Below are 66,221 nucleotides of genomic sequence, written 5' to 3' on the forward strand. Positions count from 1 at the left end.
TGCTAAGCATCTCTGGGAACTCCTTCAAGACTGTTGGAAGACCATTTCAGGTGACTACCTCTTGAAGCTCATCAAGAGAATGCCAAGAGTGTGCAAAGCAGTAATCAAAGCAAAAGGTGGCTACTTTGAAGAACCTAGAATATGACATATTTTCAGTTGTTTCAGACTTCTTTGTTATGTATATAATTCCACATGTATTAATTCATAGTTTTGATGCCTTCAGTGTGAATCTACAATTTTCATAGTCATGAAAATCAAGAAAACTCTTTGAATGAGGTGTGTCAAAACCTTTGGTCTGTACTGTGTGTGTGTGTGTGTATATATATATATATATATATTTTACAGAACTGAAACTGTGCATGGGTGTTTTGCTAATTCTCAGGAACCAAAAAAAAAATTTTTACAGCTGGGGTGTGAGCTGGTATTTCATTAGAAAGGTTTCGCATCTGCATTTGGCAACTCACAAGTGATAGAATTTGCATTAATCCATCTGCAAGATAAAATGTAGAAGGTGGTCAAGTGTGACATTTTGCTATTGAGATTAGCACAACCCCTTCAGTTTTTCCTCAGAAATTCACATGCAATTATATAACACTACCCAAACATGATGAATATGATTATGCAAATAAAATAGTTTTTGGAAAGCTAAATTATTTTAAGAATATTTTTAATATATGTTATAATAAAAGAAAATACATTGTATATTTATTTTGTATGTTCTCATTCATTAGGCATCTTATTGCCCACTTTATGTTTTAGAGCTGGAGCCTGGCCTGGCTGAGAAACATATGACAGACCATTTCTGCCATGTGAGAAAAAGAAATCATGTTTTGGTAAATTACAGTTATGACTTTAAATGTCATAGTTATCAAGTTATGACATACTAAGTTCTGGTTATGGCTTTAAAATTCAAAATTATAACATAAAAGGTTGAAATTATGACATACTAAGTCATAGGCAAGGGTGAACCAACACCAGGGAAAGGCTATTTTGACTTAGTATGTCATTATTTTGACTTTAAATCTCATGGTTATGTCATAATTTCACTTTTCATTTTTCATTTATTTGATCTGTATTTTTAAATGTTACCTAATCCAGTATAACTACTTAAATATATTTGGTTAGGTTTGTGAAAGTGTAAAAGTATGCCTATATTAGACAAACATCAGGAGTGACAAATAATTTCAAAAAATAAAATAAAACAAAGTATTTTAGGGTAGTTTTTCTGCACATGACCTGAATTTTCAAATGTAATAATTTAAATTTATTCAGGGCAAATAAAAGAAAGTAAAATGTCAATCTCATTTTTGATGATGACAGGGCCTGGATGAATGTTCTCTTTGCTGTAGTGACAGGCCGTCATTTGCCACACATCCAGAATATAAACACCAACATCCTGAAAAGCCCAACGGAGGATTCTGTCCAACTGTAGAGAATACCAATCACTGCCGAAAATATCCTATTATAAAGACAGAGAAACCCAACATCAACCCTGAACGTGCCATCACAGTTTGGCTTCCTTGTATTTGAACACATGATACTGTACAGCAGGGGTCCTCAACTCTGGACCTCGAGATCCAATTTCCTGCAAAGTTTAGTTCCAACCCTAATCAAACACACTTGAACAAGCTAATCAAAGTCTTCAGGATTTCTACAAAGTTGCAGATTGGTGTGTTTAATCCAGGTTGGAGCTGATCTCTGCTGGAAATCAGATCTCAAGGTCCAGAGTTGAGGACCCCTGCTGTATAAACTTACCTTATAGCCAGTGTTGACAGTCTTGATTATAACAGTAGTGTCAGGTGACCGTTGTAACAATGCTAGAACAGCTTTGCGGATCGTCAACACTCTATGGGTGTAGAAATCCAGAGGGTACGTTGTGAAATGGGGCCCAAGATTGAACATAATGACTGTGTGGGGTCCTCCAGCCAGGTCATCGATCTCATTACTGATGTAGTGCAGATTAACAATTTCTGTTTTCTCAGTGCGAAGAGGAACCCCATGAGCCCTCCAGTGTAAGTCAATTTTGTCTTCCACATCCACTGCTAGGAGCGGCCCTGACTGATATTGGACATGCAGGTTCATCTGCTTCAGGTCTCAAAAAAACATGACACCAACAAATATGATCCCATGTATTGCACATATAACACACACGCACGCACGAACGCACGCACTCACACACACACACACACACACACACACACATACATATATATATATATATATATATATATATATATATATATATGAAGAGTTTGGTTCCAAAATGTGATAAACGGCATTTAAAAAAAGCGTTTCTGCCAAAAGCATTATTGTATCTAGTTGGTATTGAAAAGACAATTTACTGGATCATGTTTTCTCCTTTTTTTTTTAAACCACAACAGATGTCAGTCTCCCTATTTTTGCAGAATGCATTATATCTGCTTAACCAATCACATTGCATCATTCCACACATTCTAGAGAGTAATGGCGGCCCTTTGAATACAATAGGCATCCTAGTTTTTCTCATCTACTTTGTACTTTGTGATCAACAAACAAGAACTGCACAATGAATCACATTAGATTGTCATGGCCATCTCATCAGGTAAAGCCGGTTCTGTGATTAATAGTACCTGTCGTAGATCACTGACAAGCTCTGCTATATCGCATTCATTAAATTAATTGCATTCGATTATGAACGCGATATTGCGCAGCTTGTAAGTGTTAGTGTTTTTATTAATGTCATTTATGTTTTTTTTAATACAGCACATAGCACTAATCAACTAAATGAATGTAACATGGCAAAGATTAATGCACTTTTGGAAGTTGAATGTAAGGTAAATGTCATTTTGGAATTTCTGTGGTCTAATGTGTTGTTGTTCATGTTCTTGTTCATGAAGAAATTTTATTTTATTGCTGTAATTAATTTATAGCATTAACAAGATGACCCGTTGAATTCATTTTGGAAGCGATGACTGATGAATGTATTTTTAGTGACTGCAAATAAGATTAGAATTGACCAAGTTCAGAGGCTGTTATATGTGGATCAACTTACTATGTTGTGTATTTTCATCAGTTTCAATATGAAATGTAACTTTCTTATTGATTAAATGGATTTATTGCATTTTGAGGGGAAAAAAGAATCATGGATTTATTACATTTTAGGGAATAAGATGCTATGTGAAAGTTTAAAACAGAAAATATTGGTTTTCATCTTGCAACTTTCTTCATAAAGAAAACTCAAATTAATTTACTCGTTTAATTTATTGCATTTCGGAACCAAATTCTTCATATATATATATATATATATATATATATATATATATATACACAGAATATATAAGCAGCTATGTATCTTACTTGGTACTTCTTTCACAAAGAACTCAAACCACTGTCTCATAGTAGAGTCTCCCATCATGTAAATGTTTTTGTCTTTCAGGCACTCTGTTGTCGTTTGGGTTGTAAAATGGCGGGTGCTACAGACAAAAGATGTCCACACATCATTCAGGTAGAAGCCAGCTGGAACTGGAGTGTGTAAACCAGGATGACATTTCTCTGCTACATCTGGAAGATGAGTGAATAGAGGATGTAAGGAGTAATGAGTTTGCGAAAATTTGTCTAAGCTGGTCTTTTAATTTTCAAATTAATTCCTCTTTTTTGTGCAACCTATTTCTTAGCATCTCTGCGCTGGACTATTCCTCATGGTTAAACTATTGATCAACATACCAACAGTTTCATTTCCATGGGAATGAAAAATGTTGATGATGCTCTTATCTCCATTGACATCTTTGTTAGTTTGCTTCCTGTCAAAGAGAACATTTGTCTGTCATACTGCATTCCATCAATGCATTAAATAAATCAAGGATGAAGTCAATCAAGAATCATTTAATCTCACATAAGCTCCTTCTCTCTATCAGTCAGACGGTTTCTATAACCACCCATAGAGTGGTACACAAGATCACTGCATGGCAGGGATTTGGGTCTCTGGCAGTGCCATATTTCTTTGGTACGGGGATCTTTGTATTCACAGCAACAATTTTCAGTTCCCATATGCTTAAGTCCATTCTTGTCCCACTTAACATTACACATCACTGTTTCCCTCAGCCTGGTCTTATTTGGTCCTGGTCCCTCGTAATATCCTTTAAAGTACACCCTGTCAGAGTCAGTATCTCTGTGATGCTTCAGGACCTGCACAGCTTCACTGGAGTGAATTAGACGCACAGCCACCTGGGCCTTGCCGACCCATGGCAGGAGGAAACGCACAGAGTAGGAGCCATTGTGCAGGTCCACCACCTCCCCAAACACACTGGCCTGTGACAGAGGAACATTTCAGTACAACTCTCTCTGTCTGACCCAGGTACAGAGTTTACAGTAAAAACAACAGGCAAGTAATGTTTACAATCACTGACCTTAGTTTCAGACCAGAACAGCTTGGTTTGAAAAAAGTCGCCTCCATAACGCTTAGATTTATTATAAAAGTCCTTTGCATGCACCGTAACAAAAAGTTCCTCACCAGTTTGGTAGCTCTCTTTCAGGTTCTCTATGATGAATGTGACGTAAGCTGGACTAGTACTCATGGACACATTTGTGATTGATCTGTCAGGCCCGTCCCAGTAAACAGCCTGCTGTAACCTGGAGTAGTCATCTAAACTGATTCCAAATTCAGAATAAAAAGAGTTTATTGGTGACTGAGACATTTCTGAGACTTCTGAATTGATTCCTGCAGGAGAGCCAGAGTTTGAAGAGTTCTGAAGACCTGCACAGTGCTGAGACAAAAAGCTGGGTGAAGGCTGTTTTTTTCTTCCATTTCCCATATAAGACCATATAACCTACAAGTATACAATAGTGTTAATTTTTTACTAATTTTACTGTTATTAAACATCCAATCTACATTTGATTCTAAATCCAAATTTGGAGGGAATCTGTTGTAGGTTCTTTCTTCTTTTCCTTAAAACACACACTTTACACACTTCAAACATAGTTAATCATTCAAAGACCTGCATGCCCTGCTCAGTTATCATAGCCCACTTAACACCATAGAGCTATAGAACGAGGCCTGGTATTTTTTTAAGTCACTTTGATAAGAAACACAAATGTAAACCTAAATGTACAAAGTACAATGCATAATTAATACCAAGAAAATTGCAAAGGATCTCAGAAAAAATACATTAGACAAAAATGCCAGTAAATTTGATTTAGAGAACCGCTAACAGCAGCCATTAATAGATCTTTTCAGGAACTCACCAGAAAAAACATGAATACCAGTAGACAAAGCCCAGAAAGAAACTTCCATAACCACGATTTTCCCCTGTGAACTGTAAAAGCAGTCTTACAAAATAGCAAGTTAACACAGTTTTATAGAATTTTTTTTTTTTTTTTTTTTTGTGAGGCCATTATTTTTTAAAACAGCTTGGACCAATTTATATTTTTTTTCTTCCTAAAATTAGATTTTAACATAAAAATTATCATAAAAAGTAAAATGATTAAAAAATAGACCATATCTCTGTTCAAAAATTGTACTGGATTTACAGTACATTATTTCAGTCAGTAATGATAGTATGTGTTCTGCACATCATCACTCTGGTTTCAAGTGAAAATAGACTACTATTTTAACAAATTGGTATACACACACACACACACACACACACACACACACACACACACACACATATATATATATATATATATATATATATATATATATATATATATATATATATATAGAATTTGGATTGTTATTTGCTTTTATCCAAACTGAACAAAACAGGTTTAAATCGATTCATTTTCTAAAAGTTTAGCAAGATCCAACCCCAGTAGTGGGCTCTTTAACTCATTTTAAATTTAGTGCTATATCAACTAAATTAAGAAATGTTTCAATTAATTTCCGATTATAACATATTGGCTGATGCGACATCATCCTGCACATGCTAGACTTAATAAATAACTAAATATGTTACAGTTTAAAATGCACTATTCACAAGTCTTACACCATTTATATATAAGTAGGCTATACTATCATGTTCTGCGCATCAAAGTGTTTAGCAAACAAATGAAATGCGATTAAGTATTCTGATAAATAACTTACAGTGTTGTTTCAGTGTTTCAGTGTCCGATTTTTTTAAGGCATATTTTTGGAAGCATTTAATTTTTCCCATTTGGTGCTTTTTTGTATCTGAGTATGCGTCTCGGCAGGTTTTTGTACTACAAGATGGGTTGTCGCTCCGGTGTTTTTTTTTTTTATGCAGCTGGCAGTCCCACCCACCTGCAGGGGTACGGCTGTATTCGACAACAAGCACTGGCCCATGAAATAACAGTTACAACTTTCCCACGAAACTGATCTTATTGTCTTATTAGCTCTTCCAACGAATGAATGAAATTTATTGGATAAGATTTATCGAAGTGGTGAGAAAAGAAAACCTTCGTTTGTAGAGGTAATGTAGAGGTAATCTAAATAATTGCATCGTTTCATGGGTGTATAAAATGAAGCTTTGACATTTTAACAAGAGGATTTGCACAAATTAGCCAAAACGACAGTGATGCGGAGTGTGTTGATATATATCGTCTGCAATAATATCATAAATAGTTGTTTTAATGATGTGCGCGCCCATTCAGAGTACGTTCTTTCATTGGGGGATTCAGTCAGCTAAAATGCATTTAGAATCATCATAAAATTGAAGATATGAGCAGAAAATGAACATATTTGTATAATTTCATATAAAAAAAAATCAGTATCACTTAAAGAATGCAGTTTTTTTCCTCCAAAAATCAGCATGATTACTTCTAGATTTTTATTTTTTATATTTTTTTTTTTACAACAGTTAATTAAGAGACTTGCGTTTTAGACACCATATTGCCCGTCTGCTCTATTTCTACAGTAAAAAAATAATTCCAAACACAGCCACCAAAGCAGTTTTGCGTCTCTGAGCGACAGTGTTTAGTTCCTGAATGAATCAACTGCTAAATGATTGGTTCAATCGCAATGACTCACTTATTAAAAGTGACTTGCAGACACATACCAGCCATTTTAATTTCACATTTAAAGTATACTTTGATTTTTTCTTCATATTTAATTTCTTATTTTTTAAAATAAGTACCGGTATTCAACATTTTATGTCTTGTATATAGTCCTTTCCCATTTTTGCCTCACTCCCACTGTTAAAATGTAACTAACTAATTTTTACTATGATTTTAAATGAGCTACTTTTTACTTTTACTTGAGTAGATTTTTAGACTGGTACTTTTACTTGTACTTAAGTACAATTTCATTAATGTAATGGTACTTTTACTTGAGTAGAATATTTTTGTACTCTTTCCATATGTATGAAGAGTTTGGTTCCAAAATGCAAAAATAAATTTTTACTAATTTGAGTAAAAATTAGTTTTCTTAACCAAGAAAGTGGTGAGATGAAAACTACTATTTTCTGTTTCAAACTTTCACATAGCATCTTTAGGTAATAAAGATTTATTATAAAATGTTATTATTTCCCCCGCAAAATGCAATATATCCATGACACGTTTTTTTGTTTTTTTTTAATCAATATAAAAGTTATTTTTCATATTGAAACTGTTGAAAATACACAAAATAGTAAGTTGATCCACATATGACAGGTTCTGAACTTGGTCAATACTAATTTTATATACAGGCACTGGACTAAAAATACTTTTTAATCAGTCATCAATCACAAAATGAAGTTCCAACATGGCGGTGTCCACTCTCCCGTCAGAATGGTATTTTCGTGTTTTTGTCTTTTGAGTCGCAGTGTTTCTGTACGTCTTCATCGCGTCTACCTGTCTTTAAGTACAGTCGTGATGTCGGCATGTCGTGCTCGATGTCGGCAGAACCAAATTTTTTGAGTTAAATTTTGCACACGCCGAAGAGCTATGGGACCTACAGTATCCTGGCCTGCGATCAGCTGACATGCTATTGAGCGGACAGAGTTCTCATCAAGGAAGGTAAGACCTGCGGCGGCGGGCTTTGTGTTTACACCAATGATGCGTTGTTTCCGCGATGCTGGTGTGGTCTGCAAATACTGCTCACCCCTGGTGGAGTTTATTATTATTATGTGCCGGCCAGCAGATAGCCCACACTGATGCTTTTCTGAGGTTCCAAAAAATACACCAACACACAGATTTTCCAACACGGGGAAAGAACACTCTGGACTTTGTTTACACCACCCAGAGAGGAGCTTACAAGGCTCTCCCCCACCTTGGTACGTCAGACCACATCACTGTCATACTAATGTCTGCATACAGACCGCATGTTAAAGTTGCCGAACAAGTGTGGCCGGAAGGGTCGTCAGAGGCTCTTCAAGACTGTTTTGACACCACTGACTGTAATATGTTTAAGCAGGCTGCCACATGGCTCTCCTGTGTTTGTTCTGTTTTTGTTAGTTTTTCCTGTTTTTTGTTTATCAAACACGATCAGTGATGAACTGTTAAACATTCTGCAGAACACACCATAAAATCTTCTAACAGATTTAAATTATTCTGACGTTTTAGAATGACGTTTTACGCACAGACTTGGGAGGTCAAGCCGGCACTTGTCAAGCTCAGAAAGCATGGATTTTGAACACCGTTGCCTACCCTCGATCTGGTAAATCTCCATTCTCTACCCAACAAAACGAACAAACTTCTTCTGCTCTTCAAGACAAATAAAGATTTCTCACACTCTGCTGTTCTGCATTTCACGGAAACCTGGCTGAATAATGCCATTCCAGACAGCATGCTCCATCTGCCCAGCTTTCAGCTGTTTAGAGCAGATCGCGACGCATTATCAACAGGAAAATTGTGTGACGGTGGAACATGCTTTTACATCAATCAACAGTGGAGTACAGATGTAACAGATGTAGATGCGTTAAAGAAGATGTGCTGTCCTGATCTAGTTGCACTCTTCATTAACTGCAAGCCTTTGTATTCACCATGATTGTTTACATCGTTCATTCGTGTGAGTGTTTACAGTCCTCCGCAAGCACACGTGAGCTCAGCTTTACAGAAACTCGCAAATCAGATCACAGAGACAGAACAACAACACTGTTTTAATCATTCTTGGGGACTTTAATAAAGCAAATCTTTCCCATGAACTGTCAAAATACAGACAACATGTTCAGGGCCGTAGCTGGGGTTAGCGGGAATCACCAGCTTTCTGAAAGATAGGCAATAGCTAGTGAGACTGGGGAAATTCATGTCAAACAGCCGCTCCACCAACACTGGTGCCCCTCAGGGATGTATTCTCTCCCCACCGCTTTTCTCCCTGTACCCCAACGACTGCACTTCAAAAGACCCCTCTGTCAAGCTCCTGAAGTTTGCAGATGACACTACCGTCATCTGTCTCATCTAGGACTGTGACGAGTCTGCTTACAGACAAGAGGTTGAGCAGCTGGCTGTCTGGTGCAGTCTTAACAACCTGGAGCTGGGCCTGAGGACAGCTAGGACAAACATATCCTGAGGCACCAGAGAGGTGCCTCCACCGTGGACCTGTGACAGCACCATCTCCCTACTTTGTTCGCTTTAAGGAACAAAACAGCACCACTGTAAAGAAGACTCCACCTCCTCCCGGCGACCACAACAAATCCTGCACTGCATCACACTGAACACTGGGGCCCTGCAAGGATGTGTGCTGAGCCCCCTACTCTTCACTCTGCTGACCCATGACTGCACACCATCACACAACTCCAACCTCTCCATTATGTTTGCGGATGACACAAGTGTAGTGGGTTTCATTAGCAACAGAGATGAGACAAACTACAGGAGCTAGGTGAGCCACCTGGCCAGGTGGAGAAGTGACAATAATCTCTCTCTGAATGTGGAAAAGACGTAAGAGATTATTGTTGACTTCAGGAGAGTGCACCATGTTCCTCTGACCATCAATGGTGCGACTGGGGAGAGTGAGCAGCACCAAGTTCCTGGGTGTGTACATCACAGACAACAGAGAAATGAAACTGACAACACTGCAGCACTGGCCAAGAAAGCACAGCAGCGTCTCTACTTCCTCTGCAAACTGAGAAGAGCCAGAGCCCCGGCCCCCATCATGTGCACCTTCTACAGAGGCACCATCAAGGGCATTCTGAGAAGCTGCATCACTGTGTGGTATGGCGCCTACAACGTGTCATACCGGAAGACCCTTCAACGTATAGTGAGAGCAGATGAGAAGATCGTTGGTGTCTTTCTCCCCTACCTCCAGGACATTTACGGAACCCGTCTCACCTACAAAGCCCTCTGCATCACGGGTGATCCCACCCACCTGTCACACAGCTTCTTCAGTCTGCTGCAATCAGGCCAGGACTGCAGAGTCTCCAGGCCAGGACCAGCAGACTGAAGGACAGCTTCATCCATCAAGCTGTCAGGAAGCTGAACTCCCTCCTGGCCTTGCCCTCCCAGCCTTTTTTTGCCCCAGTTACCACTGAACACTGAAGCCCCACCCCACCCCCCGGTTCCCACATCCTCAAGTCATTCCACTCCCTTCCCACTAACACATGTGGCACTTTGTGCAGCATTGGTCTGCTAACTACCTCATTCAACTACCTTTTCAGTCAGTTTAAATAAAGAACTGCTCTCTGAGCTTTTTGTCATTTTAATCAGACTGAATGAGCTCTTTTGTACTACAGTCATTTTATCTGCACTGTTTGTTTACTTCACTGGTTTGCACTTTATCTGCCATATGCCTTGGGCTGCTTTATTTAACTTTAGTTTTATTTATTTATTTATTTTTACATGCCCTTATTTGTATAGTATTTTATATTTAATCTTTATCTATCTGTATTTTTATGCTCTACTTTTGGTGTTATCTGTATGCACCAGGGGTCTGAAAGTAACGCAATTTCAATTTTATGTATGTATGTGCTGTACATGTAGAAAAATTGACAATAAAGCAGACTTTGATCTTGTTAATGATATTAATTAGTCCTACAACAATAAAATAAAATTTCATCATGAACAACGTCACATTAAACCACAGATTCCCTTACCTTCAACTTCCAAAATTGCATTCATTTTTGCCATGTTACATTCATTTAGTTGACTATTGCTATACACTGTATAAACAAAAACATTAATGGCAATAATAAAAACACTTACACTTACGATAGAGATTCATCACAGAACCAGCTTTACTGACGAGATGTGCATGACAATCACATGCGATTTATCATGCTGCCCTAAGTTTGTTTGTTGATCACAAAGTAGATGAGGAAAACCAGGATGCACCGTAAACCCTGATAGGATAATCTGATGGGTTGGATAAAATGTCAAGAGACCCATTGTATTCAAAGCGACGCTATTACTGTGTGGAGTGCGTGGAATGGTGTGCTGTGTTTGGTTGTTATGGTTTACAGTGCGTGGAATGGTGCACTGTGATTGATTGAGCAGCTATATTGCGTTCTGCTGGTGTTTGTATGGGTAACAAACCATTTATCAAGGACTCCACCAACTATTGTGAGGTTTCTCTAATTTGTGTCATGTACCAAGTGAACATATTTAACTAAAAATAGTAGGCTAATAAATCAAATAAGCTCAAAACCATCAGCAGCAATTGTGTTAGAGAAGAGATTATAAGACAGATAATATTGATAATTGCGGCAGTTTATTGCAGCACACTGCTTGCGTTTCGCCCATTTGTTCTCTCGCATCTTCTTGCAACTTTCACCAGTTTTCTGTCCAAAATGTGGAAGCGCCTCTGCAGCGCCATATATAGACGGTTGCCCTTATCACTACAGAGTTTCACCTCTTGGACTTTTATACTCTTTGGCTATATGCTAGTGGAATGACATGTAAGGTTAGCGCCCTGCTGAAAAAACAGCCTATGCTGGTTAGGTATGTTTTGACGCTGGGATGCTGGTTTAAGCTGGTCCTTTGCTGGTTTATGCTGGTCCTTTGCCAGCACATGACCAAAAAAAAAGGACCAGCATAAACCAACAAATGACCAGCTCAAACCAGCAGAGGAACAGCATAAACTGGGGGACCTTCGCCTCCCTCAAACATCCCACATTTTACTTGTGCCCCCTCAGATTTATGAGCCAAGTGGATTTTGAATGCAGCTTCCAAAAGACAAAAAATAGCAGAATAATGATTTTTATATTTGATGTAATCACACCTGTATTATTCGATCATTCAGTGCGGCCCAGCATCAGCTGCTAAATTCAAATCTGCATCTGTTGGCTGGCTCTGAGCCAGAGGCAGACGCGTTTGTACAGCCCTGAGCATTATAACACTATAACATTATATCACACACAATGTTGTTGAGTTTATGAATGCAATGACCAATCAGAGACATTCAGATGAGTCTTCGCTGAAATGCGGTGTTTTGTTCACTTGCTTGCTGACTGAATTATCTGGTGAATTCTCTCATCAGAAACAAGTCACAAACAACAAGTACATATGTGCATACGAATGTTAGTTAGATATTAATTTTGCTGTGTAAACAGCTTCAGTGTTTTTAATGGGAGTTTTTGAGAGTGCCTGAATGAAAATGTTATTAGTTAATATAAATGTCCTTTAGCCTACTCTCTGTAAAATGAAAGTGTTATAGGCTAATAAGTAGCCTAACTCTCAATACTGTTATTACATTTTTCATTAAATGCAAAGTCAGTTGTAATATAAATAGCCTATTTTATGGCATGACACCCATATCTGGTAGCCTACTAAAGTAAAAAGTTGGGTTTATATGTGTAGTTAATAGATCACAATATAAGTCTGCGTTGCCCATCACCATTTATTTATCAATTAACAATCTATAAAGGTGCAAAACGCATTTACTTAGGCAACACATATTTGAGAATCTAGATATTTCCTAATATAGTTAGCACGTTTGGAAATATTTCAAATAAAAAGTAAAAAATAAAAAAATAAAACATAAGCCTATATCAGTGATACAGTGCTACACCCCTCCCCCCATGTGACCGCTCAAAAATCATGATTGCATTATACACCTGCTGGGTATCGTCAAAAGAATTCAGAGAAGAAGTGCAGGTCAGCTTGAACAAGCATATCCCTCAAACTAGAGCCCTTGATCATTGAAGACATTCGGTTGCTGAGAATCACTTTGGATGATGTGCCAATGACTCTTGATTATCCTCCTAATTTTATGACCATGCTGTTTTTGTTTTATTAATGTTAATTACAATACTAATTATAGTATAAAAAACATAAGTATAAACATAAAAGTGCTGTATTAATTAGATTGATGTTTTCTTTTCTTGTTGTCTTTGCTTCAGACAGCTGCTTTTCCTGCTGTGTTCTGTTATTAACAAGATTTCCTGTAAAACACATGACTTCATCACCATGCTGTTTTTGCCAAAATTTACTCCCCTTCAACGCCCCCCCCCCCACCTTCACCAGTTCTAAACCAAGTTTTATGAACATGGGAAATAGTCCTTGTATTCTAAGTTAGTACGTAGGTGATTTTAGTAGCTGTCCTAATGAAATAATCAGAAAAGTTTAAGAGCAAGATGATCTGCCCTCTTTGCTTTGTGGTTTTTGTTTTTCTTACAGTGGATGCACAGAGACCCACGTAAGTACTAGAATTATTGACTACATTTTACAAATTAGATTTTTTTATTTTTTTGCTCACAACCCACATCTTGCATCTTGTTCTACCCTATCAGTGTTTATGCAGTTATTCATGTGTATGCATTTATGCCGATTTATACCTTAGATGCCTAATTGTTGCTCCAAATATAATTCATATGGGAGTTCAAGAGACTGTGAGTGTGCAGCTTCATGGAGCAACTAAAGAAACCAGTATACAGCTTTACTTTGAAACCCAGATCACACCAAAAACTGTGTCTGAAAAGAAATCTATAATCCTCAATAAGGACAATAACTACCAGGCTGTGGTAAAACTTAAGGTATATCTGTACACTTCATATTTTTTTTAAGTTTTAAAGTGTATTTCTCAACTTCCAGTTGAGAGGTTATTCTTCCAGTGATTTCTAACTCATGTACCATAGGTTGATCGTAGCTTGTATGGAAGTACAAAAGGTCCAAACTATGTTCAGCTTGCAGCTAGAAGCAATGATGTATTTGGAAAAGATGGAAAAGAAAAAAAAGCCAACATTCTTTTGTCAACAAAAAGAGGGTACATTTTCATCCAAACAGACAAGCCAATTTATAATCCAGGAGAAAATGGTATGTTCATTTATTTTCTTATTTATGACTAATATTATTGTTTTCTTTTACTAACTTTTGTTAAATCTTTATTACTTCCTTACTAGTATTCAAAAAATGGCACTTTTGTTTAGTTTCTCTTTATTCTATGTTTCTCAGTCAAATACAGAATCTTCACTCTAGACAACTTTATGGTCCCAATAAAGGATGAAATCCACGTTCAAATAACTGTAAGTTGTTTCTCTGAGTGTTGAAATGCAAATAATGTTCATTACCTGGAATAAGTAGGCATTTTTCTCCCTCTCTCTTTTTACAGAACTGCAAAGGCTTTATTGTTTACAATCATATTTTTATTTCTGACCAAATTTTGGAAAAAACTATCACTATACCAGAAGTAGAGCAGTAAGTTAACTGCATGGACACTGAATAAACCCAAAACAAAGCTAACACTAAATAGAATGTCTATGTATATGTGATTGATTAAAGCTTTGGTTGTTAATAAAACATGTAAAAATACAATATATACATATCATTCTTTCTCATACAATAGGAAACACTACAATGGCCTTTTAATGGATGTCATTTATATATTCTGTGTAATTGTATGAATCTTTCAGAGCAGGCAAATGGAAAATCATTGTGTCATATTATAATTATCCTGAATCTTCCACATCATTGGAGATTGAGGTCAAAGAATATAGTAGGTGTTATGAAACTTCAGGTGCATCTATTCTAATAATTCTTATTTACATCACCTGTGACTTTAACCCTTACAAATGGCATTTCATTCTTTATAGTTTTGCCCACATTTGAGGTCACCATTGAGGCTCCACAGCCTTACCATATTTTGAAGAGTGAGTCCTTTCCATTCAACATCTCTGCTAGGTACGTACACGATTGTCACATGCTGACTGGGTTAGTGTTGACTTCAGATTTTGCAAAAACTCATCAGCATTTGGTGTTCTTAGATATACTTATGGAAAGGGAGTCAACGGCATAGCATATATTCGATTTGGACTTATTGATGAAAAGGGTGATAAGATATATCTTCCAGGCACTGAAAAGCAGATAGCAGTAAGTAAATAAATTTTCATTGGAGAAAAAATATATATATTGTATGTGTCAGTATCTGTTTTGATTTATTTGATATCTGTATTCTGTTGTTATGTAGGTAGAGGATGGTACTGTAAAAACAGAGGTACTCACTGAGGACCTGAAGACAGCATCAGAAAATAACACTCAAGGTCATATAGAGGGATATTATCTTTATATCGCAGTCTCGGTTTTGGAAAAAGCAAGTGAGTCATGAACAAAAAGTATTAATTATTAAAATAGGCTAAAGTATTAAAAATTATTATTAGATAGGTCAATTTATTCAATCCAATTAATAATAATAATAATAATAATAAATAAAAATTCTAGTTACCACAAGTCATGATTATACTGATATACTTTTTATTCCCAGATGGAAATGCAAATATATTTAATGATTGTTAAATATAATAACAAAGAATATTTTATTTAAAATTAAATAACAAAGAATATTCACCCTTAGGTGGAAACCTGGAGGAAGCTGAGAGCTCTTCTGTGAAGATTGTGACATCCCCATATGTTGTTGATCTGTCAAAAACCAAGACATATTTCACCCCAGGTGGTGTGTTTTCTGTTTTGGTATGTGGCCTTAAGCATTTCCAAACTTAAATTTATTTGTTTTATACCTCTGTCAATGTGTCAATGACTGGCATTAAAATATATGTATGTTGGTGCCATACCTGCACATACACACATGCACATTTTGTAATTTCTTTTCTTTTCCTTTGCTTTTTTTTGCAGGCTACTGCTAGATACCCAGATGGCAGCAGAGCCCCAAACTTAAATTTTACAGCCACTGTAACAATAGAAGGCTTGCCAGAGCTTATTTTGAAAGATGAGGGCTGGGGAAATGACATGGGAGATGTAGCCATGTCGTTTCAAATACCACCACAGGCTAAGAATTTAGCTGTAACGGTAAGATTTCACATGATTCACCATTCACCATCATTCTGTTATATTATGTCCATTCCAAATGATAATTTGCTCACAGTTTTATCACCCTCAGGCTATCCAAGATGTAGATGAGATTGTTTCTTCATTAGAGCAGGTTTGGAAAAATGTAGCATGACATCACTTGCTTAGGATGCTCTGCAGTGAATGGGTGCCATCAAAATGAGAGTACAAACAGCTGATAAAATATGTTTGTAAACAAACAAAACAATAATCCACAAGTATTCTACATAACTCCATTAAATTATTATAATTTTTATTTTGATAAACGTTTTGTGAACTGAAAAGCTGCGTGTTTGTAATAAACAAGTCTATCAAGACATTTTATTGTGATGATTTTATCATCTCATTCTGTCGAGCCATTTACTGCAGAGGATCTACTGGTGAGCAAGTGATGTAATGTTGAAAAAGAGATCTAATGCAGTTACATGCATTCTGACTTATTTACACTGTTAAAGAGTCAGATTCCCATGCTAAACATGAGAAGAAGAAAAAAATTAGTTGGAAAAGTTTTAAGTTTAATTTAGCTCGAGAAGGATTTGTCATTTTGTTTTTAAACCACGAAACCAACAGTCACCAAAGAAGTGTGTTTTTGGTTGTGAGGGCAAGATAACCTTGTTCAGCATCCCAAAGAACTAAAGATTCTTCATAGATATGAAGGATGCATTATTACTCTAAAAAGTACTCAAGATGAGATTGACAGAAACTGTGTGTTTTATTAACTGTTTCTTTAAGCGGGCAAAATATAAAATTTTGTTGCTTTGGATCAGCTGTCAACAACAATAATATTAACCTTTCGTGTATTATTGTGTCTCTGGTACTGACCAACCAGCATCCAGGACTGAAACTATCAATTTAAGAACTATTATTTTTGCAGGTTTTTGCTGAGGGGAGAGACCAGGAGGTCATTCGTAGTGATAAAAAGATGACAGCCAGTGCAACTAAAGCAGAAGAAAACAGCTATCTTAGTTTGGAAGTGGAGCATCAGGTCCTACAGCCCGGGGAGGCCTTGAAAGCCACATTACGGGACATTACACCTCAGAGTGCAGCAAAACCCACATTCATTTACTTTATGGTAAGAACAATCGGCTCTGATGTTGTTGTTGTTTTTATGCCTAGGTTTTAACCAGAGAGCAAAGATTTGCTTTATCTTCAATCTAATGTCTTTAAAATAATTATATCCACAACAGGTTTGGAGTAAGGGTCAAGTTGTGCAGGTGGGAAGGGTGCCGAGAACTGAAATCACAACAGTCAATGTGAATGTGAATGTGGAGATGGTGCCTTCTTTTCGCCTGGTAGCTTACTATTTTACAGACTCTTCAGCAGGAAAAAAAATAGTGGCTGACTCTGTGTGGGTCGATGTGAAAGATGTCTGCAAAGGCAAGGTACAGCTGAGGCGAATTGTCTTTCAGAATCTAAATTGTGATGTGATATTATATTAGACTGTTTTAAAAATGTTTCCACTGAAATGCAAAATACCATTTTGTGTGTAGATAGAAACTGATCCACTGCCTGATATAAAACCTGCAACTAAATTTGAAGTGACGGTCAGAACAGATCCGGAGACCAAGGTGGCTCTTGCTGCAGTGGACTCAGCAGTTTATATTCTGAACAAAAACAAGCTGAGCCTTCAAAAGGTAACACATTTGGGTTCATGTACAAAAAAGTTGAACCCCATTAAAGTTAAAATCCCATGAGTTTTACTCTGTGCTAGTGTATTCCTAAAAGTACTCCATGTATCATTTCAGGATTGTTGCTCATAATGAAGATCATTTGTTTTTACCGACAGATGTTCGAGTATATGAACTCTTATGACCTGGCCTGCTCGATCGGAGGAGGAGAGGATTCCAGTGCTGTTCTTCAGAGAGCTGGGCTAACTTTCATGTGTAACTGTGACATGGAAACCCCTAGACCTCTGGGTAATATAACTGCTGACATCCTATTATATGAATTATTTTTCAGGAACCATGTAAGAGCGTGAAAGAGTAATGCATACAATTTTTTTATTTTTCTCAGAGCATAAATGTTACAAATTTCAACCTGGACCTCGCGTCAGAAGAGCAGCAGATTATGTTAAAAAGTTCAATAATGTCGGTAAGATGCAAAACAACTCCCATTGGTGATTCCTTGCATGATTTGTTTTTAATCACATGTCAAATAATGATATCATCACCACAGTCAACAGCTTCAAGGGCAGTGACAGGAAATGCTGTCTTGATGGTGTGAGGCCTAACAAAATGCACACGTCCTGTGATGAGCGTCTCAAAAGAGTAGAAGCATCGGTGAGCTGTCGTAAGGCTTTCAAAATGTGCTGCGAAGCTGCAAATGAGAGGAGGAGGAGGGAGATGTTTGAGAAGAGAAAAACCAACCTTGGAAGAGGTACAATATGTCTTGCATAATTTCTCGGAAAGGGGTTTCTTGGATTAAAGCTGCATTGATTGCACAACTCTACGTTTCAACCAAGTTGTCTAAATCAAACAAACAAGACAAAAAATGCGAGGGAGCAGTGAAACCAGTATTGGTTTTGTAATAATAATATAAATTCAAATCTATTTATTTTATCCATATTAATACATAATTCACTGCTTACAATCACACAATCAATTTCAATGTATAAAAAAAAATGTGATCGAGCAGTGAAGTCATTATAGTGTATTATTATTATCATCATATTATCATTCATATTTTTGTTATAATTACTTACATTAATTGTAAGTAATAAAATATACAAATTTAAATAATAATAATTATTATTATTATTACTGTTAAAAATTATTTATTTAGGGCAAGTAGCTTATGCTTGTCAAAGCTGCTACTTTCAAAAGCTGAACTAACTACAATATTTGTCTGTTTCTCACTGTAGTCGATGACGACATACTGGATGAAATTGTGATTAATGAGGATGCTATCTACCTTCGTAAATATTTCCCACAGTCATGGATGTGGACAGTCCTTCAAACAGATAGCACCGGCATTATCAGGTTGCCCTGAATTCTTTGTTTCTTTTTTTTCACTCTTCTAATGAACACAATGAATCGGCTCTAATGTAATTTTCTGTACGTAAATATTCTTTCTTTTGTAAACTTTTAGGCATGATGCAGTTGCTCCCGATTCCATAACCACATGGGAAATCCAGGCTGTGGGCATTTCTCCCACAAAAGGTTGTCAGTAACTCAAAATCTTGTCAACTCTTTTCTTTCCTTTTATTTTTAAACAGAAGTGGGTTTTTTTTGGGGGGGGGGGGGGGGGGGGTTGGGGGGGCTTGGAGCTGGGTGTATATCATTTTATATCATGCTGTGTCCTGATTACATGCTGACTAGTTTTCATATTGAGTCTTTTTTTTTTTCAGGATTCTGCATTGCAGAACCAAAGCCCCTGAGGGTCTTCCAGGACTTTTTCTTGTCCGTCAACCTGCCTTACTCTGTGAAGAGAAATGAGCAGCTTCAGGTTAAAGCTGTTGTGTACAATTACAAGCGAGAGAGTTTAAAGGTATATTTAATGAAGCTTTATTCCAGGTGCCATTCTTACTAACTTGGACAGGTGCCTGAAAATTATTAGACAAATTAATTGAGTATGTCAAAGTGTGACAAACAGGATTGAAACGCCATAACATTTATCTTTATAGATGATAGTGAAGATGGATAAGAAGGAAGGTTTGTGCACTGCTGGCAGTGGTGATCTGAAGGAGGAGGTTGTGGTTCCTGGTAACTCAGCGTTGGCTGTGTATTTCACCGTGGTTCCCCTTGTTATCGGAAATATCCCCATCACCGTGACGGCTTATGCCTCAGTCACTGTTAATGACAAAGTAGAAAAGGAGCTCCGTGTGGAGGTAAAGTGTGATAAAGGGTTAATTCACCTAAAAATGAAAATTCTGTCTTTATCACTCATGCCGTTCCAAACCCAACAGACTTTTGTTCATCTTTGGAACACAAATGAAGTTATTTTTGAGGAAATCCGAGAGCTTTCTGACCCTGCATAAACAGCAATGCAACTGAAAAGTTTTATGGCCGAGAAAGTTATTAAGGATATCGATAAAATATTCCATGTGAAAGTGTATTTGAGTTCTGCATTTAACCCATCCAAGTGCACACACAGCAGAGAGCAGTGAACACACACACACACACCGTGAACAGACACCCAGAGCAGTGGGCAGCCATTTTTGCTTTGGTGCCCGGGGAGCAGTTGGGGGTTTGTTGCCTTATTCAGGGGTCTCACTTCAGTTGTGGTATGCAATACATTCACTCAGCGCTATACATTCACTCGTATCACCTGCAATCCCTGCCAGTTTTGAGGTATTTTTTTTATCCCTTTTAGTTGCCATACCCAGATTTACTGTGCTTCAGTGCCAATATCTTTGACACTGAAAAAACTGTTTCGAATCCTTCATGTTTAGGGGGAAGGGGAAATCGCCACTATTGACAGGGAGTACAACATCGATCCAAAATGTAAGAATCCAATAGGACTATATGTAAATCATGTATAATCAGTAAATCTGTTCTTGGTCTTTTCATAACTGTAATAAAAAAAATGTTTTGTCTTTTCTTATACACAGTGAGGAAAATAGATATTTATATTCCAGTCCCTGCTGATGAGATCCCTGGTGGGGCGGACTCCGAAATCTCTTTGAGTTTAAAAGGTGAGGTTGGATGGATGGATGGATGGATGGATAGATACTTTCTGTCATACTCTGTCATAGAGTTTATGATAGAGTTATAATGACCCTGTTATTTTGCAGGTGGAGTGATGGGCGAGTCGGTAGTTAACTGCTTAAACCTGGAGGGTATCAATAAGCTCATTCAGCTGCCCACTGGCTGTGCAGAGCAGACTATGGTGAAGATGTCTCCTGCTATTCATGCCATGAGGTACTTGGATGCCACCAATAATTGGCTATCACTGAAAGCTGAACGGAGAGATGAGGCCCAATCGATGATCCAAACCGGTGGGTATCCATACCTGTAGATGTTACAACTTTAAGTAAATGTTCTAATAGTTCATAAACTATAAGAGTCAATAGAATTTTTCTCTGAAAAAGTAATTTGGCAGCAATAGAGAACAATTGATTAAAAACGTCTTTTTTTTTTTTTTTTTTTTACCTAAGCTTTACTACTCATTTTTATGGTCAGAGGTGGACAGTAACGATATATATTTTCTTGATTACTCTACTTAAGTACACTTTTAAAGTATCTGGACTTAAGTTTACTTGACTTTAACTTCACTACATTTGAAAGACAAATCATACTTTTCACTCCACTATATTTCTATCAAGATCCTCAAAGTAGAAAGTCATTACTATGTTGCGGCTTTGAAAGTCAGTGGGTGTATTTTTTTTTTTCTAAAATATTTAGACAGCCTATCAGTAATCTCTCTTGTAAGGTTACATGAAGTGATTTGCCATCATTTTTTGACCACTGACCAGTTGCAAATGTGATATTTATTTACAACAATTCATTAATAAGAAGTTAATATTTTGGTAAATATTAGACATATAATTCGATAGATATTGTCTGATTTAGCAAAATGAGAAAGAAATACTTTAGTGAGTCTCTTAACAAAACACAATAGGAGTTCAACTTAAAGCAACACTGCACAGTTCTGTGTATGACATCAAAGTACATCAAGAGCAATTAGAGAGGGCACTGTTGAAATTTTAGTTTTGATGTCATATAAATCTTGCTGTTTTCTATTAAAGCACTGTTGCAATTTCACTGTCCACTCAGTTCAAATGTGGATGAATTGCTACACGTAGATGTGTGCACACACTGCCAGAGCTGTGTGAGATCACTACCATGCTGTGTTTGTGGGAGTGGGTAGGGGTGTTAAATTATTTTTATTCTGGTCTCACTTGTTTGGTTTCAACAGGTTTTTAACATTCTAAAAGCTCCTCATTCCAAAGATACCACAAGCTAGTCATTTAATTTAAAAGTTTGGGGTCAGTATTCTCTTATGCTCACCAAAGATGTATTTATTTGATCCAGAAGACAATAAAACAGTAATATTACGAAATATGATTACCATTTAAAAAAAAAACTGTTTTCTATTTAATATACTTTAAAATGTAATTTATTCCGGCCTTCACCTTTCTTAGTGTCTTTAGTGTCAATGGAATATTTACTTTAACTCTTGATCCATTTAATGCATATTTGCTGAATATAAGTAATACGTTTCTTTAAAAAAAAAAAAAATCTTACTGACCCCAAAGTTTTGAACAATATTGTACACATAGTTACATACAATATGAATCTGTCAGAGAAGAGTTGTTGGCACACCAATACACAAAAGGTTTTTAATATATATCGCATGTTGAAATGATGTTGAAAATCACATACATCTTGTTTCATCTTCTCATGTACCAGGTTACAACACAGTCCTCACACACAAGAAAGCTGATGGCTCTTATGGAGCGTTTAAGAGAACTCCAAGCAGTATTTGGTAGGTTTTTGGCTCTAGCATGACTGGTACTGCATGGCACTCTCAGTGCCAAGGCCTTGATAAAAGTGTCTGCCAAATGCTTAAAATTAATTTAAATAATTATTATTATTAACTACAAGAAATCTACATGTAATTTAAGACTTTTGCTTTTTAAATGACATGACATATTTGTGCAAGTGTTTTTTTTGTTGTTGTTGTTGTTGTTATTGTTGTTTTTATGCTATCCGATCTTCTCGTAGGCTTACAGCATTTATTGCCAAGGAGTTGACAGAGTCTCGGGACATTATCAGTGTGAAAGACTCTTATATTCAGGAGTCTATATCTTATATCATGTCCAAACAGAAGAGCAATGGTGCATGGGATGATCCTAATCAACTCTATGATAGAGGGATGAAGGTACAGCCAAAGGGGTGTATTTCGATAATTAATCACTATTGGTTGCTAACACTGATTAAACAAAAACTAATATTAATCCTCAGGGAGGAGTTGGACAGGCGAAAGATGATGTTCCCCTTACTGCTTTTATCCTTATTTCAATGAACCATGCTTTGAAATTGTACGAACTGGGAAGCGACACAGAACTGGTAACATATTAACTCGAGTTGCTAAATATGTTCTCTATTTATTCACTATTGAATAAACATACCTTTGTTTATTTGCAGAGAGTTGTAATGGATAGAGCAAAGTCCTACCTAGAGGGACAGTTGGATGCTTTGGAAAGCCCCTATTCACTTGCCATCACAGCTTATGCCTTGTCATTGCATGACCAGCAAAGTGCAAAAGCCCAACAAGCACACCGAAAGCTAAAAAACATTGCTAAATGTAACAAAAGTCAGTAATGAAGTTATAACCTGCATATTCACATCTCAAATTCTTTCTGTTAGGCAATGAACTACTTAATGTAAACAAAAGATATTTGATTAAAATTGGTCACAATTTATAAGCTCAGTTATAATCTTCCAATTCTCACATCACCGTTTCTCTTCTTTCTATGAAGCAACATGTTTCTGGAATTCCAAGGATGGCAGAGGTGACTCAGCAGGTAAAGCTAACGCTAAATCTGTGGAGACCACAGCATATGCTCTGCTGAGCGCACTGTCTCTGAGTGACAAGGCCACCGCTACACTCGCTGCAAACTGGCTGACAGAGCAGCGCAAATATGGTGGTGGATTCCAGTCCACACAGGTGGGTTGTGGTATTTAATATAACAATAGAATGATTAAATGTAACATTACTCCAAATTTTTTTATTATATATATATATATATATATATAAATAGACTTCAGTCCAATTTTTATTAGTAGTTTTATTTAGCACGACACAATTTGGCCAAATTTTTACAGAACAAAAAAAGAACAAAAAGTTCTTTTGAACTTTCTATTCAAAGAAAAAAAAGTAGTAGTGATGCTGAAAATTAAGCTATGCAACACGGGAGTAAATTAAATTTTTTTAAATATATTAAAAATAGAAAATAATATTTAACAATAGAAGTGTTTTTAATGTAAAAAAGAGAGAAAAAAAAGTATATATAAAAAAAGAAAAGTATATATAAAAAATAAATTAAGGGTGAAAAAAAGAAATATTACCTACTCGAATTTGAACAGTAGTGTACTTTTTATTCAGCTATGAGGAGTTTCACAAATATGGAAAATAACGTCAGACTGTCTCCATGTCTGGTGGTTACAGATCCTACGCACAATTACATATGTTGTATCATGAAACTTGAATATAATATTTTTTACTAATAAGTTAAAAACCCATAAAACAACAACTCTACTACTGTCTACTCAAATGAGAAACACAGAGCGCTCTGTTTATTTTTGGAGTGGTGAGGTATAGTAAAAAAGATTCAAACATACTAAAGAGTACTCCATAAGTTACACACTTATTAAATGTGATGTCACACGATGGTCCAAATGCTCTATATGATCCCAAAAGCAAAGAACAGATGGTGCTAACATACACTCACAGTGATTTGAGTGGAGGCTTAGACCCAGAAACAGTTTTAGATGTACCACAACTACTTATAGCTGAATTGAACTTGTTTCAAATTAATTAATTTTATACTGTTATTGATCTCACCTGAACCAACACTGAACTGACTGCTAAATAATGAAACTACTGTCTTTTAGAGATGCTTTACAGCAGAATCTGAATTGACTCCATAGTTGTTTTATTAATTGATTTTGGTATTTTCCTGTTTATCTCTGTGAAGCTGCTTTGACACACACTATATTGCATAAAGCCTTAAAGAAATAAGGGTGACTTGACTTGACCTTGAACTACAGTAGCCATCTAACCTCAAGTTGCTGTACAAATACATTTAATACCGTAATAAATTAAAATTTGGTCTATTGTTGCAGACTTCCTTATAATTAACAAAAATGCAACATTGTCAGATTACAAGACACATAAGGTAAAAAATTATAGTTAGCATTTTTAAACTTGCACCCCATTTCTACAGTCTTTTGTGTTGGTTGGTCTTCCAGCTTGTAATAATCTTTAATTAATCCATGTTTTCATTTATTTATTTTTTAACAGGACACAGTTTTGGCCCTTGAGGCTCTGACGAAATACAGCATACAGAACAATGATGTAGACGACTTAAATCTTAGGGTAGAAATGTGCCTTGAAAATGGCAAAAAACAAGACATACACTTGACCAAATATAATGCACTCACCACAACAGCTGTTAAGGTAAGAAAAATGACTTAAAACAGTTCTAGTATAATCCTAAATGAATGTCAACAAACTTATATATTTACAATCTGGAAACTACTGCCCAGATCTTTTTGTACAATTAAATCCTCTGTTCAGTGAGTAGTTACAAGAAAGAAAAGAAAAAGGAAATTAAAAAAACATGTGATATTAAATATGTGATAAAATATGAAGAATATATGTGCACTTGTTCACACAGGTCAGAAATGTTGGTAAAGTTTCGCTAAATGTTCAGGGAACAGGACGTGGAACATTAGCAGTAAGACATCTTTTCTCCCCCAGTTTAATGAATTGTTGATCTGTGATGTTTCAGTTAATAGTGTTTTGTTACAGGTTGTGCAGACATACAGAACCATGAAGAAGGATGAATCACACTGTGATTTATTTCACCTTAATGTTACAGTGAAAGGAGACTTGGAATACAGTAAGTAAAATATCATGGAAGAGGTCACTCTAAATAGTAAAATAATATGAATCGAGTTCACTGCAAGGTTTTATATAAAAAGTATATATCAAATGTACTGCCAGATTGAAGATTAAAAAATCAATGAGAGTTACACAGTTGTAATCTTTGAGCGAGGGTGACCTCAGGTGGTGAGGAGGAGGAGCAAACGTTAAAAACATTGTAACATTTTACCTTAGATATATCATCAGACTAAAAGTCAATATGCCCTTTTCTAGAAATATACAATGAAGAAGAAACGCTTGATGACTATTACAATTACGATGATGATGAAGTTCAAAAAGATGAGCCCATGAGCAGCATAGAATGGTTTGATCTTCGCAACCGCCGAAAAAGACAAATCTCAGAGGAGCCAAAGAGAGAGAGTTCAGTCATATACACAGTGTGCTTGGGGTGAGTACAGTAAACGGTCTTTTTGTGTATTCAAATTAGTGATTTGTTATTCAACTATTCATCAGAATTAGGATTACATATTTGGCCTCTCTGAAATCAAGAATTTTTTCTTTTCTGTCTTCACACAGAATGAAAAAGAATAATACCGTTGGCATGGTCATGGTGGAAATCTCACTTCTTAGTGGACTTATACCAAACACCAAGGATTTGGAACATGTGCATATGCTTTTTATTTTCCTTTTTCTTTTTTATACAATTCTAAATCTAATTCTCTCTCTCTCTCTCTCTCTCTCTCTCTTTCTCTCTCTCTCTCTCTCTCTTCTCTCGTTACATTGTAAATATATTGTTATTTAGGAATAAGCATTAAGCATAATATATATATATATATATATATATATATATATATATTTTTTTTTTTTTTTTTTTTTGCAAATGTAGTCCATACTTAATAAATCTGATCATCTTACAAATAAGCACCATATTTTGGAAGGTAGCCTTTATCAAAGTACCATGTTATTACCATCTGATAGCATCATTATGGCATGGTGTCACCAAATGGAATTACCTGGCTTTGTTTTTTTTGCAGATAATACATATGTAACAAATTAATTAGCATTTGACATTTGAATGCATTTCTTTCCTAAGAATTTCTTTTTTTATTCTTCTTCACAGAATGTAAAGGGCTCCGAGAGGTACATCGATCACTATGAAGTCCATCATAATAAAGTCTTTCTTTATTTTGCAAAGGTAACAGAAGTGTTTCTCTTCAAGTGGGCCATGAATCTGATATATCCTCTTGGTATATGGCTTGCCTCATTTTCTGTTTTTCTTTACTGCTGAATTTAAAAAGTGCTATAAAGTAGTACAACTGGTTCATCAGTATTTATGCTACAGATCAAGCAGAAACACACAATGGATTTAAATGCATGGTTCATGTCAACAGATCACCGAAAGCGAGGAGTGTCTTCAGTTTGGTGCTGAGCAGGTTGTTCCCATGGGCCTTGTCCAACCTGCTTCTGCCGTCATCTATGACTATTACAGCCCAGGTCATCGAATGCTATGAACTAAACACTTTGATGACAACACTTCTGAATGTTGAACACTGACTAATGCTATTCAATGTGTTACACAGAAAAGAGATGTGGCATATTCTATTCAGCCCCTCACAAAAGCCCAATGATCTCCAAGCTTTGTAACGGGGATGTGTGTACATGTGCCGAAGGTGAGGAAATGCTCTGGTGTTCTGTGAAATATATTTATTTACACATCCAAAAGCTTAAGATTTCTATATTATATTTTGCACTTATTTTCAGGTGGATGTCCAAGGCAAAAAGTCACATTCAGCAAGGATATGAAAGACAAAACCCGGAGTCTTTATGCATGTTACAGTCCTATTGTTGACTATGGTGAGAAACTGAAAGCAAATAATGTACAAATATGTTGGTCTAAACTTTTTTATATTTTAAATGTGCTCTTTTTCCTATAGTCTATGTGTTCAAAGTTCTCAATTCAAGCACTGATGACGTTTTTATGTACTACACCACATTAATCACGGACGTTCTTCAGACTGGTGAGTTCGTATTTTTACATTTAAAATGAAATGCTATGCTTAGGTTCTGTAGGTTAAAGTTATATTTATATTAGTTATTATGCTGTTTTAAATACTTGATTTTGATGGGTGAATCATGCAATCCAGAGGTAAATAATGTACTGTATAATAATAATAATAATAATAATAATATGAAGAAAATAAACAATATAAAAGATTTGATCAGCATGAAATTATTCTCTCCTCATCTCTCTCTTATCAAGATTTCCTATGCCACCTTTTCATAGTGAAAATATCAGGACTTCTGTATTAATATTACTGCATTAATACAGTATCTCTTTTGTAATGGCTTTCTTTTTCTTAGTGGAATTTTTAAGATAATATACAGGTAAAATGATAAAATTATTTAAATATAAACCATTATTTCACACCAAGGTATATTTGTTAGTATATTTCAAAATATATATATAAAAAATGGCTAAAAATACATATTTATATAATATATAAAATATTATATAAATACACAAATATATATAATAAATAAATAAATAAATAAATAAATAAATATATATATATATATATATATATATATATATATATATATATATATATATATATATATATATATATATATATATATATATATATATATATATATATATATATATATATATATATATATATATATATATATATAAATAATAGTATGAAATGCTGAAATGTTGAAATGCTATATATTTAAATCATATTTTGGCCTGAAAATATGTTTCTTGCCATATGGTATGTGGCGAATAGTCTACATTAGTCAGCTGGTCATTTTCAAAATAAACAGTAATTGCCAACTGACTGTACATTTTCCCTAATTTAAGTCACTTTAGATAAAAGGGTCTAATGATTAATAAATGTTATGGATTTTGTAAAGTACCTAATACATAACCTCATGTACTAATTCATGCTGTTAACATAGAACCTAATTGTAAATTGTTACTGCATAAATAATGTATTAACACTTTTCATGTTGAAGGGTTGGATTCTGGTATTCAGAAACATGCCACACGTCAGATGATACTGCGCTTATCTTGTGACGAACTGGAGCTGAAAAATGAAGCCCACTATCTGATCATGGGGAAGAGAGACGCAATATCAGTGCTTAATAACGACGGACAACAGTAAGCCTTGAACTCTGATTTTTATTAAAAAGACAAAGGAGCGCAAATTGCTATTTTTTTTAAAAACATTTTTCTTCTGTTGTTTCTGAAGTTTCAGGTATGTGCTGAACAATGACATGTGGATCGAGAAGATACCAGAAGAAAAGAACTGCAAGGCAACCAAGAATCGCGCTGCCTGCCATCTTCTTAATGAATTTATAAAGCAACATCCCATTAAAAGATGTGACATTTAAAAGTCAAGATGGAAAATAACCACTTACAACAACATTATTTGGCTGGGTAAATCATGTGCTTTTATTTCAAGTGCATACTGACATATAAAGAGTCTGAAGCATTTCAATTCAGTTTTTCATGTGTGTTGGCAAAACAGTAAATTCAAGTTACCATTCATTTTGTTACTGTAAGTCTGTAATCAAATGGGAAGAATTTTATTACAAAAATCACACTACGACCTTTAACTCTTCTGCATCACAACTTTCATCATAAATCATGGGTACCCTTTTTAGGGTTACTTTGAGAGATGCTACATTTCTGACAGATATTCAAGATGCACTATTGCAGTTTAAATACTGTTTCAAATGCTTCATGTGTTCCGCTGTTGTTATACACTGTACAGTTTTATTACAGAATACTGTGTGTAGTGGCTTAAAAAACACTGGCTTTTGCGTGCATGAATTGGTAAAATCAGAATCATGACTCTATATAAAGTACAAATGTGCTCCTGATTCAGAATTCATTGCTTTTATGTCCTTAGTAGTATAACATCTGGGCCAGAATGATAAAACTGTCAATTCTAATGCAGTCATTTTTTTTATTTTTCATTCGTATACATTCACAGAAAACAAGGAATAAAAATAATTTAAAAAACAGTAGTAAATGCTCAGTAATAATGGTAAACTATGGCAAATACCCTGCAAATTGTTCTTTTTCAGAATTTTCCGAACAACTTAAAATGTGACTTCGTATTCCCTTATTTTTTAAGTTCATATCTTCGGCGTCTTGATATGACAGATCCACATTCCTTTTACTGATATGACTTTCATGTGCATAAAAATAAACTAAGAAAAACAAACTCCGTTGTACTCTACAACACGTTAGCTTTGCACACCTTGTGAAAACCACCGAAGGCATTGAACTGCAGTTAAACAAAACACGTCAACTTAGAAAAATAACATTATCAACCATTGTTTACAAAATAAATAAACTTGCTGTATAACCTTTTTACGTGAATAAAACGCATGCAAATTGTCAATTGTGCTGTTGTGTTCAGTGATATGTAGAAAGCCCGTGTGACGTATAGGCGTAGCTTTAAAATCAGAGGCACATGAACCTACAAGCAGTTTTACTAAAGCACACTGACAGCTGGACTACCTTAATATTGAGCTTTAGCACACTAGAGAGAGTGGGTCTCTGAAACCATACTACCAGCAAATCAATTGCGATCAGATTTACACCATATGATACAAATGCCTACACATGTACAGCTAGTCAATGCACAAAAGGCCAGTTTGATGTAAGATAGCGCCATCCACAGGTATATCTTAAGCTGTTGCAGTAATGATTTGTCCAGAAAACATTTAGCGATCACCATTTTGTTCCCTGCAATTTAAAGAAGGGGTTTTTCTCAAGCAGCATTTAAGGTTTGCAAGAAAGACTTTTGTAAAAGCATGCAGATAGCTGCCCTCGGTCACTGTTATATACACAGCGACCGTGTTATTTGCTTGGGTTCAGTATACATTCATTTAGGAAGTGACTATTAACACAAATCAATGCAAATTCATCAAATAGGAATGCAACATTCATTAAGCCCTGGGTTTGTTCACATCAGCAATAGTCAAATGGCTGGAATTTTGTGTGCAGAGACTTGTGCAAAGGAAAACATAAAATGTCAAAGAAGACTGTTGGAGCTTGCAGTAGATTGAACTCTTACAGTGTTTACTGCAGGTATCGGTAGACTTTGAAGCAGTGGTTTCCAGAGTCTGCCACAGCCACGTGGCCATCTGACGTGAGAGCCAGACCCTGCGGACCGTACAAAGGATCCGCCGTCGTGTTGATGTATGACAGAAAAGAGCCAGAACTGTCGAACACCTAAACAACAAAAGATATAGACATTAAACTTACTTTTACTAATTAATTACCATTAGCATTTTTAAGGAATGTCCATAAAGTGATTTTTGAAATGCATTTTTTTTTTCATAAAAAATAAAGTACAAAAAACTGAAATTGTTGAAAGTATATAAACAAAATATAGAATTAATATAGTGCTATGCAGGTTAAAATGTATTTACAAAACTAATTGCAAAAATATAATTATATTGCAAAATATAATGAAATAAAAGGTAGTTGCAAAAAATTCTCAAAAAGTACATTTATTTGTAAATAAAAAAAAATATATAAAATAAAGATTAAATACAAAAAAAAAAGATAAAATAAAATAGGGCTAGGTGGCTGAAAGTAATTGCAAAAATGTCTTAGAAAAGTTAAAATTATGGTAAAAAAAATAAAATGAAATTAAGAAATAACACACAGCTAAGTAGGTGAAAGTTATTGCAGAAAAGTGCAATAGATTTTTTATTTTCTGCTCAATAAATAAAAAATGTCTAATTATGTTATAAAATAAAATGAATATTATAAAATAAAATAGGGCTAGGTGCCTGAGAGTAATTGCAAAAAAATATATATATATAATAATCTTAGAGAAATCATGCTATGTATAAAAACTGTAAAGTTTCCACATAATTTGGAATGTTATTCATGTCAAAAATCAATAAAAAAAAATCAAGGACTTTGCCCAAACTATAAAACTATAATACAATCACATTTAATATGAAACCAGAACATTACCTGTATCCTACTGTTACCCCAGTCTGCAACAATAATATTCCCATTGCCATCTACAGCCACACCAGTGGGTGCGTTGAACTGGCCGTTCCCTTCACCATGTGAGCCAAATTTAAACAGGAACTCACCATCAGCATTGTAAACCTGCAAGAAGCCATAAATCCAAAACAATCCAAATTAAATCCAGGAAAAAGGACGTAAAAAAAAAATAAAATAAAAAAGGAAAAGTTAAATTAAAGTGACATTAATTAGAGGCAGAACCCAATAAAAACAGACAACAGATCTGGTTAGTGTTTGATGTTAACATGTTATGGCATGTGGAACAATTTACACAGAAAAAGAGAAGAGCTCAGCGTACCTTCACGGAATGATTGTGGAAGTCTGTCACAACAATTTCATTCTTGTTGTTTATGGCCACAAAATGAGGACCTTTATGGCCATAGAAGGAGAAAGACAGAGAGAGAGAGCAACCATTAAATTCTCAACGTGCTGTTTTGTTTCTAAGGAAATATCCAGCAACACAGAGAACACTTGATTAATGCAACCTCTACCTACATACAAAAAAAGAAGAAGAAAAAGATCTTTTTATCCTACAAGGATTTTCATTTCATTTTTAGATGAACTCATTCAATAATAAATAATAACTATCCAAATGTAAGAAAAAAAAACTCACTGAAGGCAGGGCCAGATTTACTCTGCTTTGGCTCTGTCGGTGTATTCGGAGTGCTTTTGTCTGAAGAGAGAGGAAAAAGTGGCATCTGATCAAAATGTGATCTGGTTCAATGTTGAAGACCAGTGTATCAGAAGACAAAATAAGAGATATTACCTGTAAATTGCCTCTCTGATGTTCCTTTGGCACCAAATTTGGTCACCAACTTGCCATTGGACTGGAAAATGAAGACACAGCAGGCCTTGTTGTCTGCTGTGATAATATGACCATTCTTGTCCAAGGCCACTCCTTTAGGACCCATCAGCCGACCTGCACCGATTTTATTCTGTCAGAAAACCAAGAGAAACACATTCACACATCACTAATTCATCAAATCAAAGTAGCAGACATTTATGGAGTAATACAAGCAACATAAATTATTAAAGGCTGAATGATACATTTTATACTAGTTTTAATATAACATATTTTTTAAATGTAATATTTATATTATATGCATACTGTATTATTCATATTTTACAATTAATAATATTTACCATTAAAATCATAATAATCTTTTTTTTTTTTTTTTTACCATTTTCCCCATCACAAATACTAATAAGAAGGGCATGTCTAGAAATGTCTAAAATGTATTTAAATACATGTTTTTGTATTGAAAGCTTTTGATGTTTAAAAGCTAATTCCTTGAATTTTTTTATGATGAATAAATAATATTATTTTACTTTAAAAATAAAAAATTATAACTTCTAGTATCATGTTTCATTTAATAAAAAGTCATTATTGAACTATATATATATATATATATATATATATATATATATATTTTTTTTTTTTTTTTTTTTTTTTTTACTATTATAAATTAGATGTAACCTACCTTAAACTTGCCGTCTGCAGAGAAGATGCTGAGCCACTTGTTGTCATAGTCTGCCACAATAATGTCACCATTCATGTCCACTGCAATGCCCGTGGGGCGCTGGAGCTGACCAGGGGAGCGACCTCTGACCCCGAACTTCAGTTTGAATTGACCATCATTGGAGAACACCTGGAAGATCACAGAATGCAGTAGATATAAGTGATTCTGGCCTTGCAGTCTAGGGCTGGGCGATATATCTAATGATATGATCATGCGCATCTAGTCAGTAATTCTGGTTCACGATATTGCGTAGCTTGTCAGTGATCTACGGCGCTGTCTATTAAATGCCTCTCCATTTAATAGCAGGTGATGGTGATTTAGCAGTAATCACGTAACCAGATTTATTGACTACATGCGCATGATCATATTGTTAGATATATCGCCCTGCCCTAATGCGCTCCATATTTACTTGTTAACAGCCGCCTGTCAGGATACTTAGTATTACTTGTATGCACTGGTTGTTGCTGTCAGCGACCACGATTCTCCCGTTGCTGGTGGTAGAGATGCCCTGCAGGTTGGAGAACTCCCCCCGCTCGCGACCCCTCGTCCCTGTCACATCAAATAAGACGTCAGCTGACACATCATGATCCAGGACAACAGTAAAGCAGAATGCAGACATGACCTTTTCATCCTTATAGCTCAACTTTATTGCATTATTAAAATGAATAAGTCCAGTGACATTGAAGTTTCCATGACTTTTCCATAGCCTGGAATCTCATATGAGAAAAATCTAAATTATTAATCAATAATTTAAATATACTTTATGCTAAATATAGGTTGTAAATCTTGCCGATTAAGGAAATATATATTTTTATGTCATAAAATCTATGTAATTTAAACCATTAAATATATTAAAAACCCTAATTTTAAAATACTTTTAGGAAAATCTGAAATGTATCTGAAAATGTAATCTTCACTTACCCACTCTGTAGATGAGTTCATCCTCTATGGGATTCTCCTTCTTCTTCGTTGTACTGTACATGCTTGAGGGTCTGCGCACCGCCTTCTGGCGCACATGTCCCCCACCCCCTCCACCTCCTCCGGGTGACTTCACGCGTCTCTTCACATCATCAGGTGACTGCGGGGCATCGCAGGGTTTGACAGCCCGCAGGCGGAAGGGACTGCCCCTTACAGGCTGCCCGTAGAGGAGGATGGAGAAGGAGAACTCGCCCTCAGAACGAAGAGTGTAGCCAATCTCATAAGTGCCGTTCTTGTTGTCTGTTATGTCTGTTTCGGTGACGGTTCCATCTGCACCGCTGATCTGAGCCCTCAGTGCAGCATTTCCCGTCTTTACTAGCTCACCGTCTTTGTCCTAGAGTAAGCAGTTAGAGGCTTAAGTTACACACCTAATAAACCTACAGTATTTATTACAAGTTCTGAAAACATCATGTTTTTTATCTTGCTCAAGGGAACAATGGTGTTTTTTTTTTTATTAAACCTACAACATTATATATTAGTTTTTTAAAAATAATATAAAAAATAGTGGATTATAAAAATGTATTGTAAATTCTATAATAAATAAATGAATAGAAACATATTTTAATTAACATATAAAAGTTTTTTTTATGTTATAAAATAGTTTTATCCTTTATTGTCTGACAGAATTGTTTTATCAGTGCATCTCTAATTAGGACTATAATTAACTATTTAAATGTCTTGTTCAATGCAACTTATAGCGGACAAAACAGCAAAACCCGCTTAGTCAACAGTTCTGAAACTTAATCCCAAGAGTGACATCATCACTAACCTTAGTGGTCACTGTAACAGTGGTATTTTGCCCGACAACAGCATGTCTGAGACCCTCTCCAGTAGCCACACTGGTGTGGCCCACGGTGCTGGTCGTGAGCAGGACTCCCAGGTTCTGGATGGAGCGGCGCAGCCCCTCTGTCTCCACCTGACAGTCCAGGTGGCTGTTCTCATGGGGCTGCTCAGGGAAGGCGTGGCGGGCCAGAGCACATATCCGCTCTCCCATCTGCTTCTGCACCAGGAGCACCTCAGTGGGGCTGCCGTGGTTCAGCGCCTGCTCTGTGAAGCTACAATTGCTCTGGATGTTTTCCTTCCCTTGTAGTAGTGCACTGAGTTGGGCCTGTAGAACCTGCAACAACATACGCAGTTGATTCTAATTACAGTAGGTGTCTGTTCAATAAAATAAAAATAAAATATTGTATTTTAAATTACTGAGCTTTAAACGTTAAAAAATAGAAATGTTGCTTTGGCAACTAACTGAAAAAAAAATTATATATATATATATATATATATATATATATATATATATATATATATATATATATATATATATATATATATATATATATATATATATATATATATATATATATGAGATAGTAAAATTACTGGATAAAAGCCAATTCGAAATATTAATAAATACACTAAATTTGCTTGATGTATTCCTATGCACATAAAATAATAAAACAAAATAAAAAACTAAAATGAAAATTTCTTTTTAATGTATTGCATAAATATATAAATTTAGATATCAGACAAGTATAATTTATCTCATTTTTAAAAATAATATTTAAATAATAAATAATTTGTAAATAATAAATGTATTTTTGTTTTTAAAAATTAAAATTATTTTAATACATATAAATTCAGTTTTTTTATTATTTTATTTTTCCCAACATGTTGGTGTTATATAAGCTGCACTGAGTAAATACAGCTGGATAAAACTAAAACTGTGTCCGTCTTCATTTCAGTCTGCAAAGCAACAAAATGAGATAAGATTTACACCTTCTGCTTGGTGCTGCAGATGTTCTCCAGGTCAGTGATGAGGGCAGTCTTGCGCTGATGCAGTGCTTTCTCCAGTTCCTCAAATGTATTGCTGATCTCCGTCACTGCCTCATTCTTCCTATCTGTGAGCTGCTTGGAGATCTCATTCACCAGCTCTATAGCTGCAGTCAGCTGAGGAAGCCTGTGGTTGCAGAATGAGGGCAACGTTCAGTCAAACCTTCCGTAAGGAGGTCATGATGGGACTCAAGCAGCTGAGCTTTGCAAACACAGCAGTAACTACATAAACAATGTTCAAAAAGAAGGAAAATCTAAATTGTAGTATTTAATTTTATTGTAGTATTCTTTTTTATTTTAACTTAGCTTAAAAAAGATTCAGAGAACAGTATAAAGAATGGGTTAAAATGAGCTACAAATAATGGCTCAGATGAACAGTGAGTTTAGTGTTATTTTTGGCTTCATGAACCTGTTGCGAATAACATCCAGCTGGTTCTTCAGCGCGGCTTTGTGTTGCTCCAGAACATCCCGCAGTGGAACAGTCACGTGTTCTCTGTGCTCTCCTTCTGTGCATTCCAAACACATGGCCGTTTCACAAGACTCGCAGTAAAACTCCATCACCTGCAGAGGGCGCCAACAACTAACTGAAATGCTTCACACACCGTCATTTCATGATCAAGCTCCCAAATCTTTCAGCAAATAGCTGAAAAAATAAAAAAATAAATACTTTCGCTGGAAGTGTTGCTGCTGTAAATTGTAATTTTACTGAAAATAAAACTGAAATAAATGTATTAGACGAAAAATTTAAAAAGATTTTAAACTGTTTAAGATTAAGTATTAAAATTACTAAACAGAAATACATTAAAAACTAAAACTAATAAAAATTACAAAAGCAAAATTACTAAACAAATAGAAAACATAACAAAATTATTAAAATGTCAAAAAAAAAACACTTGTTAATTGCTAAAAATAAAAATGAAAACATAAAAATGAAAACAAAAGCTAATTAACAATATAAATATTTCTACGGGTAAATAACTAGTGTTGTTATTGTTATCTAAAAATATTCAAAATTGGTTTGGGAAATTAAAATAAAGGTAAAATAAAATAAAATAAATAACATTAGATCAATAACTTAAACTTAAAAAGCCTCGGCAACTAACTGAAATTAATCAAATGAAAACTTAAATGACTTAAACTACAACAGAAATAAATATCGAAGCTAAACTTAAACCAAAATGAAAAGAAAACTGAAAATATAAAAATGAAAGCTAATTCAAAATATTAATACATTTGGCAAACTGGCAATCTCTCCAGGCCCCAAACGTGCGGCCCGTTGGCGGTTCAATTGTATTTTATTGCAGAATGAAACTTTTCTAAGGGAAATGAAAGAACAGCTGGACCAATTTTTAATTCCTCTGTTGATGATCCCAGGGTACTCTGGTCAGCTGTAAAAGGGTTCATAATGGACAAAACAATTGGATTTGCCTCTAATCTAAACAAAACAAGATGGAAGCATATCATAGATTTAGAAAATAGAATTTCAACTTTAGAGCGTTCTTTGTCTCTGACCTTATTCTTGAGCGAGATTTGTTGATGAAAGACCTTAATCAACTACTTAGGAACAAATCTGACTTTTTCATTCATAGGACTAGGCAACTTCATTACTTGTACAGTGCTCAACCAAGTCATCTACTGGCTTTGAAACTTAAAACCAATGAACAATTGGCCAACATAACATCTGTTAAATCTTCCACAGGTAAACTGTGTTCTGATCCAAATGAGGTTAATGATGTCTTCTGCTTTTTTATTCTAATTTTATTCTAATTTATGCTCCTCAGAGTTTATTTATAATGAGCAGGCATGCAAAAGCTTTCTGAACCCTCTTCAACTTTCAAAGCTTTCTTATGATTCTGCTCTTGAACTTGATGCTCCAATAACTCTGAGTGAGTTGTACAAAGCCTTATTGAGCATGAATAAGAATAAATCTCCAGGGCTTGATGGTATACCCCCGAGTTTTATCTGGCCTTTTGGTCATCTTTTACTGGAGATGATTCATTCTACAATTACTAAGGGTTCTTTTTTAACAATTCAAATATTGCTATTATTTCTTTACTTTTAAAAAAGGGTAAGGAACCTTCTGAGTGTTCGAGTTATCATCCTATTTCTATTCTAAATGCTGATACTAAGTTGTTCACCAAAGTCTTAGCTTCCCGATTGGAACCACATTTGTCTACTCTAATCCACGTGGATCAGACAGGTTTCATCAAGAATCGCCTTGCCTCAGATAATGTCCGTCACCTTCTTCACATAATAGAAGCTTCCAATACCGCAGATTTTTCAAATGGTATTTTGTCTCTTGATGCAGAGAAGGCATTTGATTGTCTTGAGTGGCATTTTCTGTGGCAGGTTTTGTATCATATGGGCTTTGGACATAATTTTTTATCTATGATTCAAACTTTATATAATGATCCAACTGCAACGGTTTTGACAGGGATCACCTGTTCTAAGCAATTTCCCATATCTAGAGGATCTCGACAGGGTTGTCCTCTCTTACCTCTGTTGTTTGTCTTATCTCTTGAGCCTCTTGCTCAGGCAGTTCGGCAGTCAGTTAGTCATAACCCTATTGTTATACATAATACCAAACATTTTATATCTTTGTATGCAGACGATATCCATCTTTTCCTTCATAATGTTTCTCATTGTCTTCCTCACATTTTAAATATTTTTAAGGACTTTGGTCAGGTTTCAGGATATAAAATCAATTGGGAAAAATCTGTATTATTGCCTCTGAATTCTTCTACCACAATGAACATACCAGTTGTTCAGATGTTTAAATATCTAGGAATCTCAATTTTCCTTACAGTATCAGCCATAGTGACAATAAATAATTACAATAAAGTACTTGTCGAGGTGGGAAATAGTCTTCAAAAGTGGAGTTCTCCAACTTTGTCTTTTCATTCCCGCATTTCAGTGATTAAAATGAATATTCTCTCCCGAATAAATTTTGTTGGTTCTATGTTTCCATTGGCACCTCCCAAAGGTTATTGGGAAAAAAATTATTTACTACTTTCTAAATTTATTTGGGCGGGTAAAAGACCCAGAACTAAAATCTCTGTCCTTCAAAGGCCAAAAACGTCTGGGGGTTTAGGACTCCCAAACTTCCAATTATACCATTGGGCCTTTGTGTTGCGCCCTCTTTCCACCTGGTTTGACATGGCATCTTGTGTATCTTGGCGTTCTATTGAGGAAAATATTGTAAAGCCCCACCGATTACAAGATCTTATTTACTCTAATATTTCTATTAAACAATCTAAGGTTAAATTTGGGTCCATTATCCAGTAGGGTTTGAACCTACCTGCTAAATCCAAACGCCTTTTTTTGGCTGTCTTACTGCGGCTAAAAGGCTGATAGCAGGTAGATGGAAACCCCCTCATGTATTATCCTTAAACAAATGGCTGCTAGATTACATGGATATCGCCATTATGGAACATTGCGCAGCAAACTTGCACTTGGCCAAACCTGAAAACATCTCATGTTGGGATGATACCATCTCTACGCTAAAATCTTTATTGTAGTCATCTTTTTTTTCTCTCTCTTGGGGTCCTGTTGGGTGGGGGGTTGGGGGGCTGGGGGGATGGGTGGATATGTGGTTTTCCCTGCATATACTCTGTCTATTTGATTTCATATGCTTGGTAGTTTTGCTATTGTTACGTATTTATTTATTTGTTATGCTACACTACCATGTCAATTTCTCTGTTAATCTTGCTATTACTGTTAAATTGATGCTAGCTACATCTGTTTGTTCATTTGCTTTGTTGTTGTTTGTTTTGTTTTTGTTTTCCTAAATGGAAAAACCAATAAAAAATTGATCACAAAAAAAAATATTAATAAATACTATAATAATATATAAATAATACTAAATACCCCTGCCAGTAAAGAAATTGCTCAGGTTATTAATTTGCACATAACTACAAATTATAATATCTCTGACTTGATATTTGCAAATACCATTTGTTCAAAAGTGTATACTTTTCTTATCGCCAGTTAAAGGGATAGTTCACCCAAACATTATTCGCCCTCATGTCGTTCTAAACCCATGAGACCTTCGTTCATCTTTGCAACACAAATTCAGATTTTTTGATGAAATCCGAGAGCTTTTTGACCCTGCATAGACAGCAAGGGAACAACCACGTTCAAGGCCCAGAAATATAGTAAGAGAACATCGTTAAAATAGTCCATGTGACATCAGTGGTTCAACCGTAATTTTATGAAGCTACGAGAATACTTTTTGCAAGGAAAGAAAACAAAAATAATGACGTATTCAACAATTTCTTCTTGCTGTCTATAGAAGGTCAGAAAGCTCTTGGATTTCATCAAAAATATCTTAATTTGTGTTCTGAAGATGAGCGAAGATCTTACAGGTTTGGAATAACATTAGGGTGAGTAATTGTAATTTTTTGGGTGAACTATCCCCCACATGTCTGCGTATGTACACGTAGTTCGTAGTAGGAGGCTACTGCTCTATTCTCAACTGTACAAGCTTACCTTGCCCTCGTGGTTGGGGCAAGAGAGGGGCGGGGCATATGTAGCAGCACTGGCCGACTCCAGCCCACTAGAGGCCTCGGGACGGGTGCAGTCCTGCTCCCTCTGCAACACCTCCATCAGATTAGTTATGAAGAAATTGTTCTGCAGTGCTGCAACACCCTTTTCAGGCAGGATGGAGGTCTGTCTGCACACTGGGCAGGACAGGGTCAAGGACTGCGGGGGGATGTAGTTCTGGAGGCATCTGTGATGGAAAGGGTGTAAAAACAAGTGCAAGCGGTAAAGACTTCCCTCTAAGGTCAAATAGATTGTAAATGCACCGGGCGTATTTCAAGACGTGATCAATCTATCTAGTGGTCTGTCTGTGTTCCATTTTTCAGTCTCATTAAACTGTAGTGGTAAATATTTTGACAGGATGATAGAAAGTAACAGAAATGAGAGCAAATAACTGTCATGTGAGGACACATGATTTGTTGACAGAAGCGGCAAAAAACTGAGGCTCACATTCCAGGCCAGTGACGGCAGAGGGAATATGGTCATCTCATCTATGTTTTTGCCTTACTGGGCGGTTATATGTCAGCCATTCTTAATTGAATTCTATCTGTGGTATTGCTTTGCCAGTCCTAAAAATAGCTTTAAGTCAAACTGTACATGTTCACTGGTGCGTTGGAGCTCAGTGGGGCTTTTCAATTTATTCTCTATAGGAGCTGAGCAGCAGACCTGCACAAAGGATTGTGCGGTTGACAACAAAGCAGACCAAGTGGTGAGAGTGTTGAACTTATGGAAATAAAAGGCCAATGGGAGGCGGCCAGGATAAAAAAAAAAAATAAACTAAACTGTTTATACATACATATATATATATATATATATATATATATATATATGAAGAGTTCAGATGCAATCAGATCTGAAATTTTAATCTAAAATTAGGATTTTTATCAGGCTCCTATTTTTAGGTTGAGTCATTTTACTTTAAAGAAGTCGTGGCCTAATGGTTAGAGAGTTGGACTCCCAATCGAAAGGTTGTGAGTTCGAGTCCCGGGCCGGCAGGAATTGTAGGTGGGAGGAGTGCATGTACAGTTCTCTCTCCACCTTCAATACCACGACTTAGGTGCCCTTGAGCAAGGCATCGAACCCCCAACTGCTCCCCGGGCGCCGCAGCATAAATGGCTGCCCACTGCTCCGGGTGTGTGCTCACAGTGTGTGTGTGTGTGTTCATTTCGGATGGGTTAAATGCAGAGCACAAATTCTGAGTATGGGTCACCATACTTGGCTGAATGTCACTTCACTTTAATGGCAATGTGCAGGTCCTTTTCCAGGCTATTAAAGTGAAATAACTGAAAATAAATATAGGAGCCTGATAAAAATCCTAATTTTAGATGAAAATTTCAGATGGCATTTAGAGGCTTTTGCATCTGAACTAGGGATGGGACGGTATGAAAATTTAATATCACGATTATAGTGACTAAAATTATCACGATTATCAATATTATCACGGTTTTGTTGAAACGAGATGAAAGTGTTCAAAAATAGTTGATGCTCACACTGAAAACATTTCAGCAAGTTTTATATTTAATAATCAACAAACAACTAATAAAACAAGCAACTCTATGCACTTAATTTAAAGAAAGATTAAATTCTGTGGCATTTCCTTCCTTACAATGAAAAGTGTAGAAGCATAGAAAAGCATAGAAAAGTCACTGACTTTCGCCATTCCTTCTCGAAAAAAAACAAAAAAAACATTGTGCGCTGCGCTTGCGTCAGACTGTTGCTGGCTGGACATGATTTAATAGTGAGTTATTAAAACCGCGATAATCAAACACGGTTTTAATGATAATTCATTTTTAAACGATATTACTAACCTTCAGCACATTTTATCACGGTTATCAATAAAACCGGTTATCGTCCCATCCCTAATCTGAACTCTTCATATATATATATATATATATATATATATATATATATATATATATATATATATATATATATATATAATTGAATTGTTATTATTTAATAATAATTATTATTTTATTTAATTAATATTGTTATTATATATTTTTTTAATTATTCTAAATATTATTGTAATGTGGCAAGACTATGGCAGTATTGACGTGTGTACTCTGGCAATTCAGAAAAAAAACACTTTAATTCAACTTAATTTAATGTCATTTAATGTCTTAATTTAATTTAATATAATAATTATGATTATTTTTTTTTAATTAGTAACATTTAGAAATTTTACATATAAAATCATTATTACACATTTAAAATTATTAAAAATATTATTTTCTACATGACTACAGAAAAAGACCTAAAATGGCATTTGGATGGGGACTAAACAGCTTCACTAAAATTAATAAAGTTCCCAAATGTTTCATTTGTGAGCGAGTGAACAGACAACCGTGTTGGATTATTACTGACTTTAGCTGAAAAAATGACTCTGTTATTGTCTCTTGCATTACTGACACTGTAGTGTAAAGCTGCTTTGACACAATCAGTATTGTATAAAACGCCATACAAATAAAGGTGACTTTACTTGACCATAGTTCACATTTTTTACAAAACATTTCTTAATCCTCAAGACAACCAGACTGCTAAGATCTTACAGACAGACCCCAAATCGGCAGTGTTTTGGCCAGCATTTATCTGATTTCTTCCACACCGGTGAACACAGACAGACTTTAGCATACTGTGAAAGCAGCATTCAGGCTATGACTGCTACTGTAATCATTTGTTCATTCATGCGCAAGGACTTTCTATTGAGATACCTTTCACAGAAGGTGTGCAGACAGGGCAGGACTTTGGGATTGTGGTAGTGCTCCAGACAGATGCTGCACATCAGGAACTGCTTGTCTATTTGACGCACCACCGGGCTGGTGCTGCCGCTTTCCCGCTTAGCCATCGTGAGAGGCATTTAAATGAAGAGACCGAGGCCTCTCAGACTATAAGAGAGAAACAGAAAGAACGGCAATCTTTGAATACAGCTGTAGGTCTATTTCATTTTTACAATCCCATGTATGTATATATGACCACTAAATACAGTGAAACAATATTTCCCCGCTGTTTTTTTTGTTGTTGCTGCAATTTATTATTTTAATTTGTTTCATGGCATTTTTGCACATTTTGCACAATTACATAACACAGTTTGATTAGAAATGATGCACAGTTAAAATATTCTAGTAATATCTACATTAACTTTTGATCATATTTTGAAAGTCCAGGACAAGGGTAAAATAAAAAACAAGCATTTGAAAAGTTGCAAGATTTCTTTATACATTCCAAATCCTGGGGTCAGTAAGATTTTTTTTACTTAATTAATATCTAGCAACAATACATTCAATTGATCTAAAGTAAAGACATTTATAATGTTCCAAAATATATCTGATTAATGATGGTATTTAGAATTTTCTATTGATCAAAGAAAATAATATTTTTGTGGAACCAGTGATAATTAAGTTTGCACAAATGTTATCAAAATTTATAATAATCATCAAATGAGCGTATTAGAATGATTTTTGAAGGATCATGTGATAAATTCAGATTTGCATCACAGAAATAAATTACATTTTAATAATATATTAAAATAGAAAACAGCTTTAGCCATCAACTATCCATGTGAACATCTGTCTGCTCAGACTGAACAGCTTAACCCCATCAACAACATGTTATTGTTCAATATCAATGCATGTGCATACATCAGTTTATCTTCCACAAACAAATGGGATGTGAAATCCCATGACACCCAAAACATAACAGTCTCTGTTATTGAGAGAGTCATATGTCTGTCTGTGTGAATGAGTTTGTTTGAGCACAAGGTTTTGTTTGCTGTTCCAGTGTCCATGTGCTTCCTCGTCTGCCGTGATTTTGACCCACGTCTGATTTTGTTTACTGAAAGTATGACTTTTCTATTCCATGTTGCAACACAAGCCACATGTGAGGAACTTCCTCTTAGACAGCAAGCATGAACAGCTGGAGAAACACTGTAACTGTAACGATAGTGTAAATGAAACGTCAAGTGGGCTGATGGATGTCAGATAACACTTCATTTTCACTCGTTTGTGTACTAAAGCTATCAAAAATATTGTTTGTTTTATATTTCATTTTATTTTATCTTATGAATATTATGTTATTTATTTTGTAACATTTTCAACGAGGCTAGACTGTATTTGTACTCCAACAATTCAGAAACAAATGTTTTGTTTTTTATTATTATTCAAGCCTCATTTATTTAAAAGGTTTTTAATAATTATTATATCATTTTTGTAAAATGAACATAGCTGCTGTGAGAAGACCGGTAACTGCAAACTCATCTCTCAAATCCTGAGATTAGAAGCCTCCCAATTCCCTCAAGACTAACCTGTAACGTCAGATGTTCTGTACTTCGAGTAATCTTTCATTTCCAGCTTGTAGAAAAGCAGCTGATTGCAGTCCCCCTGAGCTGCGCCGCTTCATTCTCTCCTATTCGGTTCTCTTTATGCTCCCTAAAGCTGTTTACTCAGACTTTCATAAAAAACACATTTGCAGTATTATCTATCTGAGTGCTGCACCTTTCATTTCTGTCTCTTCACAAGAGGAAGGGAAATAAGGAAGTTTTTAAATGGCACTTCCTAAAACTCCTCCCAGTTCCTTCCTATGTGTTTACAGTGAGAGAGAGAGAGAGAGAGAGAGAGAGAGAGAGAGAGAGAGAGAGAGAGAGAGAGAGAGAGAGAGAGAGAGAGAGAGAGAGAGAGAGAGATTAACTAGTTATTGCTGGCTGCTGGAATGAATAGAAAGAGGAGAAGATTTGTCTCTCCCTTTCCAAAAAGGCAGCTGTCCTTATTATTACAGCAGAGGGAAAACCCTAGGGAAATATTACTAACAATAAATTTCACCTGCTGATAGCATTGTTTATTTCAACACGCCTGCCGCTGTTTTCTATTAGCACCAAATTCACTGAATTATGCAAATCAGGCCAACGGACATCCAAAAAAGCAGCGGACCTCTTGCATTTGGCATACTTTGTTTTGACTGTACAGCATCACGCACTACATTCTCAGAAAAAAAAATTGAAAAGAAGGTGTCACTGGGGTGGTACCTTTTCAAACACACTTTTGTTTCTTTTAGGTAGTAAAATGCACACTTTAGGTACTAATTTGTACCTTTAAGGTACCAATATGGACTATTTAGGTATAATGTTGTGCCTTTTAAAAAGGTACTGCCCCATTCACAGCTTCTGTAGATTTTTTTTGAGAGTGTACGATATAGGCACCAACAACACTTCAAATAATAATAAAGTGATTGACAACATAAATCTAGATTTGGCTCTTCTCCATTCTTTGAAGATCATAAGGTGAATGTGAGGGCCGTTCACATGGAACACATTTCTGCTTTGAAAAATGTTCTATGATGCGTTTTCTTTTAAGCACCATATGTTTAGAAGCCATGTCATGCATGAGACATTCCAAAATATGATGTGAGCGCTACAGTCAAAAAATGTGATCACAGGCCTCCCGACTGTCCACAAAAATAAAGGCCCAATTACTTTTAAAGTTGTTGATATAGTGGATAAGTATTTTAAAAATATATTTTACTCACAATTTCTGCCCAATAAAAGTATTGTAAAGCTTGGCATTTTATTAATTTACATGCATTTTCCAAGCCGGAATTATTAAATTAAACCAAACGCTTTTTAGAATATTGTAGGTTTTCCAATAAAATAGTTGTTGAATTGGTAAACTGAAATAAGAAATATCTTAATTTTTAGCTGATCAACCAGCATTGTTTTCTGGATGATGCTGATACCAGTATAAGCTGTAGGGCAATATGCAAATATACATATAGTAAATTGGCCCCACTGTTTGTTACTACATGGGCGTTAGTTCCCATGTATACACACACAAAACACTCGAAAGATTATCCGTGGTTGTGAGAAACACAAAAGACAGGGTTGTGGATTTTCTCAAGCAGAGCTCATTGTTTGGTTTCCTGCGTGCTCAAGCCAAGCCCTGTTACCAAGAAACACCAGCGCAGCCCCCCTCGCTCTCCAACCCACAGCTCAACGCTGACATCACAGCAGCCCTTCCCTCTTTCTTTGACCGCGTCTCGCTGTCCCTCCCTCTATTTCCATGTTCTCTAGATTCTCATGCTATCTCTAAAGCTGAATAGAAATTTCAAAAGATTTGGCCAGAGTCTGTCCTGTAAAAAAAAGAAAAAATTGCCAAAATAGGACTGTTAACATTACATTTAGTTAAGAGCTTTTGTTCAGACTCAAGCTTAAAAGGGAAAGTTGGGACATTTTAGCTAGTGACCTAGTTTTGTGTTCCAAAGGTCATATTGTCACACTGTGTGGGGTAAGTTGTCACAATGCAATATGCAATGTTAAGCATATGCGATATTAAGGTAATGTTGAATAATACATGAAATAAAAAACTTGTGGCCATGAGCTTAATGAACCCATTCTAAGACCTTTTCAGTAAGGATGGCATTTAATCAGATTGTAACAGAGGCTTACATTCAGAAAAAATCAGTTTGGGTCTAATCTGCCTGGGAGAGAGACCGCCTGCCCCCTACACCTACAGCTCACCAAAATAATAAGCTGCCTGTTTAAGACAATAGAGCTGAGCAGAGAGTCCAAGACAGCATCATTTCCATAAAAATCTCTTCCTTAGAATTAATACACATTAGTGAAACAGCTCAGCAAGACAGCATGCGCCTCTTTCCATTACCTGTGTACCACGGGCCTGAAGAAAACAATTACAAAGCGTCTTGTAAATGTCGCTAGAGTGAGGTTTTAGTACAGATATCTGCATGGTCAAACTTTTTAGAAATCTATTAAATCTACAGACCACATGGAAGCAGTTGGACAGACATATAACTAGACTGATCTTGCATGCTGAGAGAGGTATTTACAGCCATGAGTCACAGAGCACTAACAAAGTGATGCATCTGTGTTTCTTTATCCTTATATGTGATGTTTAATCTGCAGACATGGGCCGGACAGGCTGGAATAAAAGACTTATTTCCTGATGCTATATCCACATCCGGCCTGTCTATCTATGAATAATGAAGAAATACAAAAGACTGCTTTTAATATAGCTCGCAGACACTGACTGACTATTGCACAATTTATTTCACAGTTGGATTATGCACTATGAGCAATGGTCTTAGTTTTACTGTTCTGTCTATAAATCTGTAAGGTCAAAGTTCAAGGTGCTGTGTTTAATATTTGAGTGTGTAATTCCACTGCTTAAAGGGATAGATAAATACTTATATAGAACAGCAGAGTACAATGGAGGATGTTTAAATAATCTTTAAACATTTTTCGTCCATACACAGTTCATGGTGCGAACATCTCTCAATCACTAATAAGGACAAAACAGCATAAGTAGTCTAAATGACTCATCCGCTACATATTTCAAATCTTTTTAAGTCATGATGATTTAAGAACTGCTTGATGTTAAGTTGTTGAATTAAACACAAGAACCAGATTAGTTCCATTTGCAAAAAAATTTTTTTTGAGTTGGTTCTTTTCAGTTAATTGTTAATTCAGTTCACAAATTGGACTGAAAGACTGATTCATAAATCAGTCGGACCATTAAGTCAGTGATTTGAATTCAAGAACCATAAAGGGCTCTGTTTCCCAAAAGCATCATAACCCTTAGTAGATAATTGAACCCATTGGCGCCAATGGTGTTTGCAATCTATTTAGGCTTACAATTCTTTTGGAAAATGCAGCCCATTCTAATTCATCAAGGAATCATTCAATCCAATTTGTGAACAGAATCAATAGTTTAGTAAAAATAATTAAGCTACTCAAATGATTCATCCACAAATCTGACTAGTCCAGTTAAGTTCAACTCACTGATTTAGCGATTTAGTAAAAACTTACTTTTTTTGTTGTTGTTGTCTTTTTTGGAGCTTGAAAGACAGCCGGTATAATCTGTCATGTATGTGTGAAGATTCTGATTCTTCAGAATGATTCTTTTGCCATGACAAAAGAGTAAATATGCCTAAAATTAAACTAATGTCTTGCAAAAGAAATACCCTTCTATCAGTAAAAAGATGGTTTGAAAGTAGTAGATGAATACAAGAGCATTATTGGACGTGTGAGAGTCAATGCAATCCACTTGAAAGTGAAAGTGAAGTGACATTCAGCCAAGTATGGTGACCCATACTTAGAATTTGTGCTCTGCATTTAACCCATCCGAAATGCACACACACAGAGCAGTGAACACACACACACTGTGAGCACACACCCAGAGCAGTGGGCAGCCATTTATGCTGCGGCGCCCGGGGAGCAGTTGGGGGTTCGATGCCTTGCTCAAGGGCACCTAAGTCGTGGTATTGAAGGTGGAGAGAGAACTGTACATGCACTCCCCCCACCCACAATTCCTGCCGGCCCGGGACTCGAACTCACAACCTTTCGATTGGGAGTCCGACTCTCTAACCATTAGGCCACGACTTCCCACTTCTAATCAGTGTCACAATAAACAGTCACATAAATGTCGAGTGACCTATTCAGATGAACTAACAGTCATTCGGTCAATGTTGGAAGAGACGTTGATAACATCAACCCTGATCTTCATCCACACCTAACCAAGACTAGATATCATCACAAATGAGACCGTTCATGAATTTCTTATCATGTTCGATCCTGAATAACCAAACAGTGCTGTTATGAGGCATCAAGGCATGGCTGTCCTGCTGCGGCAGCCCAGATGCCAAGTCCACTGGGAGATGCTTGGCTCTTGTTCAGTCTAATGAAAGCCTTGTCAACTGTGCCGCACAACTCCCTGCATCTTTAAAACCAGATGGATGAATCTGTCCATTAATTCCAATCAGTTAGTCCATATCATTTACCCAACGATTATTCAACACTATATTGACTCATTAGTACACTGTAACAAGCAGAAGGATGAAAATGAAGCCATTTGTTTTATGGTAAATGACGTATGATGCAGTGGCAAATTGCTGCAGTACAACTTATACCACATTTTCCAAAGCAGACATTAGCCACGCTATATAAACTTGTGTTACTGTCCACCAGAAATGTGTTGTGGTCACCTGGACATCTGCACTTACCTACAATAGCATAATGAAACAGCTCTGTGCATGAAAACAAATGGAGGAAAATGTGCCATGTCAAGGTATGTCAACCTGTAGTATTATAGTGTTAAAAAATTATGATCTGAATTTTAAATAGTGAATTTTGAATGGTCATATTGCATGATGCATTAAATAGGACATCATTTAAATTAATTACGGTATTACTGAGATTTACACTTTTCAACTAAATTGGCTATTTATAATCTGATACTGCATAATTCATTAAATGTGACAAATGTATTTTTTTTAATCTTTATGTTTACTGATATTTACACTTCAAATACAGTAAGTTTGTAATTTCTTTGTTTAAAACAACAACAGTTTTCGCAAATAAAATAATGCAGTTTTTGAATAAATTATGTATTTTTACATTTACACTTACATTTATGAAGTAAGACACATTTGAAGTTTAACAGTAAAATCTAGTCAGCATGATTGCATTCATTGTGATGCATGAATGCACTGATGTGTAACAAGTTAAATTCTTCTGCACACACACACACAGAAATACACAAACAACACTTTTCTGCAAGGTCAAAATAATCCAGACCACCGGGCGCCGCCCAGCCCCCTGTCTGTCAACTCAATGGCAGGACTGCAGAGTAAACTGTCACTCTCACGAAGACGTGATTCTCGCACATCGATTCACCAGGAACAGGCTGTTGTCAGTCTGTCTGCTTTGCTAAACATCAAAATACAGCATCTGTCCAGCACGAACCTTCACCAAACCCTGCACAGACACTAAACATGACATGACAAGCAGAATATTGACTTCTCCACAGCTATTCTCCTTGTTGGATACAATGCACCATCAACAGCAGCTGGTTTCATTTTGTTGCAATCATCACATTCAACACCAGTAATATGTTATCTTCATCACATATGAGGTATAAGTCTAGTTATAGAGCAGCATCTCACTATCCAACAAGTTAGGCTCAGAATTCAGCAGCATTTATGAAGCACACAACTAAAGGTCACTGAATATGCATTAACATCCTACTCGGAGCTAAAACAGAATCTCACACCACTGCAGCAAAACATTTCTACATGTCAGTGATAATGCAGTTATGCAATGCATTATCTGTAGCTATGGGGGAAATGTAGAACTGCTGATGTGAAGACTACACTTTCATCCTTCTTCTCAAACAGGTCTTCTCAAAACCCTGTGGAAGAAACAGCTGAGCATTTTCTTTGTCAAAGCGGGCAACAGCTGCTATACTGAGGCCCTGTGAAACTTTCTTAAGACTATGTCTCTACTTTATTTGAGCATATTCCAACTTTACATAGGTGTTTCTGCTGGCAAAAGAGGACACAAAACAAGTGTAATAGAAAAGGGGTTATGAAGTCTCTTCATGTGGTTTAACATTAAACTAGTAGCTCCTTGGGACTTTTTTTTTATGGCAAATCCATTCAATGCCACACTTGCCTGATGATTGTGTAGTCTGTCTTTCAGTATATGGACTACAAATCAATATGAGTGACCACAGAAAGATGATATATCTAGATTAAATATCATATAAGTCGTTGCATGTCCTGCCCAGCATAATAATACTGCTTTTGTCACTAACAAACCTGTCATTTTTAAAACAACGCCAATTAGTCTTGCGCTACATTTACACCAAATGAAATATTTAACACGTCTTGTACTCGCTTTGACAAACTGCAAAAATAGTAAAACAACTAATGCATGGAACACTAAAAGGGCTTAAAATTGCCCACTTATGTAGTAAAATTCATGACATCCATGAGCAATGGTGCATGATTGAGGGGGGGAAAAGCCATTTGAAACAGACTTGTGAGGGAATAGATGCTGCAGAAAACAAGAGCAATCTGGATGTTCAGTAAGACTGCAACTTATTTTTTAGAAGCAAACCATACTTAATAATAGAAAGAGGTTGATAATTTTGACATTGTGTGTGTGTGTGTGTGTGTGTGTGTATTGGACACATTCAACATTGTCAAAATTGACTTATTGTGGCAACATGTTCTCCTTGTTATCATTTAAATTAGATGCATAATGTGTTTTTGCTGTTGTCAAGTGATTATTTTGGTTTCCACTGTATCAAAAATCAGAAATAGATCGTAATTTAAAAAAAAAAGATTTGGTTATGGGCCACTTAAATAAAGGGCTACTACTACTACTACTACTTAAAGCTAAAATAATCAGTAGGCCTATCAAAAAAATGCGTTTATCTCTCCTACAGACATTCAGTGTCATTAACAATATGCATCAAACAAGTCAAACAAATCAACTAATTTAGATGATTCATCATCAGGCCTTACGTGAACTTTACAAGATATAGGCTATTCCATAGACAAAAGATATCTATGCATGAGTGGTCACAGCCTAAGGACACTAACAGCTAGCCTATATCAAGTGCATATAATATGTGATGGCATGACGTTCATTCTGCATGCTGAGTGAAACAATGGAAGATAAAGAAAATCACAGATTTTGTCAAACTCGTCAACCCAAAGCACAGCCCCATGACATACAGGGGAATCTACATCCTGCAGATATTTTAAGACTTCCTCACATCATCGGAGATGGTGGACATTGGAACACTGTAAAAAAAACGTGGGCAACGTTTACAAAGAACAGGGCTGATTTCAGCCGTCAAGCCACAGAGATGTCTGTCTCCTGTACAAATGTCAATGAATTATTAAACATTATGTATCAACGCATTCACCGCAATGACAAAATGAGCCTAATTTGGGAAGAGGCGACGATAAGAAACTAGTGCACTCACGTGAATTATTGGACGGATTTACAGAAGAGTCAGCATGAATAAGTGAAGAAAGCGTTTTTCATTGTCAATGTCCGCTAAATAATCCAGTTTTTACGTTTTTTTCATGAAAACTGCAGTCCTTTCCCAAATGGGAGAGTCGGTAAGGAGGGGACAGTGAACTGAGATTGTGGGAGTGCGCGAATGCAAAAGATGTTCATTCATTGGCTAGCATCGGAATAGGAGGAGCTACGATAGCCAATAAGAGTTAGTATTTTGGAATATGTAATTATTTAAAAATCTGAAAAGAGGCGATTCACTGGTTGTGGGGCTTTTTGTTCATTCCAGTGAATTGAATCTTTTGAATCTGAGGAGATTTTTTTTAACTGTTTTGTTCACTTTCTGAATAATACAACGGTAAACACTTGTATGTGTAAACAATGTATCAATCACACATCCCGTTCGTAAAAAAATGCGCCTATAAATCTACAATTTTTTTTATAAATTACAGAACGATTCGTTCTGGAAAGAGTCATTTAAAAACAGCGGTTTGTCCCCGCGCGAACCAAAGGACACTGTGATGTACTGTAACAGCTATTGAGGAAAAGAGATTCCTGAATAGCTGCATCTTCTGACTGGTTGAATTTCAGTCTTTATCTACAAATATTTCGGAGGGGAAAAGAAAACAAAATAAATATTGCAAGAGAATTGCAATCATATTAAAACACTAATTAATTCCAAAGGGGAAGTGACATCGTAGGATACATCCCTAGAAAGACGTCTCAAGATGGGAAAACTTTCTTAAACCCAATTATGGCAACAACACACACACACACACACACACACACACACACACACACACTACCGGTCAAAAGTTTGGAATTTATTATTATTTTTTTTTTTACAGGAGTTTCTTATGCTAATCAAGGCTGCATTTATTTGATCAAAATACAGGGAAACAAATTTACATTGTTAAATATTATTATGATTAATAAATTGTTAAAAATGTTAAAAACATTTTTCTATTTTAATATACATCCAAATCTAATTTATTCCTATGATGCAAAGCTGAATTTCAGCATCATTACTCCAGCCTTCAGTGTCACACGATCGTTCAGAAATCATCAGTGCTGGAAACTATTGTGCTGCTTCATTTATTTATTTTCAGGATTTTTTGATTAATAAACAGTTAAAAAGAAGAGCATTTATTTAAAATATAAATATCTTCTAACAATATACACTACAGTTCAAAAGTTTGGAATCATAAATTATTATTATTTTTTATTTTATTAAAACTTTTCTTCAGCAAGGATGTGTTAAATTGTTAAGTAATAGATAAGGGTTATATTGTTAGAAAATATTAATATTTTGAATAATTGCTGTTCTCTTTAACTTTTTATTCATAAAATAATCCTGAAAAAAGTATCACAGTTTCCAAAAAAAAAAAATATTTGGCAGCACAACTGTTGATAATTCTAATAAATCAGCATATTAGAATGATTTCTTAAGGACCATGTGACACTTTATACTGGAGTAATGGCTGATGGAAATTCAGCTTTGCATCACAGAAATAAATTATATTTTAAAGGAAATTAAAATAGAAAACATTATTTTATATTGTAATAACATTTTGCTAAAGATTTTTTTTTTTGGATCAAATAAATGCAGCCTTGATCAGCATGAGAGACTTCTTTAAAAAACGTTACAATTACAACATTACATAACTGTAGAGTATATGGCTGTAGATGATATGAGTGAAAGTAAGGCTGTGTGGGTGGAGTTATGAGGCTGCAGTCTAAGGGTTGGGCTTTGTTTACAGATGGGTGGGGGATGTAAGACTGAAGTCTTGGGCTTTCATTATGAAGGTGGTGGTTGCTATGGAGACTGCATCCAGCCTAAGGCAGCCAGATGGCAGAAGCAGACTGTCTCCTGAGCCACGTCAACAGACGATAAGACATAGACTGAACATTATTACACGTGTGCTTATCATGTGCATTATATGGTGTGCTCTGCCAAAAAAAAAATAACAATAACAATAATAACAATAATAATAATAATAATAATGTCAGCTGTTTTTTTTATATTATACTTTAGCTATATTAAATATAAGGTAAAATACATTTGTTTTATAATATAATAATAACTGAGTAAATTAAATATTTAATCTGTCTATTATTCACATTGACAAACTGCAACTGTGTGATGAAAATGAGTATATTATTTATTTTCTATTATAATTCCAACCAATATAATAAATACTGGTAATGATTATTTTTTTGTATATAATAGTAATAACAATAATAATTTAACAAATTATATAATGTCATATTTAGATATGCATTTATATTATACTATTAAATATTGGTTCTTAATAGTATAATATCATAACAAAATAGTATAACAAAATCCTGTTTTATATAATAATTTAATAATTTTGTGTTTTATATTGAAATAAAGACCTATCATTCCAACATTTCTGTTATTAAATTTACAAACTGTTCAATTTATATTATTTAAAGAAATTAAATACATCTCTAAACAATTCAAGCATCTGCAATAAACAGCATCCAGCATTTAGACATGTACTGTAACAGCATGAAATCACACGTATTACACAGTTTAAAGCCACCAAAACCTGTCCTAGACATTCCAAAGAGCCATTTTCAGGATCAGCTGGACTATAACCATAGCATGTTGTGACATTCAATCGGCGCTTGACCCTTTATTCTCAGTTCTTTGAGACTGATGATGATTCACTCACACAATCAGCCAAACACCCCTCCCCCAAAACTCCACCCCCACAGAGTCTCAGGCTGTGGAGAAGACACTTATTAGACCACCTAATGCAGACCTAGACTATGGGGACCCTGTGACATTATCTATTCTCCCTAACTAAGTCTCAATGTCTTTATTAAGGCTTCTTATTAGTAAGCTCAGCAAAAACATTTTCGACCATGTATAACTGCATCAACAAGCCTCTTGTTGTGGTCACACACACACACACACAGATAAATATAGCTGGCCTAAACACAGGAAACCATGTTAAAATGCATCTAAGCATCTTAGTGTATGATTGAATCCTAACTCGAACATGGTCTCTATATTTTCCTGAAATCTTACTAAAAAAATCAAATGCAGGGGTTTTATTAGCAATGACTCAAATAAAAGACTTTATATAATTTTTAGAGCATTGAAAACCACAAATTACATGAAACTCTCTAATTCCAATTTCATCATTTAGACGATTTCTTTGATCTTTGGACTGATCTGTCATAAGAAGGAGAATTTCAGACTGCAATGACCATTCAGAGACAATTTTCAGAAACATGATGTAGTACAAGCTAAGTTATCAGGTCAGTAGAATACTAGTAGTACTACTACTAATAATAAAACTTTAAATTGATCATCGGGAAGTCTGATTGTGTACTCAGGGCATATTTTCAAAGAAAAACAATTTTGGGACAGTTTGTGGTTTATGTGGTGAATTGGTGAATAACTACCAGGTTTACCAGCTATATTGATTGTTCAGTCTATAACAGGGGTAGGCAAGTTCGGTCCTAGAGAGCCGCAGTCCTGCAGAGTTCAGCTTTAACCCTCATCAAACCCACCTGAACAAGCTCATCAGTGTCTTCAGGCTACAGGCTTTTCTCAGAGTTGGAGCTGAACTCTGCAGGACTGTGGCTCACTTGGACTGAACTTGCCTACCCCTGGTCTATAATCTAAACTGAGGATAATGGCATTTTTGGCATTGCAAATGGTCAATTTTTTGCAGATACAGGAGCTGTTTCAGCATGAAAAAATGTCTTGAACTGCCCCCTTGTGTTGAAAAAAGAGCACTGCATGTAAAATGTCTAGTTTTCAATTGATTTCAACAAGGTTTATGAAATCATTATGTTTTTAGGATGCTGTGTGCATTATTCTTTGTCCTCCTTTTATAGTAGACATGGAAATAAATGTCCATTCACTGTTTTAACAAGCAAACAGTGACAAAGCACCAAGCTTGTTTTCCATCAACGCGGAACGAAATCTAGCCGAAAACTAAACTGAATAAATAAAAAACATGTTTTTGTTTTAAGGTCATGGGTCCACACTGTCCAAATCAAGCTAATTTGATTTGTCTTTTTCACGCCAACGCTTAAATAAAGACATAAAGCTGAAGCCCTCTTTAGTGCTTTTAAATGATATTGTTTGGCTATTTCTCTTCCCAGTACTAAACTTCTCTTCTGTCTTCACCTCTGGCTCGGCTGATTGTGATTGTGATGAGTCAACAGATTGTGATTCCTCTAGAAAATAAAGTGGCTTAGTGTCTGAATCTTTAACAGTCTTTGTGGAGTTTTGGAGTGTGGCAATCATACCGCAATCCACAGATTTCCCTTTTCCAATAACACCTATAGAGGGAGCCGGAGATGGGTTTACATTACTAGGCACGAATAGTTCCTCTTGGCTGGTATTTTCACAACTGGCCTCGAGAAGCGCGATTGTGTGCCGGCGATTGATGATCTGGCCATTCTGCAACAGAGAGCTGGATTTAGAGGTATTTTCTTCTATGGTCATGATCAGCAGTCTTCTGTCTTCCTGGAAGAACGTCTGCCTGGGAGAAAGGATCGGTGACAGGGCCTCACCGGATGAAATGCTACTTCGACTGGACTGGTATTGTAAAACTTTCCGTGACACCTCTCTTATATTTTGCACCTCTTTCTCTGTCTGCACAACTTCCTCCTCCTCCACTGTGAATACAGAGACAAGTTTATTGATTGAGGTTTCGGCACTTTCCTGAACCGGGTTTGAGATTGTTATCTCTGAGGGCATGGGTGTCTCATCCTTATCAATGCTCTCCTTGATCAAGGGGGATTGCATGGCCCTTTTGATGCAGCTGTGTCTCTTGATATCTCTGTTGTCAGCGGGGTGGATCTCCTGTTTGGTGGTCTCAGTAAGATTCCCCTGCGTGGGTGACCCGGTGCCGGCTCTACGGCGGGATTGGCGACTGCTAGCCCTATGTAGGATGGACTCCAGTGCAACTCCTTCCATGTTTTTGTCTCGCAAGGAGCAGGTGGCGGTGGAACGTCGCTTGGCTGCAATCTGAGTATGCTCTCGCTGTCTGCGCTTCACTTCTACCATTTCCCGTTGAAGATTCTCCTATATGGTGAAGAGAAATGACACAGGCATAAGGTCATTCCTTATTACATCTGTGGAAGCCATTATTAAAAACATGACATGATTTTTTTTTTTAAGTGACAATATCTAAACAATAAAAAAAGAAAGAATTACCTAATGTAAGGATGTTATAGGTGCACATATGCGCAAATATTCTTTTGTATGCAGTGTCATACAAAAGCTACACTTCATTTTAAAGTTTGGGGTCTGTAGGATTTTTCAAAGCTTTTGAAAGAATTCTCTTTTACGCTCACCAAGACTACATTTATTTGATCTAAAATAGAGTAAGATAGTAATATATATATATATATATATATATATATATATATATATATATATATATATATATATATAAATATATGCTGATTTGGTGATCAAGAAACATTTCTCATTATTATTAGCCTATCAAATGTTGTGCTTCTCAGTATTTTGGAAAAAACTAAAAAGAAAAAAAAGAATTTTAACAAACTTTACTGTCACTTTTGATCAATTTAATGCGTCCTTGCTGAATAAAAATAAAAATTTCTAAATAATAACTTTCTTAAAATCTTACTAACCCCAAAATTAGTGTAGTGTACTGTATATTGTACTTGCTTTTTATTTTATGGTTTCAAAATCCTAATACCTTTCCAGGTTTAAACTGTCATATCTGCACATCATTTCAAACATTTTTGTCAAAAGTGCTGTTAATTTTTTTCTTTAGGTGTAAAAAATGCGTTCTTTAGAAGGTGCAATTACCTGAACTGCTCGTTTGAACTTCTCACAGAAAGAGTAGAAAATGGAGCAACACTCCTCTAGTTTGAACTGAGTGGGATCCTCACAGAAAAACTGTGACACCGAATCACTCACGGCAGAAAGGTTTTTGAAGGCTGCCTCAGTCTCCGTTAACCTGGTGTCTGCATTCTAAAAAAAGAACAAAGAAAAGATAGATTGTAGAAACTCTTCTGACTTCTTATTTAACAAAAACATTTCATGCAGTCAGGGAAATGTATTCACGTTGATGTTTCAGCACATCAACAGTCATATCTAGAGACTTGGACAAAAAGAAATTGCATGCTCATATTCAGCGATAAATTTAAAAGCTTTGAGGCCTAACCTGCAGAAAATCCCTCATCTGTTCTTCCAGATCTGGCTGTTTACTAGCATTCTGCTTTGCCACCTGGACTTTACTCACTTCCTTTTGGAAATCAGTTTCGATTTCCTGCTTATGGATCCTGTATTATGGAAGACAGATAATAGGTTTTTCTTAATTGTAATAAAGCTGAAATAAAAAAATGTATATACATGTAAATATTAAATGCAAAACTTAAACTTCCATGAAAATTAGAAATGTTGTTTCGGCAACTAACAGTTAAAAGTTAGTTTTAGTTCTCTGTAAAGATAAATAATACAAATGTCAAAAGCACAAAATGACTAAAACTTAAAACTGCAAACTGAAAAAAAGCTGTTCAAAATAATAATAAATATTATAATAGTATATTAAGCATACAAAAAATGCTGCTTTTATTGTTGAAAGTTTATCACCAGATTTTTATAATGTGTGTGTGTGTGTTTATATTCAGCTACAATTAAATAAATCACATAAAATAATTACAAGGAAGTGCCATATTTTTCAAACAGCAATGTGTGGCCTACCTTGCTGCATCTCCAATGTACTGTAGCTTCTCTGGGAACCTCAGCAGCGATGCATCGATCTTCTGAGCTTGCTGTAGTATCAGGCACATGAGAAAATAATTCAAATGGAAATTAAGCTGTGTCTCATGTGGCTCTGGCACCACAGTATAATATTTAACATCATAGCTACCAGCGCAACATAGTGCATGAGGTTCATTCCAGGCTGGTTTGCTTTGGTATCTGCTAGTTTGAGAAGAGATGTTATCCGGAAACCCACTGCGCTGCCAGCGTACCCTCCCTGGTGGAAATGAGGACAGAACGATTAGGATCTCATGACAATGTAAACACACCCACTATGCTGTTTTGAGGTTGACTGACTTTGCTCATTGTTAACAAGCGTAGCTAGAAAAAGTGGCATGATAATACTCACAGAGTTCATGTAGTTCCCTGTCTTCAAGACCAGTCGAATGACTGAATGTAGATCAGCACATTCCAACAGCTCTGGAAACCGTTTCATACATGAGTTAGGTGAAATCAAACAAACCAAACATAGTCACAGGCATGTAGTTGCACTAATAAACAAATACTACCTTGTTTTTTTTTTTACTTTTTTTTTATATTTCTGGTGAATCAAACCTATAAACTAAGTCATGCATTACATAAATAGGATGAACATTAAGTAAGACAGTGCTTTATAGGTGATTTAAATCATTTTAACTTGTAATTTAAAAAAGGAAAATGACCAGATACTTCAATTATTACATTCAAAATATAATAACATTTCTATATTAATGAAAGATCTGAAAATAAACATCCATATTAATAAAAAACAAAAACAAAAAAAAACAAAGCCAAACGTTTCTAAAGCTAATTTTTAATTTTATTTTAGGGACATTTCTGAGGCAAATTTGATCTGTTATTAATTTGCAATTAATTATATAATTAGTTTACATATTTTAATGTTTTTCATATATATATATATATATATATATATATATATATATATATATATATATATATATATATATATATATATATATATATATATATATATATATATATATATATATATATATATATATATATATATATATATATATATATATATATATATATATATATATATAAATAATAAGCAATAACTGGAAACAGAGTGTGACTGGCCTGCTTCAAAAAAGGGAAGAAGGTTGACTTATAAAGGGATCTAAATCTTACCTTGTCCAGCAGAGGTCATGACTGCAACAGAGTGATTCACTTCATCTATAAAGTGTGGGAATTCCTCTTTGAGTACTAAACAGTTCAACCGTTCTTCATAGCTAGAGGAAGAACAAACAAAGAAATACAATCATAAAGTTCCCTTACATTTAGAGTAATTTCCAGTGACCTGCAAATCCAATGTCTTTTATTGATAATCAATTCCTGGCAATGGAGAGAAAACATGAACATTACTGTGCAAATTACTCTGTATCGAAGATGCTCTGTGTACAGTTTTGTAAGAGTGTGTGTGTTTGTCTTTGTGGGGCTGTATAAACCTACCAAGGAACTTTGACAAGTTGTACCATAAACCGATCTGCCTCAGAGAGAGTTGAACAGTCTCCTTTGAAATCAAGAAGCTGACGCACCTGATGAAATGTAGAAACAAAAATGAAAGTACTTCTTCATTTTTGAAGAAATGTTTATTCAAATTCCACTGGCACACTATCAAAGCCTTGGAATTGCTCAACAAGTGTAACTAAGCCCTAGATCCATATATTACATCCACCTCTCCATCCTCTGGCAGTAGTTTGCACAACTCCTTCAGTTTCCCAGTACCAAATCTTTCTCCTTTACAGTTGATAATGTCATCAATCATCCCACTCACTGACCTGTGGAGAAAGGTGAAGAAAGATGTGGCGGAATTACAGTGATTCAATAATTCAAATGAAATAGCTGCATAAAACATTATCATTTTGTTTTAAAATACAAAAAAAAAACATTGTCATAATTTTTTAACTTTTTAATTTTTTTTTTTAACATTTTTATAATTTTATATTCATCATAAAACTATTTTAATTTAATTGTTTAATTTTTCTATCTTAATATACACTTTCCTATTCCAGTTTAATGTGCAGTGACAAAGATATTTGAAAGTAAATTTTCCAGTAGGTAAACACTGCTGTTATATGGCATGTTAACATTGCTCCATTTGTTTGAGTGGCACAACACAGCATGTGTTTGGGGGCGGGTCTAACTGTTTGTCCAACCAATGGCAGCAGTTGGGAATGACTTAACAACTTGTAAGAAATCATTCAATACTTTCACTGCTAGTGGAACAGAAACACTTCATCTCGAAATAGGCTGATAACATTGTAAACCTCAATTCTATATTCAGCATTGTTCTGCAAAAAAATTACACATCCGTAGGAGCGGTTTAGAGGAAGTGTCCAACATATGGACTTCCACACTGAGTCATACTTCAACTTGTTCTGACTAAAAAAATACCGGGACTAGACAAGCCCAATCTTGTTTTTTAGAGATACACAATCACACCAAACTGGTATCACAAGCTCTAAAAAAAAACCCCATTTGATGTAGTTATTAACGAGTCAAAGTTAAACTGTCACAATCACCTGATAAATGTCTGAGGAGAAACAGTGCATGATTAAGGGAACCGCTGATGATGTAAATAAGGCAAACCAGATCTTATCTTCATGCTTGTACTCTGGCAGGAAAGATTGACTGTCTGATGTTGTCAGAAATAAATTCATATGGCTTGCAGAGACGTGAGCAATCTATCATATGACTACTGTGCGTTTCCACCCTAGGATCTGCTGATGAAATGAAGAGCGTTTCTAAATACTCTTTTGTGAAACACTCACCTTCTGAACTGCTTGAGGAAGATACAAATGTTCATGTTCTTCTTGGAGTTGAGGATGGTCACCTGACAAGAAAAAAAAACAATATACTGTACGGACAACGTTTGACAATGACAGCTTTCAGACTGATTTTAATTTTTAATTTTTTTTTTTATGTATATTACATCATTAACATGTAAACAGATTGAACCAAGTATTTACTCCACCCTAATGTGTTTAATCATTTATGGACTATGAAAAACTAATGATGATTTATGAACAACAACCCTGCCTATTCATTTCTTACATTAAGAATTATCACTGGAACGTTGTGATGATGTAATTCAACTGTTGTAAAATTAGATGTTCTACATCACAGTGTTTTTGAAATGAAAGCTATTGAATATTAGTGGAGTCCACCTTATGTAAACACTTCCAGAAAAGAATCACTCCACCTTTAAAAAGAGTTCAGATCAAAGGACAAACATCGTCGAGTGGCGTCTATAAATGACACAGCATTGTCTTTTGAATGACTGTAAGTATTATTTGCAAGAGAAAGTTACATCAAATCTAGTTACTATGATGTTTTTTTTCTGGCTGTGGGCCATAGCATGACAAATCATGATTACAACATTTAAAAAAAATGTAAATCTTTCTAAAAGACTCTCTGAAAAAACAATCACATGGCATTTGGGGGGGGGGGGACACTACAGTCCCAATTTGAAATCAGACCGATTAAACTTCTCTTTTCCTATTATCTATCTGATATTAGTTACCAATTAGTTCCGTATTATGTGACTTTGGCAGAAGTAAAGCCAGTTTTTAAACAGATGTTCACTGACAGAATGATAACATGCAATTGTAACCTAAATTGTATATTTATTATTATTATTATTTTATCTAATCTATGCATTCAAAAATTGTTTTATGGATTTTATAAAAAAAAATAATAATTTAGCAACAGTAAATCAACCTAAATCCACTGGGTTACAAAAAAAGACGTAAAGGGTTATATCAGTTAGAAGAATCTTTAAATTGTAATACTCTGATAGTACACTACGTTAAAGAAGAGTGACCATAAAGAAATGGTTCATGCAAAACTAGCAATTATGACACCTCCTACATGCAGCATGACAATATATGATGCTTATATCCCCTTCTGCTCTGTAATCATTACTACAGTGACAATTACGTCTCTATTACAGACTGTTGGGGACAGTCACTGACCTGACCCCAGTGACAAGCTTGATGTAAGCATATGCAGAGCTCTTTGATGAAATGAGTCTGGAAACGCCAATTTACTGTAAGGTTGCAAGTACAAAACTAATTTTTTCGGGCACATTCCAGCTGAACTCACCATTTCGGGTCCCGAAGCATTGCTCGGGGACTGGCGTACACTGCGGCGGTTTGTGACCTGGACCTGTTTCTGGTCATCGCGGCTGAACAGCTCTTCCATACGTTTGGTGTCCAACTCAAACTCACTGTTCTTCTCAGCCGTCCATATGTTATGTTTGCCAAGCACAGTGTCCTTAGGTATGGCCTCCCAATTAAAATTACGCATTTTAGAGGCCCGTGTCGGCCCTCTGGTAAATGGGCTTCCACCGAAGGGGCCAGGGGGTGGAGGAGGAGGGGGAGGTGGGGCAATAGGTGGTGGTGGTGGTGGCGGTGGTATCATGGTTTCACTTGCAAAGATACTGCTGCATCATCCCTTTAAAGAAAAGCCAGAAAAAGAAACATGGAAACGGTGTCTCTATGTTAATATATGCTGTCATTTAGCTGAAAAGGGAAGAATTAATGTATATAGGGAAGTTAACCAAGAAACTCGAATAAGCAATGGTGAATACATAACTAATAAAACTATGGCAGTGAAAAACAGACTTTTTGTAGATATAATGGTGAAATTAACCCTTACTATATATATATATATATATATATATATATAGAGCGAGAGCGAGAGTTACACCATTATATATATCTGTAGAATCTTTTTAAAGCTTACACAAAAAAAAAAAAAAAAAAAAAAACATCCCAATTCCAATTTTTTTTCTTTAAACCACAGTTCATTGCTGGTAATAGTTTGGAACCCTCATATAAAAACATTTTGATTACCAAACCAATACAATACTACTTAAATGGTGCTGTAAACTACAGTAACCTAGTCCTTGAAAAAAAAACTGTCTATGTCCATAGTATTTAATGGTAACACCTTGATAGCTTTGTGTGTTTTAATTCATAGAAATGATTAACTTACTCGTTTGAGAGGTATCCAAGACGTCCCCTAAAATAAATTACTGTCTGACACTATCCGAAATTACTTTGGCTGTGTACTGCAAACGGTAAAAATACTTTCGCACGGGACACGGCATATCAAGCCGTTCAGCGGAAGAGTGATGTTGTAATCCTCTGCTCTCTTACCTGTAGCTCACGCCCAGAACTCGTCATCGCATGTTTCAGATGTAGCTGATCCCCGCGTCACCGTTCAAATTTCAGCCTACCATGTAAATGGGCATTAACTGATAACGGCTAGTAATTTATCGTTAGGAACAGAACGCTGGGCCGTTTACTTGTAAATAATATATACTATATATAATTTTTTTAGTATTTAATACTAAAATGTTATATTTACATGTGCAAAACATAATGGGTTTACCTTAAATTACGGAGCCAAACCATAAAACCATCAGGTGCTACAACCAACCATACAATCCACAAGACTTACCTCATCAAGTCGAAGTGAGGTGATGAGTAATTTTTGCAAAATATTGTACATTTCAGAAGAAAACCAAGCAATTCAGAGCAGATTTATGTGTGTGTGTGTGTGTATATATATATATACACACACACACACACACACACACACACACACACACACACACACACACACACACACACACATATATATATACAGTACAGACACACCTTCTCATTCAAAGAGTTTTCTTTATTTTCATGACTATGAAAATTGTAGAGTCACACTGATGGCATCAAGGGCTATTTGACAAGAAGGAGAGTGATGGGGTGCTGCGCCAGATGACCTGGCCTCCACAGTCACCGGACCTGAACCCAATCGAGATGGTTTAGGGGTGAGCTGGACTGCAGACAGAAGGCAAAAGGGCCAACAAGTGCTAAGCATCTCTCGGGGAACTCCTTCAAGACTGTTGGAAGACCATTTCAGGTGACTACCTCTTGAAGCTCATCAAGAGAATGCCAAGAGTGTGCAAAGCAGTAATCAAAGCAAAAAGTGGTTACTTTGAAGAACCTAGAATATGACATATTTTCAGTTGTTTCACACTTTTTTGTTATGTATATAATTCCACATGTGTTAATTCATAGTTTTGATGATTTCAGTGTGAATCTACAATTTTCATAGTCATGAAAATAAAGACAACTCTTTGAATGAGAAGGTGTGTCCAAACTTTTGGTCTGTACTGTATATGTATATATATATATATATATATATATATATATATATATAACACACACAAAATCCAGTCACTATTCAGTAAGAGAAAAGTCTTAGCAAGAAGTAGTAGTCTGTACGCTGAGAGTAGAGGCTCGAACCAAGCCTTGTGGCAGTAAAAGTGGAGAAGACAAACTCACTAGATTCATGACTTTCAAATGTGTTTTAATTTCATAAATGGGACTTCACAATTTACATAAATATAAATATAATATTAACCTTCTTATGACACATACCATGAGCACTTTTTCATTCTTATAACATGACCCAATCCTCCTCCAAACAACCTTACATTAAAAACAAACACACAAGCACAACATTCTTTCTTTTCAGCTCTACTCTATTGAGATAAAGTATATAAATTGAACAGGGAGGTGCTCACTGGATAAATATGACTATGAATGCCTCAAAAAATGTGAATGTTTTTACAGAAAGTGATGTGATTGAATTCTATTGTAATTTTGCAACATTCTACTTTAATTGTATAGGAGACGGTAAGTTAAGGCAGCTGTAAAACGTAACCACAGTTAGTTTCCATAATCCATTTGAATAAAAATTAATATTCATTTGAAGACGTTCTGGTTTTAAATAAACCGGGCATCTTTCCAAGGTTTGGCAACTTAAAGATATCTACTTCTTACGAATCACTTTTACATCCCCGTCCATCCATTTTCAGCTTTCCATGCTTAAGTGTCTCTTTACATCAACAAAGTGATCACTGTTCCTCAAGCCACGATGGCTTGTCAGAACCTGGTGGCTTCAATTTCACATTGAACTGTCTGAGAGCCTGTTCCAGCT

The 66,221-nt window shown here is 35.6% G+C and overlaps 5 protein-coding genes across 12 annotated transcripts in view; 1 reads left to right on the forward strand and 4 right to left on the reverse strand.

The window, feature by feature from the left end:
* Positions 1 to 1,041: 1,041 nt before the first annotated feature.
* Positions 1,042 to 6,204, reverse strand: LOC132123536 (NXPE family member 3-like). Of its 2 annotated transcripts, XM_059534210.1 has the most exons (8): positions 6,062 to 6,204; positions 5,221 to 5,291; positions 4,386 to 4,805; positions 3,872 to 4,287; positions 3,703 to 3,779; positions 3,337 to 3,540; positions 1,756 to 2,093; positions 1,042 to 1,459 (listed from the first exon to the last, which is right to left on the reverse strand). In XM_059534210.1, the coding sequence occupies exons 1-8, from the start codon at positions 6,129 to 6,131 to the stop codon at positions 1,265 to 1,267; spliced, it is 1,791 nt and encodes a 596-aa protein (XP_059390193.1). In that variant the 5' UTR covers positions 6,132 to 6,204; the 3' UTR covers positions 1,042 to 1,264. The 2 variants fall into 2 exon arrangements, with proteins under 2 accessions (XP_059390193.1, XP_059390194.1); XM_059534211.1 differs by lacking the exon at positions 5,221 to 5,291.
* Positions 6,205 to 13,317: 7,113 nt separating this feature from the next.
* Positions 13,318 to 29,565, forward strand: c4 (complement component 4). The gene is made up of 41 exons (XM_059534221.1): positions 13,318 to 13,480; positions 13,625 to 13,817; positions 13,920 to 14,097; positions 14,236 to 14,306; positions 14,393 to 14,478; positions 14,694 to 14,776; positions 14,874 to 14,961; positions 15,045 to 15,150; positions 15,248 to 15,374; positions 15,632 to 15,747; positions 15,910 to 16,083; positions 16,997 to 17,194; positions 17,310 to 17,504; positions 17,613 to 17,756; positions 17,909 to 18,038; positions 18,136 to 18,213; positions 18,298 to 18,498; positions 18,983 to 19,100; positions 19,210 to 19,280; positions 19,469 to 19,608; positions 19,745 to 19,948; positions 20,513 to 20,564; positions 20,672 to 20,755; positions 20,855 to 21,058; positions 22,473 to 22,548; positions 22,788 to 22,944; positions 23,028 to 23,132; positions 23,211 to 23,379; positions 23,546 to 23,733; positions 25,090 to 25,245; positions 25,466 to 25,525; positions 25,600 to 25,690; positions 25,948 to 26,122; positions 26,251 to 26,338; positions 26,795 to 26,869; positions 27,066 to 27,168; positions 27,255 to 27,344; positions 27,436 to 27,528; positions 27,609 to 27,692; positions 28,696 to 28,840; positions 28,932 to 29,565. Exons 1-41 carry the CDS (start codon positions 13,419 to 13,421, stop codon positions 29,071 to 29,073), a joined length of 5,100 nt encoding a protein of 1,699 aa, XP_059390204.1. The 5' UTR covers positions 13,318 to 13,418; the 3' UTR covers positions 29,074 to 29,565.
* Positions 29,108 to 52,550, reverse strand: trim3a (tripartite motif containing 3a). Of its 2 annotated transcripts, none has more exons than XM_059534222.1 (14): positions 52,386 to 52,550; positions 43,320 to 43,493; positions 40,555 to 40,795; positions 36,476 to 36,627; positions 36,013 to 36,193; positions 35,009 to 35,356; positions 34,183 to 34,573; positions 33,707 to 33,810; positions 33,223 to 33,390; positions 32,508 to 32,676; positions 32,355 to 32,414; positions 32,040 to 32,110; positions 31,685 to 31,825; positions 29,108 to 30,928 (listed from the first exon to the last, which is right to left on the reverse strand). In XM_059534222.1, exons 2-14 carry the CDS (start codon positions 43,463 to 43,465, stop codon positions 30,776 to 30,778), a joined length of 2,325 nt encoding a protein of 774 aa, XP_059390205.1. In that variant the 5' UTR covers positions 43,466 to 43,493; positions 52,386 to 52,550; the 3' UTR covers positions 29,108 to 30,775. The 2 variants fall into 2 exon arrangements, with proteins under 2 accessions (XP_059390205.1, XP_059390206.1); XM_059534223.1 differs by lacking the exon at positions 52,386 to 52,550 and adding an exon at positions 44,909 to 45,113.
* A 2,250-nt stretch (positions 52,551 to 54,800) lies between these two features.
* Positions 54,801 to 64,403, reverse strand: LOC132123537 (FH2 domain-containing protein 1-like). Its single transcript, XM_059534212.1, has 12 exons — positions 64,215 to 64,403; positions 63,321 to 63,671; positions 61,988 to 62,049; positions 60,892 to 60,994; positions 60,666 to 60,751; positions 60,345 to 60,445; positions 59,560 to 59,630; positions 59,320 to 59,427; positions 59,151 to 59,221; positions 58,612 to 58,729; positions 58,254 to 58,418; positions 54,801 to 57,497 (listed from the first exon to the last, which is right to left on the reverse strand). The coding sequence occupies exons 2-12, from the start codon at positions 63,636 to 63,638 to the stop codon at positions 56,466 to 56,468; spliced, it is 2,235 nt and encodes a 744-aa protein (XP_059390195.1). The 5' UTR covers positions 63,639 to 63,671; positions 64,215 to 64,403; the 3' UTR covers positions 54,801 to 56,465.
* Positions 64,404 to 65,567: 1,164 nt separating this feature from the next.
* The window catches only part of arfip2a (ADP-ribosylation factor interacting protein 2a), a 10,027-nt gene continuing 9,373 nt past the window's right edge, over positions 65,568 to 66,221 (reverse strand). For all 6 annotated transcript variants that reach the window (XM_059534213.1, XM_059534215.1, XM_059534214.1 and 3 more), the window contains one exon: positions 65,568 to 66,221. This exon is cut by the window's right edge and continues 73 nt beyond it. In XM_059534213.1, the coding sequence (XP_059390196.1) occupies positions 66,139 to 66,221 (83 nt within the window). In that variant the 3' untranslated portion in view covers positions 65,568 to 66,138.

Source organism: Carassius carassius, chromosome 41, assembly GCF_963082965.1.
Source record: "Carassius carassius chromosome 41, fCarCar2.1, whole genome shotgun sequence".
Taxonomy (NCBI): domain Eukaryota; kingdom Metazoa; phylum Chordata; class Actinopteri; order Cypriniformes; family Cyprinidae; genus Carassius; species Carassius carassius.

What these genes read in the sequence shown, in the direction of transcription:
- LOC132123536 (XM_059534210.1), bottom strand. Translation starts at nt 6,131, where the DNA reads ATGGGAAAAATTAAATGCTTCCAAAAATATGCCTTAAAAAAATCGGAC. An exon ending in GATAGAGAGAAGGAGCTTAT is followed by an intron (nt 3,780 to 3,871) that starts GTGAGATTAAAT and finishes TCTCTTTGACAG; the next exon opens with GAAGCAAACTAACAAAGATG. An exon ending in CTTTGTGAAAGAAGTACCAA is followed by an intron (nt 2,094 to 3,336) that starts GTAAGATACATA and finishes TGTTTTTTTGAG; the next exon opens with ACCTGAAGCAGATGAACCTG.
- c4 (XM_059534221.1), top strand. Translation starts at nt 13,419, where the DNA reads ATGATCTGCCCTCTTTGCTTTGTGGTTTTTGTTTTTCTTACAGTGGAT. An exon ending in AATCTCTTTGAGTTTAAAAG is followed by an intron (nt 20,756 to 20,854) that starts GTGAGGTTGGAT and finishes GTTATTTTGCAG; the next exon opens with GTGGAGTGATGGGCGAGTCG. An exon ending in CAGGACGTGGAACATTAGCA is followed by an intron (nt 25,526 to 25,599) that starts GTAAGACATCTT and finishes GTTTTGTTACAG; the next exon opens with GTTGTGCAGACATACAGAAC.
- trim3a (XM_059534222.1), bottom strand. Translation starts at nt 43,465, where the DNA reads ATGCCTCTCACGATGGCTAAGCGGGAAAGCGGCAGCACCAGCCCGGTG. An exon ending in GCCCCAACCACGAGGGCAAG is followed by an intron (nt 36,628 to 40,554) that starts GTAAGCTTGTAC and finishes CGCCCTCTGCAG; the next exon opens with GTGATGGAGTTTTACTGCGA. An exon ending in TGAACTCATCTACAGAGTGG is followed by an intron (nt 33,811 to 34,182) that starts GTAAGTGAAGAT and finishes TTGATGTGACAG; the next exon opens with GGACGAGGGGTCGCGAGCGG.
- LOC132123537 (XM_059534212.1), bottom strand. Translation starts at nt 63,638, where the DNA reads ATGATACCACCGCCACCACCACCACCACCTATTGCCCCACCTCCCCCT. An exon ending in TTCCTCAAGCAGTTCAGAAG is followed by an intron (nt 60,995 to 61,987) that starts GTGAGTGTTTCA and finishes CTTTCTCCACAG; the next exon opens with GTCAGTGAGTGGGATGATTG. An exon ending in CAGGGAACTACATGAACTCT is followed by an intron (nt 59,428 to 59,559) that starts GTGAGTATTATC and finishes CATTTCCACCAG; the next exon opens with GGAGGGTACGCTGGCAGCGC.